The 67,861-nt window shown below is 41.6% G+C and overlaps 1 protein-coding gene and 1 pseudogene across 1 annotated transcript; both read left to right on the top strand.

Moving 5' to 3' along the window:
* Window positions 1-27,465: 27,465 nt before the first annotated feature.
* On the top strand, window positions 27,466-28,737 carry LOC101843685 (putative elongin-A3 member C). Its single transcript, XM_005075205.2, has one exon. It carries the CDS (start codon window positions 27,484-27,486, stop codon window positions 28,735-28,737), a length of 1,254 nt encoding a protein of 417 aa, XP_005075262.2. The 5' UTR covers window positions 27,466-27,483.
* A 38,497-nt stretch (window positions 28,738-67,234) lies between these two features.
* On the top strand, window positions 67,235-67,852 carry LOC101843948 (annotated as a pseudogene).
* Window positions 67,853-67,861: the final 9 nt, after the last annotated feature.

The raw sequence follows: 67,861 nt of genomic DNA, 5'->3' as shown, positions 1-67,861 counted from the left end.
ACAGTGCTGTGGGCTGGTGAGAGGTGGGGCCAGCTTGCCCCTGAGGGGCTGGACAAAGGGGCAACATTTGTAAAAACTGACATTGGTAAACTTAAACAGTTGTATAGGAACTGAAACTTTCATTCATTTTTGATAGCATGGCAAATGAAAAATAAAACTAAACATATTCTTGGCACACTATTCAAAAGGTTTATTCCTTGATAGTAAAACAAAATACTTAAAAGGCATGTTTACATAAAACTCTGCACCCAAATGTTCTGCTCTAGGTGAATGTATGAATACAACTGTATCACAGACATATAATAGAACATTATGTAACATTAAAATACTGTTGACTTCAGTGAATTATTCCACAAAAAATTCAGGGGGAACGCATGGATCCCAGCGATGACTGAGAGGCTAGCATGGGACTGATCCAGACATCCTCACTCCCACAGCCAGGGTGTAAGAGAAGAGGCCTAGGCAATCTGTGGGCACCTTGGAGAGTAGATCAGTATTTATTCCTGGCATACAATACACTCTGGGAGCCCATTCCACATGAAGGGATGCTCTCTCAGCCTGGACACATGGGGGAGGACCTAGGCCCTGCCTGGGATGATATGACAGACTCTGAAAATCCCTCATGGAGTCCCTTACACTCTCTGGGGACCAGAGGGGACATGGAGTGGGGTGGGGGGATCTGGGAGGATTGGGGGTAGGGGAAGGAGGAGAGGGAGAGGAACTGAGAGTAACATGTGTAAAAAGTTAAATAAATAAAAAACTAAAATGTATAATCTTCCCAGTGTTTTTAGACAGAATAATGTTGAATTCAACATTTAAATAATAGGATTAAATAGTTTAGACAGTTTGGAAATGCATAAATTTTAATTTTTATAGTAGGTGATACAGTCCTAAAGACATTTTTTCCTATGGAGACATATTTATTTCAGGCTGTGATTATTAATTTTAATACCAACAATTTTTAAACCTTTTTACCCTTTTGTCGCTTCCTTTTTCTTTAAGAAATAATTTTTCATTTTAAGTACCAAACCCAGGTCCCCTTCCCTTCTTTTCTCCTGCCCCCATCTACTCCTCAGTGGGGTTAAAACCTTCCTTGGGGAGACAACAATGCCTAGCATAACAATTTGAGGCAGGATCAAGAACCTCCCTCCTCTATCAAATCTGAGCAAGGCATCACACCACAGGGAATAGACACCAAAAGCCAGTTCATGCACACAAGATAGATCTGGATTCTACTACCAGCACACACACACACACACACACACACACACACACACACACACACCGAGCAATGGATCAAGTCACATAATTGTCACCCACATGCAGAGATCCTAGTTTGGGCCCATGCAGTTTCCCAGCTGTCTTTCCATAGTTTGTGAGCTCCCATTAATTCAGGTCAGCAGTCTCTGTGGTTTTCCCCATCATGCTCTTGGCCTCCCTTGTACATATGATCTCTCCTCCCTCTCTTCAACTGAATTCTAGGAGCTAAGCCCAGTGTTTGGCTGTGGGTTTCTGCATCTGCTTCCATCAGTTACTGGATGTAAATTCAATGATATCAATTAGGGAATTACTAATCTGATTAAAAGGGAAGACCTGTTCAGACACTCTCTCCACTATAGGTAATCCTTGTGGATTCCTGGGAATTTATCCAGTATAATGTTTCCCCTAACCCATAATGGCTCCCTCTATAAAGATAACTCTTTCATTGTGCTCCCTTTCCATCCCTCCCCAAATTCAGTCATTTTAGCTGCTCACATTCCCATTCCCATTCCCTCCCTTCTACATGCCCTCACAGTTTACCCAGGAGATCTCAACACTTTTTCTTCCTGGGACCTTCCATGTGAGTCTCTCTTAGAGTCCCCCTTTTTACATAGCTTCTCTAGATGGCCCTCAGCTGAAGAATAGATAAAGGAAATGTGGTACTTTTACACAGGGAATATTACTCAGAGGAAAAAAACAATGACATTTTTAAATTTGCAGACAAATGGGTGGAACTAGATAAAAACCATCCTGAGTGAGGTAACCCAGACCCAGAAAGACAAACATAATATGTACTCCCACCTAAGTGGATTTTGGACGTAAACAGCTGGCATATGAACTGAGAGAAACATCTTTAAATTGTCTTCACCATCTGTGTTTACTCGTAAAAACGAGCCTTACTGGAGAATTTAGTTGTCCAGTGTTTACAGCTGTGCACATTAAAAGTTCTGACAATAGAAGGGAATTATTCCCCAATGGAGCATCTATAACTATGAAAACATTTTCTAAAAGTTGTTCATTACAAATAAAATAAGTGCAGATATTTCTATTCATTCATGGGGGAAATCAAACAATTATAGCTAGAATGGCTTTAGCTAGTGACCATGATAACAAACGATACCAAGGACCAAGAAGTGGTTTTCTCTAGGTAACTTTATAAACACATATTTTATTCTAGAGTATATAGACATATGAGTATCTATTTAAAAACTATTTCTATATAAAATCAAGAAATGGATTTTATTTTTCTATTTATTTAATTTGTCTTATTTGTTTTTTCTAAAGGTTCACCGTTTTGCTTCAGTTTTTACACTTGTCAATAATAGCTAGTTTATAGGGTTTCCACAATATATTCTTCAGAAAGTTATGTTGAAAGGATAGTTGGAATTGAGTGTTTTGTATATAATTTGTTTTTTCTCCACATTTTTGTTTGATGAATTTCTGTGACAGCATACCCCACATAATCCAAGCTTGTCTGGTATTTTTTATATATTTCAAGCTATTTGTGATCATTGCATTCAGTTGCCCTGGACTACAAAGAACCTGAGATATAGGCAGTTACAGCCACAGTGAGCAAGTAAGCTTTTGTGTGTAGCATTGTACTATATAATTCACATTTTCTTAGTCAGTCAAATACAATTGGCTTTCTTTGTACTCCATTATAGGTAAACCTAACTACTTAACACAATAAAGGGGGTTTATTTAAAATTGCACATCTTTAAGGTTACTACCTAATTCAAGCCAATATTTTTCTTATTTTATATGTAATAACTTCCCACTACTTTAAGATTACCACATTCTAATCAGTGAATGTGACTGATTAAAAGGGAATACCTGTGTGTCAGAAATGAGTCATTACAACTGTCATTACAAAGGCTATTGGTTCAGATATCCTAAGTGGACGTTTAAGTGTCCCTTGAAGTAGAAGGGGCTATGGAAGTTGCCAGACATATGATGATGAAGGTGAGAATGGCACACTGTGAGAAAGACTTCCTGGGTCTGGCGAATGGGTATCAGAGGACTACACAATGAGGAGAATGTGTGGTCTCCAGATGCTGAAAATGCAGTAGACCACATTGGTTTATCCCTTCACAGAAGGACGTGAAATTTGCTACCATCATGATTTTAAAACAACCAAACTATTTGGCCCTCTAACACAGAGAAAACAACTCTACAGCCATGATGATAACTGGTTATAACAATAGTAGAAAGCCAACAGAGGTGTATGTTGTATGTGAGTGGGGGAGTGGGACATGTGAGCATGTGGAGTCAGCACTAGGTATCTTCCGTTAGCTACTTCTCTATTTTATAATTTTTTAAGGCTGAGTCTCTCCCTGTGTTAGTCAGGGCTCTTTAGAGAAACAGAACCAATAGGATAAGTGTGTGTATATGTGTATGCGTGTGTGTGTTTTACTTGTAAGAGTGGCTTACAGGTTATGGTTAGATTATTTCAACAACAGTTGTCTCTTGATGGAAAAATCCAAGAAACTAATGGTTGCTCATTCCTCAAGCCTGTATATCTCAGTTGGTCTTCAGTATACTCCACAATCCATAAGAAATAGGCTCTAATGCCAGTGGAGGGATGTGTTTGCCAGCAAGAATAGGGTCAAGCAAGAAAGGAGCAAAAGCTTCATGCTTCCATGACATGGTCTGCCACCAGAAGGTGTGACCCAGATTTATGATGAATCGTCCCAGCTCAAAACAGTCACTCAAGGAAAATCCCTCTTTTATTTTTGGTTGTGAGCCTAGCCTTTAATGACTGAGCCATCCCTCCAACCCAGTAAAGGAAGCCATTATGGGGTTAATGAGAAACATAACACTAGGAAATTTTTAGGAATCCACAAGGATGACCACACCTAAGAATCTAAGCAATAGTGGAGAGGGTACCTTAAATGCCCTTCCTCCTTTGTTGAGATTGATGACTACCTTATTTGCACCCTAGAGTCTTCATCCGATAACTGATGGAAGCAGAAGCAGAGACTCACAGCTAAGCACTGGGCTGAACACCTGGAATCCAGAGTTAGACAGGGAGGAGCGATAATATGAGCAAAGGGTTCAAGACCATGTTGGGGAATCTCACAGAAGCAGCTCATCTCAGCAAGTAGAAGCTCAAGGACTAGCAACTGACAACTTGAGAACCTGCATAAGACCAAAGTAGGCCCCCTGAATGTGGATGACAATTGGGAGACTTGGGCAGCTTATGTGGTGCAATCATAGTACATGAGTAGGCTTTTTGGAGCCAGTTCCCGTTGGAGGGATACCTTACTCAGCCTAGATACAGGGGGGAGGGCCTTGATGCTGCTCCAAATGATTTCACAGAATTTGATGACTTCCTATGGGAGACCTCACCCTCTCTGAGGAGTAGAGGAGGGGTAGAGTGGGGAGATGGTGGGAGTCGGTGGTAGAAGAGAGAGGAAACTGGGGTTGGTATGTGATATATGATTGTTTTTAAAATATAAATAAATAAATAAATAAATAAATAAATGGAAAATCCCTCACAGGCATATGCAGACACATGGTTTTAGTTCATTTCAGATACAGTCTAGTTGACACCTAAGGTTACTCATCACAGTGACTAAAGACAGAGCTCACTGATTAGGTTTGACTGGCTGGCCAGCAAGCTGAGATGGTATTGTCTTCCGCTCTCCAAAACTAGGACTTACAGCCTCAGATGACGATGCTTGGCTTTTACATGGGTTCTAGGAATCAGAATTCGGATCCTCATGGTTCACCTAGCCATCCCTAGCTCCTAAACATAAGTCTTGACCGGGAGCCTCTAAGATGTTGTTGACATATGTGAATTGAGTGATTCAATCGAGCTCGATTAATTTGTAAATAATGATTTCAAATGGTGAAATTGTGTGTATATATGGATAATATTTGGCAAATATGCTAGAAATATTCATTATATCTGAAATAAAATTTAACTGAGTGTCCTACATTTTATTTAATAACTTTGGTACCCCTACTTCAAATTCATATATACAGGAATTTCCAGTAATTACTGCTGCAAAATAAGACTGTTCCATGCTAACCACAATTAAAGTCATTTCTTGATTATGCCCCCACAACATTTTGGGTCTAATGATTTATGCACTGCCTGACAGTCTCCTTTATATTAAAGCTGCCTAATTTTGTCTCTGTTCATACGAGCAATTGTCTGAATTACAAATGAGGGTCAGTAGACTTTTGGTAAATATAATAACAATATGAAGTATAATAACAATAAGAAGCCTTGCACGCACTGCTCTTCTTGGATTTCACACCATGTTACCTGGTCTCTGCCAAAATAACATGTGGACTGCCCAAGAATTTCTTAAACCACAGAGCTCAGGCTGTGCCCTTGGCGTTTTGAGTGTTCCCATTGCTTCTTTTGAGTCACCTTGTGTCTATAACAGTTGTTGATTCTGCTTTCCTAAACAATTCAGTTGCTTGTGAAGCAAGACCACTGATTTGAACAAATTATCATAATGTTCCCAAAGCACTTTCATCTGGCAGTTAAGTTACATGTGTGAAAAAAATCATGACTCAAAAATAGTTCAATACTCTTATATTTTCAAAAATAGTACAGAGTTCCTTTCAATAGATTGTTATTGCCAAGAAATGCATAAGAATATAACATCTGTTCCTATGATTTGGAAAGTACAGTACAGCATAGAGATACTTGTGAATTCTCAAAATATAGTACATACTGGGTTGCACTGAATGACTAATCTGTTTCTGACTCAGTATAATAAAGAAGGTAAAGCAAAATGCAAGGGTGTATTTGTAGGCTTACATTACAGTTACATTTTCTCATCAATAAACTTTGCTTGTCTAGACGTTTCTCTCATGACATGTTATTTTATATTGATCCTGTGGGTAGGCTAATCATGTTATAAGATTATTTTATAAATATGAATGATTTCCACCCACATGCAATGTCCATTCCTGTTTATGGAATTTAGAAATTAAATTGTTATCACTTTCATTTTAGGGTTGAGAAGGGGTTCTAAATAAATTTGAAAAGGATTGTCACTGAACTATCTAAAATAAAGTTTTCCAATCCCTTGTCTCCAATGGTAGTATGTTGAGCAATACAATTATAATTCTTAGTGTCTGTCTTTTGAAGTAATAGTAAGAACAGCAACTTCACTTTGTTACGAATAGTAAGCCTCTTGCAAAAAAGAAACTTGTAAGTACAATTTTAAGTGACCATAAGACTATGAAAATGTCACCATAAAACTCTATATTTTGTACAATTCTTAAATGAAGAAAAAATAAAAGTGTAAGAAAAAGAAGACAGAGAGGGAGGGAGAGAAAGAAATTAAAAACGGGAGGAAGGGAGGGATGGACAGGTGAAGGGAGGAAGGAAAACAGACTTGACACTATTCAATAAACTGTATAGAGTCACAGGGTTCAGATACCTACTGGTAAGCCTATAGATGCCCAACTATAGCTTCGACCTTTCTATCCCCTAATCAGGAGTATGTAAACTTCTCCTGTGAAGGCAAATACCTTCTTTTATAATACTAAAACTTTGACTTTCTGTGCCATTTATTCCATAGTGTATTCAGTAAATGTGAAGCCCCAAGTGGATGTGTACAAAGCATGTAATATTAAAAGGTCAATCATTTTTGATAAATAAAGACTATGATCCTACTCTGAACATGGAGGTAAGGAGCGAATTTCTCAGTTCTCTGAATAGGTTCATATGTGAAGTCATTGTAATTTGGCAAAGGAATATACAGCTTTTGAGAAACACTATATTTTTTGAGAAAAATGGAGTAGAACCAAAAACAGCATGCAAAATCCTGTGTTCTACTTCCTCTAGTGGTTTGGAGACGTCCTCTGCAAGTCTCTTTAAGTTTTAGTTGTAAGAATGCCATGTGGTTAGGTATGATTTGAGAATACTGGGAAGATACTCAATTCTAAATTTCAAACAAAATACTACAAGTTACCATATATTACTCAAAAAATTGAAATGTGAAACTAAATACCTCACAGGCCTAATTCCTTCCAGAGACAATTCACTTCTTGAAAGTGAAACCTACTATTATTCACAACTTAGGGATTTCCTAAGGGATTCTCAGTTCTACTTTGTACCCATTAGAACTCTATCCACTGCTCTACAAGAACGTCAAGTAAGTCCTCTCCCCTACACCAACAACGTTTCATCAGAACCATTTCAACCTTCCCCAACAGCCTGCCTTCTCCTTGTCATCAGAAGTTGGCCTACAATTCCTATGGAATCCCCATGTTCTATCAGAGGACACACCAACACCCAGTACCCCAGGAAAGCCCAGCCTACTTCCAACAAATGCCTCTCATCCTCTCCATATCCTGGCCCAGAACACTGGTGGAAGTCATCACCATATCCCAGGCCTCAACATTGGTAGAAGCTCCCTTTTTTTTACTAGAGGTCACTACTGCATCCAGGTTTCCAGAGGCCATGCAGGCCACTAGAACCCCAGAAGAGGCACCCTGCTGGGCCAAAGGAAACACCAGCTACCTGAACCACAGGCCACTTGAGCAAGAAGTCCAAAGAGGGAAGATAAACAACTTCTGCATCTGTGCAGTGGCATGCATGTGCTCATATGAATATGATAATACATGAATGTGTAAAAAAATAACAGCATAGCAAAAATAGAGGGCTCTCAACCCATTTTATGGGTTGTTTTGTTATTTCAGAGGAGTGATGACACTGGGGTTGGGCGTGGAATTGTTAAACTTGGTCTTTGAACTGGTACTATTACCAGTTAGTGGAGGTGGGGAAGGCGAAAGAATAGCCCCCAGAATAAGGCACTGTACCTGCTAGTTGTTTCAGCTTGTCTAAGTCATTATTTTGATGGTCACTTGAGATATGAACAGAAATATTATTGTATACTTCCTCTGTGCTTCTATCTTGGGGCCTGTTGTCATTTTTCTTCTATGAAATTTTGGTTGCAAAGACAACAGGAATATAATTTAGTCTGCCAGACTGAGATGTCATGGTGTATTCTTGGTTATAAAAATACTCGTGTGTTATGGAGTCTTTAGTTGGTAAATGTTCACACTGTGTGTGAAACCATGGTACATACTGTATAATCTCAATTACCTACATATATGTAAACTTGCAGCATGAAGCTAAGTGCCTTTGACTGGCTAACTTTGTTCTCTGCTTCTTGTGTTTTACTTCACTTAATGCACATATTTTTAAAAGTTTCTGTTAAAAACCCTAAACACACACACACACACACAAACAAAACAAGGCAAATCAAAAAGAACAAATTCAACTAAGAGAAGTAAATTTTAAGAAGAGAAAGCCCAAGGCTTTTCCAGAGAATTAACAGATACTGTCATCTAGTGGAAGTGATAATCTATTGCTATGAAGGATTTTTAGTAAGCCAGTGTCCTAAATGTAGGCTATATGCATCCACATTTCTCCAAATTCAGAAAGGTGCATAGACAGATACACCTTATTTATTTATTCTTTTGCACTTCTTCATGAGTCAAACAGTTGATATTCAGGAAAACCTGAAAAATTGTGGCGGAATGAACATTGTTTTGACCAGGTGCACAATGTGTGCTGTGGACTTGTGAAGAGAAAAACACATTTCTTCTCTTTATTTCTATTTCCTTCATCTTTTTTTCATTTCATTTTTTCTATTATGTAGTCTAATGTCTTTGAAAATAGCTTTTGACTCCCCCTAGATTTTAGTCTTGGCCCCGTATGTTATTTGGACAGTTTTAAGTGCTTTTCTAATCTGCTTGTATCTCTTTTCATCAAGATGGCTGTAAGGGGACATTTATATAATACCAAGTCTGGTAACCAGATTTAAATACCCAGGACAAAGAAGTAGGGAACCAGGTCCTGCAAATTGTGCTCTCTCTCTCTCTTCTCTCTCTCTCTCTCTCTCTCTCTCTCTCTCTCTCTCTCTCTCTCTCTCCAAATAGCAATAAAATTTATCATGAATTTCCACAGTATCTGAAGGCATGCACAAAACAGTATGACACAATGACAGATTTCATTCATGTTTTACTTCATACATTTGAATTTTTTCTTTATGCTAACAACTTCTGTTTTATAAAAAAGTATATTTCCTGTCAGGTGCATTTTAACTTGATGTTGTTTCTCCTTTCTTGTTTTAAATTTCTCTCCTCTTCTTCTCTGCCTTCCATTTTCTTGTTTTTCTTTACCTCCCCTTTTACTTTCCCACACTTTATACTTGTTAAGTATCACTTAAATGCTTTCCATTTCTGTATCAATTCTTCAAATGTTTCTTATTGATGAATAATCATAGTGTAACTCTTATTGTAGAAAGAATATTGAACATGTTCTTTTGAGATGTATTTATTATGTATAGAATGCTCTATGTGCATGCACGCCTGAAGGACAGAAGTGGGCACCAGATCTCATTACAGATGGTTGGGAGCCACCATGTGGTTGCTGTGAATTGAACTCAGGACCTCTGGAAGACCAGTCAGTGCTCTTAACCTCTGAGCAATCTCTCTAGCCCCCTGAACACGTTCTTTATGTTATTCCAATTATGTATTCTTACTTCCATCTCTCTCATAAAATTTGTTTTACAAAGATCCTTTCCAAGAATGAACTTCCTTCTGGAATTTACAAGAATTATTCAAGGACACTGTTCAGAGAAGCCTTTTGTGGCAAGAGACTTCAAAGGAGTCAGCTTGACTGCTTTGAGTTGTGTCTAGAAATAGTTGTTAAAATTCAGAGAAATGTAATAAAAGAAAAGGGTGAGGACAAGCTGTAGCTCCCATGGTACTAAGGAGTTTGCCACTGATTTGGCTCCTATAAAGTAGTTAGATGTAGGTCTAGGGGATTGCTTGATAATTTAGATTGGGCTCGGTGTGCTGCAGGAGAATTTCAAGCTGTTTTAAGTCTGATTCCACCCTTTTCTAACTTCATCTTGCTTCTTATGTATAATCTCTCCCCACACATGTAGTAGATTGCAGACCGTGGACAAAATTAAAAGTCAGATTGGTTTTTGAGCCAAGGGTAGGGAAATGAGAACTGTTGGTAATTATAATGGATGGGACCGGACATGTGAACATAGTCTAAAGTTAAAATTTCTTTAAGATTATCAAATTCATCAGACACCATCTCAACTAAATTTGGCTAGAGAATAATTGGTAACATGTACTTTGTGTTAGTTTTTAAGATCTGGGGAGTGCCAGCCTACAATCCTATGGCCAGAGAGTCTGGGAAACAGAAACTTCATTTAGTAGCTGATCGAAGAAGAGGCAGACTCCCTTGGTTAACTACTGAGCTGAACTCAAGAAAGCCAGTAACAGAGAGGGAGGACTGATGATCAAAGGGATTAAGACTGGGCTGGTTTAACCCCCAGAAACAGCTGACCAGACAAAGGTTAACTCTTGAATCCCAGGCATCAGCCTGGGAATCCAGCATGGGACTGATCAAGACCCCCTGAATCTGGGTGTCAATGAGGAGGCCTAGGTAATCTATTGAGCCTTGGACAGCAGATCAGTACCCAACCCAGGTATACACACGGACTTTGGACTCCTATAACAACAATGTGAGGTGCACTCTCACCCTGAACTCTTGGGGAAGGGTCTAGGCCCTGCCCTATATGAAATGACAGACTATGGACACCCCCATGGAGGGCCTCACCCTCCTTGGGGGAATGAGGGGATAACGGGGAGGGGGGTTGGGAGGAGGGCATGGGAGGAGGGGAGGGAATGGGAGAGGGACCTAGAACTGACTTGTGAAGCAACCTCGTTTCTTATCTAAATTTAAACTGGAAAATAAAATATAAAAAAATAAAAATAAATAAATATAAAAAAATCCAGAAGTTGTGCAAGAGAAAAAAACTCATCATTTCCCTGTAAAAAAAATTCTATCTTTCTTTACTAATTTTAGATCATAAAAAATCTCAAACACTCAAAGCAATATTCAGGAGAAAACTGAAACATTATGGTTCCTATTTTAACCACTGTGAAACCCCAGGAAAATATACCTATATATAGACTAGTGAGATGCAATAGGGAACTCTGAAAAAAATAAGCTTCTATCAATGGGTTTCTCTAAACCCCCTCTTAAAACATACAATAAAAATATATTATTTCATTATAAAGTGTGAGAAAAGTGGATATCAACATGCAAAAGACTAGTATTAGATACTTTTTTTGAAGCATTTAAAAATTGCAGTACCCATCCCAAGTATACACACGGACTTTGGACTCCCATAAAACAATGTGAGGTGCACTCTCACCCTGAACTCTTGGGGAAGGGTCTAGGCCCTGTCCTATATGAAATGACAGTCTATGCACACCCCCATGGAGGGCCTCACCCTCCCTGGGAAATGAGGGGATAACGGGGAGGGGGGTTGGGAGGAGGGCACGGGAGGAGGGGAGGGAATGGGAGAGGGACCTGGAAATGACTTGTGAAGCAACCTCGTTTCTTATCTAAATTTAAACTGGAAAATAAAATTTAAAAAAATAGCAAGTCTAAATTCTTTAGAAACTAAAGATACACTTATGATGATTCCTCCAAAATTCAGATTGACTGAATAGACCTTGGTCATTTTAGAGATTTGGGATGTTACAGATTCAAGACTAAATTACCTCTGTCTTTTTTTAAGCCTGTTAATAGGCATTTATTGTCTGCCTCTATAACTGGTCTAACATCTTTTAAAATACAAAGCCACATCTTTAAAATATACTCTTTGTAGCCTATTCGTTTCTACCAATCCAAAATCTAAGAATGGCATCTGAAACTACTAAAGAATTGTCCTACCTTTAATATTAATCTATGATTCCCACCAATGTACTAGGTGAATGAAAGGTCTTACAACTGTTTCCATCGTGGAAAATGCCCGTGGGGAAACTTGAATTCATGTTCCAGGGACATACACATTGATTCTGGGTTTAGGATTAATCACTATCTTTGTCGTTTTGAGTAAAAAGCTGTGTTTTCCCTGGAACTACTTCTTTGACACCAGACTGACGTTTGGGAGTCAAGCATAGGATTGATCCAGATTCCCTGAATGTGAGGAGGCCTAGGCAATCTATGGGACGTTAGATAGTTGATCAGTATTTATCCTTGGCATACAAATTGACTTTGAGTAACCATCCCACAATGAGGGATGCTCTCTCAAACAAGGAATCTTGGGGGAGGGCCTAGGCCATGCCCTGAATGAAATGACAGACACTGCAGATACCCCATGGAGGGCTTCACCCTCCTTGGGAAATGGAGTGGGGATTGGGTTGGAGGCTAGGGGTGGTTGGAGGGCTGGGCAGGCAGGTGGGGAGTGGGGGAAAAGGGAGCAAGGATTGATATGTGAAGCAAGCCTGTCTCTAATTTATATTTAAAAAATCTTTTTAAAAAAACTGTTTTTCCAATCCAAAAAATTCAAGAAATGGAGGAAAAGACAAAGTAAAACTTGCAAAAAACAATTCAGAGATCTACAAGGATAACAGTAACTGTCAAACTAAACAATATTGGAGAGATTACCTTAATAGCCCCTCCATGATGACAGGATTGATGACTATCCTATATGCCATCCAAGAACCTTCATCAGGGATTGATGGAAAAAGAGAGAGAGACCCACAGGTAAACACTGAACTGAACTCCTGGAACCTAGTGACAAAGATGGAGGAGTGATGAGCAAAGGGGTCAAGACCATGATGACATGATGATGAAACCCACAAAGATAGTTGACCAGTTAAGGGGGAGCTCTTGAATCCCAGACTGATGGCTGAGAGGCCAACAGGAGACTGATCCAGACTCCATAAATGTAGTACCAGGAAGGAGGCCACAGAAATCACAGGGGCCTTGGGTAGTAGATCAGTGTTCACCATGGTTTTTGAATGAGCTTTGGGAGCCCATTCCAAATAGAATGATGCTCTCTCAAACTGGACACATGGAGAAGTGCCTAGGTCCTGCACAGGATGAAATGACAGACTTTAGAGATCCCCCCCCAAGGAGGGTCTCACACTTGCTGGGGAATGATGTGGAGATTGGGTTGGGGTTTAGGGTCTGGTGGAGAGACAAGCAAGGAGGGGTTGGAAAGGGAACTGGGACTGACATGTGAAACATTCATGTTTAAATAAAAACATATATTGAGAAAAACAACAGACAGTACAAGAGATGAAATCTGAAATAGAAGCAATTAATAAAAAACACAGTCTGAAGGAATGCTGGAAATACGAAAGCTGGGCAAATGGTCAGGTACTGCAGATGCAAGCATAACCAACAGAATAAAAGAGATGTAAGAGAGAATCTCAGACATTGATTACACACTAGGAGAAATAGATTCAAGGATCAAAGAAAACCTGAAGTCCAAGAAATCCATAACACAAAATATCCAGGAAATATGAGACACTGTGAAAAGACCAAACCTAAGAATTATAGGTATACAAGAACGGGATGAAACCCACCTGAAAGGGGTAGAATACATATTCAAGAAAAATCATAGAAAACTTTCCTAACCTAAAGAAAGACATGCCAATGAAGGTACAAGAAGCTTACAGAATACCAAATAGATTGGACCACAAAAACAGTTCACTTGACACAAAATAATCAAGACCACAACATACAGAATAAAGAAAAAATATTATGAGCCGCTAAGGAAAAAAGCCAAGTAACATATAAAAGCAAAACTATCAGAATTACACCTGACTTCTCCATGAAAATTCTGAAAGCAAGAAGTTCCTGGACATTCTACCAACACTAAGTGACCCCTGATGCCAGCTTAGACTACTACACCCAGCAAAGCTCTCAATCAATATAGACAGACAAAACAAGGTATTTCATGACAAAAGCAGATTTTAACAATACATGTCCACTAACCCAACCTTACAGAAAGGACTGGAAGGAAAATTCCAACTCAAGGAAGTTAATTACAACCAGAAAAACATAGACAATAGATAATCCCACTTTACCAACAGTCGAAAGAAACAATAGACGGAAATCCATATACAATTCCAACAACAAAAACAACCATTCCAAAACAAACAAAAATGAGCAATCAGTGGTCATTAATATCCCTCAATATTAATTATCTTAACTCACTCATCAAAAGACAAGTATACCAGAATGAATTCGATGACAGAATCCATCCTTTTGCTTCATACAAGCAACACACCTCAGCTTCAAAGACAGACGCTACTTCAGAGTTGAGGGTTGGGAAAAGATTTTCCAATCAAATGGACCCAAGAAACAAAAAGGGTTAGCAATCCAAATATCTAACAATTTAGACTTTAAACTGAAATCAATAAAAAATGACGAAGGTAATTTCATAATCATCGCAGGAGAAATCCACCAAGATGAAGGCTCAGTTCTGAACACCTATGCCCCAAACACAAAGGCATCCACTTTCGTAAAAGAAACATTACTAATACTCAAATCACATACAAAACCTCACACATTTATGGGGGAGACTTCAACACCCTACTCTCACTATTAGAAAGGACTACCAGACAGAAAATTAACAAGGAAACAAAGAAACAAATAGAAATTATGATCCAACTGGGACTAACAGATTTCTATAGAACATTCCATCCAAACACAAAAGAATATACCTTCTTCTCAGAGCCACATGGAACCTTCTCAAAAATTCACCACATACTTGGCAACATCCCTAACTACCACAGGTACAAAAAAATTGGAATAACTCAATGTATCTTATCAGACCACCATGTTCTAAAGATAGAATTCTGCAACAACACAAATTGCAGAAACCCTACAAACTGATGGAAATTGAATAATGAGCAATTGCACCATTCCTGGGTCAAATAAGAAATAAAAAAGAAATTAAAATCTTCCTAGAATTCAATAAGAATGAAGATATAACATACCCAAACTTGTGCAATACTTTGAAAACAGTGCTAAGAGGAAAGTTCATAGTACTAAGTACCCACATGAAGAAACTAGAGAAGAGTCACACTAGAGAATTAACAGCACAACTGAAACCTTAGAACAAAATGAAGCAAACTCACCCCAGTGCAGCAGATGCCAAGAAATTAGTAAATTGATAGCTGAAATCAATAAAGTAGAAATTAGGAAAACAACACAAAACATCAATGTAACAAAGAGTTCGATCTTTTAGAAAATCAACAAGACAGACAAATCTTCATCCAACCCTTCCAAACGGCAGAGTGTGAACATGCAAATTAATAAAATCAGACATGAAAAGAAGCACATAAAAACAGACACTGAGGGAATCCAGAGAATCATCAGGTCACATTTTTAAAACCTATGCTCTACAAAATTCTAAAATTTAAAGGAAATGGACAATTTTCTAGATAGATATCACCGAAATTAACTGAAGAGCAGATAAGCAATTTAATAGTCCTATAACACCTAAGGAAATAGAAGTGGTCATCAAAAGTCTCCCAACCAAAAAAAGCCAAATTTTACCAGAAATTCAAAGAACAGCTTATGCCAATTCTCCTCAAAATATTCCATGCAATAGAAGCACAATGGTCTTGGCCAAACTCTTACTATGAGGCTTCAAAAACATTGATTCCCAAGCCACACAAAGACACAACTAAGAAAGAGAACTTTAGGCGAATAGCGCTCATGGACATTGATACAAAAATACTGGTAAATCGAATACAAGAACAAAACAGAAAAATAATCCACATGATCAAGTAGGCTTTATCCCAGGGATGCAGGGATTGGTCAACATATGAAAATCCATCATTGTAATCTGCCATAAAAGCAACCTGAGAAAAAAAAACCACATGATTATCTCACTAATGCTGAGAAAGCCTTTGACAAAATCCAACACCCCTTCATGATAAAGGTCTTGGAGAGATATGGCATAACAGGAACATAACTAAACATAATAAAAGCTATATACAGCAAACAAACAGCCAACATTAAACTAAATGGACAGAAACTCAATGCAAATCCTCTAAAATTAGGAACAAGACAAGGCTGTCCCATCTCCCCACATATCTTTAGTATAGTTCTAGCTAGAGCAATAATAAAACAAAAGGAGATCAAGGGGATACAAATTGGAAAGGAAGAGATCAATCTTTCACCATTTGCAGATGATATGATAGCTTACATAAGAGACCCAAAAAACTCTACCAGGGAACTCTTACAGCTGATACACACCTTCAGCAAAATGGCAAGATACAATATCAACTCAAGAAAATTAGTAGTCCTACTATATACAGACAATAAAAGGGCTGCAAAAGAAATCAGAGAAACATCACCCATTACAATTGCTACAAACAATATAAAATATTTGTGGACAATACTAACCAAACAAGTGAAAAACCTGCACAGCAAGAACTTTGATTCTTAAAAGAAAGGAATTAAAGAAGACACCAGAAAATGGAAAGATCTCCCATGGTCTTGGATTGGTAGGATTAGCATATTAAAAATGGCAATCTTGCAAAAAGCAATCTACATATTCAATGCAATCCCCATGAAAATAACGGCACAATTCTTCACAGACCTTGAAAGAGTAACACTCAGGTTCATATGGATAAATAAAAGACTTAGGATAGTTCAAAAAGCAATGTCCAGAGACATCACCATCCTGACTTCAAGCTGTATTATATTAGTCCTGAAAGCAGCTTGGTATTGACACAAAATAGACAGGTAGACCAATGGAATCAAATTGAAATCCCTGATACTAACTCACACACCTATGAACACTTGATTTTTGACAAAGAAACTAAAACTATACATTGGAAAAAAGACAGTATTTTCAACTAATGATGCTGGCATAAGTGGATGCTGGCACATAGAAGACGGCAGGTAGATCCATGTCTTTCACCATGCACAAAAGTTCAGTCCAAATGGATCAAAGGCTGCAGCATAAATCCAGCCACTGAAACACTTAGAAGAGAAAGTGGGAGGTACCCTTGAATGAATTGGTAGAGGAGACCACTTCCTGAACATAACAAAAGTAGCACAGACACTGACATCGATAATTAATAAATGGGACCTCCGGAAAATGAGAAGCTTCTATAAAGCAAAGGACACAGTCAGCAAGACAAAAAGGCAGTCCACAGAATGGGAAAAGATATTCACTAACTCTACATCTGACAGAGGGCTGACCTACAAAATTTACAATGAACTCAAGCAGGAAGTCTCCAAAACACCAAAGGATCCAATTAAAAAGTGGGGCACACAGCCTATAATGCCATGGTCAGAGAGTCTGAGAAACAGAAACTTCATTCAGTGGCTGATGGAAGAAGAGGCAGACTCCCATGGCTAAGCACTGAGCTTAACTCAAGAAAGCCAGTGACCTAGAGCGAGGACTGATGACCAAAGGGATTAAGACTGGGCTGGTTTAACCCCCAGAAACAGCTGACCTGACAAGGGTTAGCTCTTGAATTCCAGGCTGATGCCTGGGAATCCTGCATGGGACTGATCAAGACTCCGCCCGCCGAATGTGGGTGTCAGTGAGGAGGCCTAGGTAATCTATTGAGCCTTGGGTAGTAGATCAGTATTTATCCCGGGTATACAATTGGACTTTGGACTCCCATCCAACAATCAGAGATGCACTCTCATCCTGAATACTTGGAGGAGGGTCTAGGCTCTGCCCTGGATGAAATGACAGACTATGGACAACCCCAGGGAGGGCGAAACCCCTGGGGAAATGAGGGGATATTGGGGAATTGTTGGGAGGGCATGGGATGAGGGGAGGGAAACGGAGAAGGACCTGGAATTGACATGTGAAGCAACCTTGTTTCTAATTTAAATTTAAATTTAAAATAAATAACAAAATAACAAAAATTGGGTCACAGAACTAAAAAGAGAATTCTCTATAAAGGAGTCTAAAATGGCTGAGAGACACTTAAGAATGTGTTCAACATCCTTAGCCATCAGGGAAATGCAAATCAAAACAACTCTGAGATACCCACTTATGCCTGTCAGAATGGCTAAAATTAAAAACACCAAAGACAATTTATGATAGAGAGGTTGTGGAGAAAGGGGAACAGTCCTCCACTGATGATAGGAGTATCAACTTGTACAGCCACTTTTGAAATCAGTATGTGATTCCTCAGGAAAATGAAAAACAGTCTACTACAAATCCAACAATTCCACTCTTAGGCATATACACAAAAGATGCACACTCCTACAACAAGGACATCTGTTCAACTGTGTGCATAGCACCATTATTTGTAATAGGCAGAACCTGGAAGCAATTTAGATGCCCCTTAACTGAAAAGTGAATATAGAAAATGTGGTATATTTACGCAATAGAGTACTACTCAGCAGGAAAAAAAAACACTGAAATCTTAAAATTTGCAAACGGATGGAACTAAAAGAAACCATCCTGAATAAGGTAGCCCAGTCACAAAAAGACAAACATGTTATGTACTCACTCATATACGAATTTTAGTCATGGATCGGGGGAGTACCAGACAATAATCCCACCAACAGAGATTCTGGGAAACCGGGACGACTCTAAGGGAGATATGCATGGTACCCCAGAGAAAGGGAATGTGACAGGACCTTCTGAGCAAATTGGGAGCATGGGGGACGGGAAGGGAATAGGGAGAAAGAGAGAGGGAGAGGGAGAAGAGGAGGGGAGAGTAGGTCATGGTGGAGTAGGAAGGCTGAGTTAGGGGAAGAATAGGGAGTGAGATGAGAGATACCATAATAGAGAGAGTCATATAGGTTTGAGGAGAGATTTGGAACTAGTGAGATTTCCAGAGATCTACAAGAATGACAACAACTGGCAAACTAAGCAATAGTGGAGAGGCTACCTTAAATGCCCATCCCCGATAATGAGATTGATGACTACCTTATATGCCATTCTAGAGCCTTCATTCAGTGGCTGATGGAAGCAGGGGAAGACACCCATACCTAAGCACTGAACTGAACTTCTGGAAAAACAGTTTTTTAAAAAGTTTTTAAATATAAATTAGAAATAAGCTTGCTTCACATGTCAATCCCAGCTCCCTTTTCCCCTACACGCCTCCTGCCTTCGGAGCCATCCAACCGCCCCCAGCCTCCAACCCAATCCCCACTCCATTTCCCAGGGAGGGTGAGGCCCTCCACGTCAGTGAGGAGGCCTCAATAATCTATCAGATCTTTTCTAGTAGATCAGTATTTATCCCTGTCATAGGAATGGACTTTCGTAGTCTATTCCACATGATGGGATGCTCTCTCAGCCTGGACACACGGGGCAGGGTGGTGGTGAGCCTAAGCTTTAACCTGGATGATATGACAGACTTTGGAATCCCCCATTAAGGGCCTCACCCACCCTGGGGAGTGGAGTGGGGATTGTGTGGGAGTTGGGAGGGGAAGAAGGGAGGGAGAGTGAGCTGGGATAGACATTGAAGCAAGCTTATTTCTTATTTAAATAAATAAAAATATAATAAACAATTATTTAAAAAGAAGAGTAAATGAGCACTACCCATGAATGAATTGGTACAGGAGACCACTTCCTGAACATAATATCAGACAAAGCAGCAGCCCAGAGAATGAGAAAAGATATTCCCCAATCCCACATCTGACAGAGGGATGATCTCCAAAATTTACAAAGAACTCAATGAGCTAGCCTCCAAAACAATAAATAGCCCAATTAAAACTGAGGAACATAACTAAATAGAGAGTTCTCAGTAGAGGAGTCGAAAATGACTGATAGACACTTAAGAAAGCAAATCAAAACAACTCTGTCAGAAGAGCTAAATTAAAAAGCAATGACAATTTATGATGGAGAGGATGTGGAGAAAGGGGAACATTTCCTTCACTGCTGGTGGGAGTGCCAATTCGTACAGCCACTTTGGAAATCAGTATGAAGATTTACTCAGGAAAATGGGAGTCGGTCTACCACAAGATCCAGCCATTCCACTTTTAGGTGTATACCCAAAAGATGCACATTCATACAACAAGGACATCTGTTCAACTATGTTCATTGCAGCATTACTTGTAATAGTCAGAACCAGGAAGCTAAATAGATTTCTCTCAAATGAAAAATAGAGACAGAAAATGTGGTTCATTTACACAACGGTGTACTACTCAACTGAAAAAACCAAACAAACAAAAAAGAAAACAATGGAATCTTGAAATTCATAGCCAAATGGATGGAACTAGAATAAACCATCCTGAGTGAGACAAACATGGTATGTACTCACTCATATATGGATTTTAGACATGGATAAAAGGATTTCCAGCCTACCATCCACACTCTCAGAGAAGCTAGGAAAAGAGGAGGACCCTAAGAGAGACATACATGATCCCCCAGAGAAGTATAAAGAGACACATCTCCTGAGCAATTTTTAGCATGGGAGGGAGGGGAGATGAAGCTAGGAGAAAGATAAGGGGAGAAGAGAAGGAGAGAGGAGGACATGAGGGAGGAGGAAGCTTAAGTCAGGGGAAGAATAGAGGAGAGCAAGGTAACAGATAACATAATAGAGGGATCCATTATAGGTTTAAAAAACAAATCTGCCACTAGGGGAACGTCCAGATATCTACAAGGATGACCCCAACTAGGAATCTAAGCAGTAATAGAGAGGCTACCTTAAATGTCTTTCCCTGATAATGAGATTGATGACTACCTTAAATTACATCCTAGAGCCTTCATCCAGTACCTGATGGAAGTAGAAGCAGACACCCACAGCTAAACTCTGAACTGAATTTTTGATATACAGTTGCAGAGAGGGAGGAGTGATAAGCAAAGGGGTCAAGACCAGGCTTGTGAAACACACAGAAACAGCAGACCTGAACAAGGAGGAGCTCACGGACCCCAGATTGATAGCTGGGAAACCAGCATAGGACTTATCCAGACCCCCTAACATTGGTGTCAGTAAGGAGGCCTCTGCAATCTATGGTGCCTCTGCTAGTAGGCCAGTATTTATTCATATCATAAGAGTGGACTTTGGGTGCCCACTCCACTTAGAGGGATACCCTCTCATTCTAGACACAGGTAAGGGCCTAGACATAGCTCCAAATTACATGACGGAATTTGGAGATGCCTCATGGAAGATCTCACCCTCCCTCGGGAGCAGAAGGGGATGGTATAGGGGGTTACTGGCATGCAGGGTAAGAGGGGAGGCAGAAGGAACTGGGATTGACGTGTAAAACAATCTTGTTTCTAATTTAAATTTTAAAAAATTAGGAAAAAAACTAAAAACAAACAAAGAAACTTCTTTATGGGAAAGTCTCACTCTTGGACTTAAAAGAAATTTGTTGGATCCATTAGAAAGACACACAGTGGGGGAAATGAGGGGATATTGGGGGGGTTGGTGCAAGGGCACGGGAGGAGGGGAGGGAAAGGGAGATGACCTGGAATTGACATGTGAAGCAGCCTTGTTTCTAATTTAAATTTAAATAGAAAAGAAAGAAAAAAACAAGAAAGACACACATAAGTGGTGGTCGTCCAATGTCTTGAGACACTTGACATTCCTCTAAAGGTGTGATGTAAATCCACTATTTGTAGAAGGAACACACTGAATGTGAGAACTTAGTGAACTACTCTTAACTTTTTGGTTTTATTTGCTTATTTTGCATTTTCAAGACAGGTTTTCTCTGGGTTGCTTTGTAGACCAGGCTGGCCTGGAACTCAAGTAAGTTTGCCTTTGCCTCTGCCTCCCGAGTGCTGGGATTAAAGGCGTGGTACACCACCACCAACAGGCTGGAAGCTACTTTTATAAACAGGACATATGTTCTGGAAGAAATACAAACACATCCAGCTAACAAAATGTTGCAATTTTCAAGAATAATGTTCTAAAACAGGAAAGGAAAATTCAAGGAAAGAGGAAATTATAAAGGCTGGAGAGATGGCTCAGTGGTTAAAAGCACCAACAACTATTCCAGAGGTCCTGGTTTTGATGCCCCTAAAAGAACACCAGAATTTGATCCCCAGGACTCACATTGTATGTTGTCCTCCGACCATATGAGCACCCACACAAATAGAAAATAACTAAATAAATGTAATTTTAAAAGAAAAGACAAAGACAATCATTTGGCAATCCAGGTATTATATGTTTGAAAAAGATTCTGCAAGCATTGATAACAGAGTTCCATGACATTTGATGTTCCCAAATTATTTTTAATTGTTTTTTTAATAAAATAAAAGTACTAGGGAACAAGAGTAAGCATCACAGATGGTCAACCAGACTCTGTAGAATTCTTTACATGCACACACATACACACTCTATTTATGTATTTATCTTGCTTTTGTGTGTTTGTGTGTGCGCTCTCTCTGTCTCTCTCTCTCTCTCTTCTTTCCTTTTTCAGTATGACTCACTCCCCTTCACTGACTTTCTGTGATTCTAAAAATAATTTTTTTTTAGTTTTACGAGACAGGGTTTCTCTGTATTGCTTTGGAGGCAGTCGGTCAAAATACTTTTTAAGGTAGTATTCACTCATTTGATGTTCTCTACAAGTTTTCAATACAAGAATACTGTGAACTTCAAAAGAGGGTCTCGCAAGAGGTTGAATCAAAGGATGGGTTCCAAAATGCCTGTAATCTTTCCAAGAATATGTGGAATGTCTGCAAAGTCTTACAGCTTTTTTCTGTTCTCTTATACATTTAGTCACACACACACACACACACACACACACTCCATTTATTCCTCAGATTCAGTACTTCTTACTCACTTTCACTTGCTTCCTGTAAGTCTCAAAATATATTCTCCAGTGGTACCCACACCTCTAGTTTTCTTTCTAGGTTTTGCTTGCTTGAAAACTGTGCCCTTGATTCTAGAGCCTCTCAATCAGTGCGATCTATGTGTAGTGTGCACAGGTCCTCTTGGCTTTTTCTAATTAAGTAGAATGTCTGCAATGTCTTGGACCCTTTTTACACTCTTCCGGTGTTTTTCAACTTAATTAAACACAAAAACACAAGCCAGGTGTTGGTAGCACACACCTTTAATTCCAGCACTTGGGAGGCAGAGGCAGACGGATCTCTGTGAGCTCGAGGTCAGCCTGGTCTTCAGAGCTAGTTCCAGGACAGCCTCCAAAGCCACAGAGAAACCCTGTCTCAAAAAACAAAACAACAGCAACAACAAAGAAAACGACAAACACACACACACACACACACACACAGATTTTCAAGCATGTTTCTACTTTTAATGTCTTGGACATTCCAATATTTATGTATCAACATTTTATGCATTAATATATTAAAATCCATGTATGTATTAGTCTATATTTTAATCTACCATTATGTATGTGCAATTATCTTTCTACTATCTCTAAGCAGCATCCTCTGGCAACTGTCCATAAAGCAATGTGTCTATATATCCCTTCAAGTTCGTTCTAAATATTTGCATGCACATAAAAGTGAGTCTGTATGTCCAAGTCTCCATCCAGAGGAGTAGAAAGTCATTTGTATATAAAAGGGAGAGTCCCAGTGGTATAGCACATGCTTTCAGTCCCAAAATCTCAAAGGGGCCATTGATCCCAGGAGGGAGAGCAAGATTGGAAGCAACCTAGATACCCCTCAATTAAAGAATGGATAAAGAAAATGTAGTCCATTTACACAATGGAGTAATGGGGAATAAAAAATGCTGAAATCTTGAAATTCACAGGCAAATGGATGGAACTAGAAAAAACCATCCTGAGAGTGGTAACCCAGGCACAGAAACAAAAACATTGTGAGTACTCATAAGTTGATGATGGACACAGAGCAAAGGAAAACCAGCCTATAATACACAACCCCAGTGAAGATAGGAAACAAGGAGAACCCTAAGAGAAACATACATGGGCCCCTGGCAAAGGGGACAGGGACAAGGTCTCCTGAGTAAATTGGGAGCATGAGGGAAGAGAGAGGGAGGGAGGAGAGACAGGAGGGAAGAAGCAGAGAGGGGAGGAGCACATGAATGTTCAGGAAGTTTGAGTTGAGGGAAGAACAGAGAAGGAGAGCAAGAAATTAGATATCTTAATAGAAGGAGCCATCATGTGTTTAATGAGAAATATGTCACGAATCACATCACCAGAGATCCACAAGGATGACCCCGACTAAGTATCTGATAGTGGACAAGCTACCTTAAATTCCCTTCTCCTGTGGGGCAGAGGTGGCACACACCTTTAATCCCAGCAAGAGGCAGGCAGATCTCTGTGAGTTCCAGGACAGCCTGGTCTTCAAAGATAGTTCCAGGACAGCCTCCAAACCTACAAAGAAACACTGTCTCAAAAAAAATCCCCTTCCCCTATAATGACTACCTTAAATGCTGACCCTGTAGCTGATGGAAGAACAGCTAAATAACTGAGCCTAACTCCTGGAATCCAGTAGGAGAGAGGCAGGAGCAAAGGGGTCAAGACCATCCTGAGGAAACCAGAGAAACATCTGACCTGAGCAAGTGGGAGCTTAAGGACCCCAGTGTGAAAAGTGGAGACCAGCCTAGGACTGCCTCACCCTCTCTAAGGAGTGAATGGGGGCTGTGATGGGGGATATGTGAGAGGGAGAGGGAACTGAAATTGGTATGTAAAACAAAATTGTTTTTAATTTAAATAAAAATTAATTTTAAAAGACCATAATATTATTCAGAAGATGTGGGGGGCGGTTGTTGTTGTTGGTGGTGGTGGTTTTTCAAGACAGGGTTTCTCTGTATTGTTTTGGATATCTGCAAGCCTCTGCCTCCCAAGTGCTGGGATTAAAGGCGTGTGACACCAAGGCCTGTCTACAGTCTTTTTTTTTTCATGAAACATTGATTTCAGTTACATAAGGCTATATTTATATCTGAATATCAGTTCCAATTTATTAATATGACAGTAGTTAAGCAACTGAATGAGAAATCCTACCACTCATAGATGTTCCAATTTTACAGAGAGATGAGATGGAAAGATACACAGGAGGAACTGGAGGGTGGAGTGAGAAACTGAAAAATGCTAAGTGGCACTATTGACATTAAAATTATCAAAAATCATTTAAAATGTTTAAAATAGTTCTTTGATACAGAAGGCATTCAGAGCTAATTCCAGAGGAGATTGACAATGATACTATGGATTTGTTAATATAATTTATTTGAGAATTGTTTTAATTAAATTTCTTCATCGGCAATTGTGTGTGACCCACTGAGTTTAGCCAGGATTATATGTGCAACCACAGATTTAGAACTACCCATTGGAACCTGATGGAATTAACAATGAGATCACACAAGACTGAAGACAATGCTCCCGTTCTGCAAGCCTAGTAATAGCCAGCAGTTTAACAGTAAAGAGTAGGGTCTCATTGTCCCTCCCTCAAAGCAAGGACTAATTTTTTACAAGGCCCGTGGTGATATATTGTTTATGATTTATTAAAACCACTAGAGATCAAAATAACAAAGCAGCCATACATATTGGTCATAGATACCGGGTAGTGTTGGCACACACCTTTAATCACAGGATTTAGTAAACAGACAGACAGATCTCTCTGATCAGGCCACGAAGGGCCACACAAAATTGAAGTAGTCTATAGCAATAACAGAGCTCACTCCTTTAATCCCAGATCTAGGGACCATACGCCTTTAATCCCAGCACTAGGGACCACACACCTTTAATACCAGCACTAGGAAGGTGGAGACAGGAGGATATGGCTGGGTGGAGAGAGGAATAAAAGGAGGGGGAAACAGGCACTGAGAGCTTTTGTTTCTGAGGATTCGTGGAAGTAGGACTGCCATTTCAGCTGGACAAGGGTAAGATGTACTGGCTTGTCTGCTTTGCTTTTCTAATATTAAACTGGAAGCTTGAATCCCAATATCTTTCTCTTTTCTATTGTTTATTGTGCCACAAAAACCAGCCTTCTGAATGTGAACTCCAAGTAGCCATTGTTGTTAGTTTATTATTCCAATAGTTGTGCTGTGCCCTCTCCCTGTCTTCCAGCTGTTGCATTTTTCTGACCCCTTTAATATTTCTTGAGATTTAGAAGGAGTGGTGTAAATGTCTTTTGTAGGCCTGGGACCTCAACCATCATTTATTCTCTGCATCTTTGTGAATCATGAGTCTCTGAATTATCACTACAGAGAGGCTTACCATATTAACCCTGAAAAACTCTGGTGTATGGGTATACATGTCAATATAGGGGCTAAAGAGGTATCTGAGAGACAGACACTTTCAGTTCACTCCATTTACATCATTCTATGAGGAAAGTGACTCATTATGCATAGCAACTACATCTTTTCTTTATCTTTCTAACATATCTCTGTGTTTCAAGAAGCAAACTTGACAGAACACCCAAAACCCAGTATTCATCTTAGAGTAATTACATTACCATAAAATGTTTATATATAATTTAAAAATAAGTTCTCTTTCTCTATATATAATTAAATATACTTTGTGTATTATGTTCAATTTAGGTAAATAATATAGCAACTTCTACATTTTCTCAGACCTTCTAAGTATAATTTATCCTGAAAGGAAGAATCATATAAATCAGCGGTAAGTAAATCAAAATAATGATGCTCATTAATTACTGTCATACATTTTTTAGGAGGAAAAAACAGACATTGATGGAAGCTGTGGGGCCATGTTTTCAATGAAAAAGAAACATAGAGACTTGTGTGGAACTCATCCACATGTTGCTAGGAAGTTAATTCTAGAACTTTAGTAACAGGGGAGAAAGGAGAAGCTTTATACATCTCTTCTTCATGTTCGGGCTATAAAAATATTGATCAAATATATGGATGCTACAAATGATCTACTAACAAAATTATAAAGGGAAAAATAAGGTAATCCAACAGTCCATCTCTTTGTAAGTCATTCAAGAGCCTAGTTTAACATCACAGAAGAACAAGAATTTATTCACGGATAAATTGGCAACCCCTCCACACACACAGATACATAGGACACAGACACAGACAAACAGACACAAACACATACACACAGTGACAAAGACAAGGACCAAACAGCTATGAATTGTAAGTCTTTATCAAATGTTATTACAGATTATCTAGCCATTATATTTATTATGCCATTTTACTTCCTTTTATTGAAAATAGATTCTGCTGTCATATAAAATTACACAATCACAGTTTCATCTAAATCTCCACCTGCTAGATGCCCCCACCACTCCACTCTTCCTTAGATCCACTCCATCCCCTTTCTGAACTTGATTTGGATTCTAATATTTCTTAAAAGCAATTAAAAATAAAAGCTCAGTAATTAAGTAAACGAGGAGTCAGAATTATAAACATAGTGAAAGATTACTGATTAGTTATTTAGCCAAACCATCTAGAGAAGAAAACTGCACTCTCTCAAAAATGACAACAACCTATACTTTTAATTCATTGCAGTATAATAAAACTATGCACAGAATAAAATGAAACAATTATAATGTCTAAGTATTTCTGACCTCTAGGCCACGAGACTTTGCCTTGCAAATGAGACCAATGACAAATCATCACAGAAACAATTCAGAAGACAAGCCACAGAAGCCTGCTTCCCGAGGACACAGAAAACATGGGAAAGAGGTCTTCAAAAACAGTAGTAGCCGCCAAAAGCATAGCCCAACTCACAGGAAAAGCACAGGCTACAACCAAATCACAACTCCCAGGCCAAGCATGGAACCAGCAAGAAGAAGGAAAAGAAGGTCCATCGTGGAAATGCAGCTAGATTCAGAGAGGCAGGTGAGGGTACACAAGAAACAGGGAACTATAGAAGAGGCCCAACAGCAACAAGGGATAAAGCCACTCTCCAGCAAGCCAAAGATTGAGCCAGCGAAGCAACAGCAACTGACTGCCCTGAGAGCAACGTCTACTGGCATATATAAACAGGGAGAATTTACTCCAGGGTCTTTTGAGGATTGCCTCAACTATGACAGCTCTCTGTCTTCCTCCCCCACACAGCCTCCCCGCAAAAGGAAGAGGACCGGCCCCTGCGAAGCTCACACCCAGTGCCCAGCAGCAGCAATGGTGCCTCAAAGCAAGGCTCAAAGCTGCAAGGATCTGAATCTCCTCCTGGCCGCCAGTCCATTTCCAGAGGTCACCTCCACCCTACAAGACTGCTTCCCACAGGAGGGACCCGAGCACCCTTCCTTCACCGATGAGCAAGAAGTAGCACCATGGGCTTGGAGGAGCAGCTCGAAAACGCCTGTGTATTCGCCTCGCAGACCTGGGAGACCTCTCCAACAGAACTCGTACCAAGGACGCCTTGCTAAGCCACAGTCTTGGTGGGAAACTCACGGACAACCCGCTCCTCCTCGGGAGGACGCCCAGCTCTGGAGTCAGCAAGAGGGGGATTCCGGGACCCAGACCCACACTGATAAGCAAACTCACAGGCGGACCCAGACTGAGACCCAGGCACACCTCAGGCAGCAGGAGTCCCTGGACCTGAAGTTGCAATCCCTGAGAGCCCGCATTCTAAACTCACAAGCCAAGAGGCCTCAAGGCCGACAAACTAAGATGATCTCCTTCCAGGCCCAGGCCCCAAGCCCAGGCCAGCATGCAGACTCGGGACCCGGAGGGGAGGCCTCCCCCGAAAATGTGCACAGCCTCCGCGAAGCCTCTGGTCCTGGCCTTCTCCGCAGGGCTCCCCGCCCGCCCTTGGGCGGCAGCCACAAGACCCTGGCTAAGAAACCCGCCCCGCTCATGGCCAAGGCCCTCAAGGATTACAAGAACAGGTGGGCTAGGAAGTGAACCAAAAGACACTGAGTGCTCTATGCACTGGGATCCAGAGCACCATTAAGATTCCTGAACTGAAAGGGCACACAAAAGATACAAGAGAGGGTTTTGCATAAACACCAACAGAGCTACAGCACCTGAACGATGCATTTTATGGAAAAAATGTTTTCCTATTCGGCTGTGTGGATACCTAGACATACATATATATACATATATATATATGTATACATATATAATCAATATTTTAGATGCATGCAAGTATTTAGAGAGAGACCTGAAGGTCTACAAAGATGCATAAATAAAGACATGGTATGTAGATAAGTATACATGCAAAACTGTAGATTAAAAAATAGAAAAATTGATACTTAAATTTTAATACATTCATGAATAAACAGGTCATACATAAATATTTAAACATCCAAGGCAATAAAAGAAAAAAATTGCTTAAAATATGTGTGTGTTTAATTAAATTAGAGAAACACAGAAGGAATAAACAGTCCAAGAATCCAGAGCACTCTAATTAATTAGAAAAAGATAAGAGGAACTGTGGAAACCACACATAGTTCCCAATTCTTGAGAGGCTCTGAACTCCAGGGTACAGTGTTCAAGCAAGCAAAAATTAGAAGGAAAACTAGAGGTGTGTGTACCACTGAGCAATTATTAAGATTTTCAGGAACCAAATGAAACTGTGTAAGATACACTGAATTAAAGGAAGACATGGAGTGTGCATATGTGTGTGTGTGTAGTTAATTAATAAGAGAAGAATGTTAAGCGGGGATGATAAGCAAACACAAGTTATTCCAGAACATGGGAGGAAAAGACAGGAGGATCAATGTGATCCTGGACACCATGGACTATACAGCAAATTCCAGGACAGGCTCCAAATCTACATAGTGAAATCCTGTTTCTAGAAACCAAATATACAACTGAAATAACATGAAATGAAATCACAGCGAGTAAAAAGGTTCAAGGCCAACAAGATATTACAGCTCTTAGGGAAAGAGCAGATCATGGTGGAACCCACACTTTGATCCAAATGCTGGAGAAGCCACCAGGTTCAAGCTCATGGTGTTGCAGAAATGTAAGTCCAGAGAGAAAACCTGAGGTGTGCTTATTGGCTTATTTAGACAACAAATTGGGATCACAAGAAGGAAGTGAAGGGGAGTGAGCTGTACCAAGAGAAGCCAAGAGGACCAAACTTCTGTTTGTGTGTGTGGCAGTGGGGTCAGGTGGGTGTTTGTTTGAGTGTTAGTGTGTTTGTATTGATTCTGGGGAGAGACAGTGCTTGCTGTCAAGCTTAATGAGCCCGGGAATCCACATGTCATGGCACATATGTGGTGGGTACCCACGTGTCATGGTACATATGTGGAGGTCAGAGAACAATGTTGTGGAGTCACTTTTCTCCTTTCACCTTTACATGGGTTCTAGGGATTGAACTCACATCCTCAGACTTGCATGGCAGACTTGCATTGCACTTTACCCAGGGAACTACTATCTCACCAGCATCCCCACCTGCTGACCAAATTTATTTTGAATGAGAAACTTATTGGTAACCAAGGAAACAAAGCAAATATCTAGAAACAAATTAGATCAAGGATTCTGTCAAGTGTTCTGGTTGTGGTGACACATACCTACACTTTCAACCCTTGAGAGGATGAGGCAAGAGCATCACTGCTAGTTCGAGGTAAGCCTGATCTATATAGAAAGGTCCTGTTTCACGAAACAAACAAACAAATGAAAGGATGGAAGTCAATGAGATTTTGGTTCAACCACAATTCAAGGAGCAGAAGGACCCTTAAAGTTTTTGAAATAGAATATTTCCAATCTAAAGTCCATGTTTTAATCACAATGCATGTTAGAAGAAATTCTTATTATTTTGGCTTCCTTTCTGTTTGGAATTGGTCCTGTATGGGCTTTGCTTTGCAACCTAAAAGCAATGGCTGTTCAATCAGCTTTAAAGGTTGATATCAACATCACACAGGCTTGAGGCTGATCTAAGGGAATGGGGATCGATTGTGAGAACTATGTGGCTTGGGAACAATACAATTTATACCAGGCTGATGCAGAGAGTTAGTGACTGAAAATGGCCCATTGGTTCAAGTGTTCCAAACCTATTTAAAAAAAAGTAATAACAGGAATGAGAAAAATACCATCTCTTCTACTTGTATTAAGGAAATAAGTCAATGTAAGTAAAATTTCCTTAATATTTTCTCTACTTTCTGTCAGCTGTAGCTTCACAGGAACAGGGTAGTTGTCATTCAAAAGTCAATGTAAATAGAACCATTTGTGTTAAACTTGTCTGTGTATAACTAGAGATCATGGAAATTTTATTATAGGTGGGGCGTTCAATTAGTGCAATGAAAGATGCATTTATCTGCGCTGCAATTTTTTTCTATCTTGTGTGAGAATAAGACTATTTTTTTATTTAAAAGCATCAAGAGGCAAAAAAACATCTCACCTTAACACTGAAATTATTTCACTCGGAAAGGAAGAATAACGCCCTGAGCTGCTACTGCTCACCTCGAAAAGCTCTCTCCCATCTCCTCTCTGTTCCGGGGAAGCAGGCTCAGGCGGCTGGTCTTCTGCAGAGTCTCTGCGAGGTTCTCTCCTCGGGCTCTTCTGGAAAGCAAAGTCTTGTGGCCCGGGCTCAGGCCGGGGCTCGATCGGGCACCCCTCTTACTACTGGGAGGCTAAGGCCTTGGCGAAGGGGACCAGGAGCTGCTGTTTCCTCAAGAGCTTGATGGTCTGCCTGAAGCCAATCTCCTCAAGGATGTCGCCCAACATGGGCTGCGAAGAGAGTTTCTTCAGGGTTTTGTAGAGCTGCCTGGGCTCTGTCTCCGTGCACTGGCGCTCGTGCAGCTTCTGCAGGTCTTTGGAGTGGCAGGCGGCCTCCATCTCCACTGTCGAAGACCTGAAGGGGCACTCGAAAAGCAGCAGGGTTGACTGGGCTAGACCACTGACCTAGGACAGAAACAGAGGACTGAGCTGCTGGGCTGGCCTAAGCCTCAGCTGGCTCTCTTTGCCTCACCTTGTCTTAAAGGCCCTGGCTGGATCCATGCCTTCCAATTAACATCCCAGGTGACTTTTCCTGGGCCCGCCCATCAGGACCTACAGCTCTCTCAGCCACGCCCAATTTCCCACTCCAGAATACCCAGCCCCCCTTCCACATCCCAACACCACCTATCATGATCCTCTCCTCCTACAAAAGAGCCCTATGGCTGCCAGACCATAGCCTCCCTTACAAGTGGCCCCGGTGAAAGATGAGTCCCTCTGGGGATACTGAGCTCACCACTGTGCCAGGCTGCGAGCATGAGCACGCAGACGCCCCTGTGTGTGTGTGTGTGTGTGTGTGTGTTGTGTGTGTGTGAGTGAGCGTGTATGTGTATGTACATGTGTATTTGTGTGTGGGACATCCTGTCTAGAGGTAGGTTGGATGTATTTTACATGCTCACATAGCATGAAGATGAAAGGGATTGAATCCCTGCTCCTTCCACAAATTGTGCAGATGTCACAGGGCGAGCAAGGCTAATCAAATGAGCATCATTAAGTCAAGAGCTTCTCCTGGGTGGGTTTGCAGGACTTAGCACCCTTGCCCCAGCTCCTCCCTGGTATTCACACAACCCACAAGTTGTACCTAGGCATCATTCTCTTACAAAGAACCCTATGCAAATAAGCGGGCCTGCGATTATCCTTGGGGTTTTCCTCTTTGGCACATTGGTTGTTTATTTCCAAGAATATCCTCTGATTACATCCACTTTCTTTTTTCTCCCTCCCTGTGTCCCTTGCTCCCTTCATCCCTCCCCCTCTCCCTCTCTCTTGTATCTCTCTATGTCTCCCCTCTCTCTTTTTTCCACTCTCTGTGGCTATGTATGTACTCTCTTTCTCTCTCTCTCTCTCTCTCTCTCTCTCTCTCTCTCTCTCTCTCTCTCTCTCTCTCTCTCTGCCTCTCTCTCTCTCTCTCTCTCTCTCTCTCTCTCACACACACACACAGACACATACACACACCCAACAGACAAACACACTAACACTCAAACAAACACCCACCTGACCCCACTGCCACACACACAAATGAAGTTTGGTCCTCTTGGCTTCTCTTGGTACAGCTCACTCTCCTTCACTTCCTTCTTGTGATCCCAATTTGTTGTCTAAATAAGCCAATAAGCACACCTCAGGTTTTCTCTCTGGACTTACATTTCTGCAACACCATGAGCTTGAACCTGGTGGCTTCTCCAGCATTTGGATCAAAGTGTGGGTTCCACCATGGTCTGCTCTTTCCCTAAGAGCTGTAATATCTTGTTGGCCTTGAACCTTTTTACTCGCTGTGATTTCATTTCATGTTATTTCAGTTGTATATTTGGTTTCCAGAGACAGGATGTCACTATGTGGATTTGGAGCCTGTCCTGGAATTTGCTGTATAGTCCATGGTGTCCACAATCACATTGATCCTCCAGTCATTTCCTCCCTACTGCTGGGATAACAGGCTTGTGCTAATCAGCCCTGCTTAACACCCTTGTCTTAAAAACTTAAATGCACACACACACACACACACACACACACACATGCATACTTGAACACACAGAAATACATGCATGCACTCATTCAATATCTTCCTCTAATTCAATACATCTTACACACTTTGTCTTGCTTCCTGTAAGTCTTAAATTAATATTTGCCCTGTGCTACACACACCTCTAGTTTTCTTTCAAGGTCTGGCTTGCTTGAACACTGTGCCTTTGTGTCCTGAGCCTCTCAAGTAGTGCCATCTAAGTGTAGTTTCCACAGTTCCTCCATTCTTTGTCTACTGAAGCAGAAAGTCTAGGATGTCTTGGACCCTTTTTACTCTCCTGTGTTTTTCAACTTATTAAACACACCCATACTCCACACACACACTCACACACACACACACATTTTCAAGCACAAATTTTATTTTTAATGTCTTGGAATTTCAATTGTTCACATACCAACATTTTATGTATTAATGTATAAAGATCCATGTATGTATGAGTCTATATTTTAATCTACTGTTATGTACGTACCATTATCTTTCTTCTGTCTGTAACTAACATCCTGTAGCAACTGTCTGTAAACAGTGTGTCTATGTATCCCTTCAAGTCCGTGCTCAATATTTGAGTGCACATAAAACTGTGTCTGTGTGTCCACATCTCCATCCAGACGAGTAGAAAGTTGTTTGCAGGTAAAAGGGAGGTTCCCGGTGCAGTGCACTGTATCTCTTGGTGTCCAAATAAACCCTCCTGGTTGTTTTGCTGCTCTTTGCCTGCTTTCAGTCGCGGAATCTCAAGGGTGCCAGCTATCCCAGGAGGGAGTGCAAGGTCCGGTCGGGTCCGGTCGGGTGGGGTCGCCTGGGATCTGGTCTGGTAGCTAGGTAGGTCTGGCCATCTGAGGTTCCTTTGGTCAGTCGCTGTTTCCATCGGTTCACTTCCTAGACTACCTGTTCTTGTAATCCTTGAGGGCCTTGGCCATGAGCGGGGCGGGGTTTTAGCCAGGGTGGTCTTCTGGCTGCTGCCCAAGGGCAGGCGGGGAGCCCCGCGGAGAAGGCCAGTACCAGAGGCTTCACGGAGGCTGTGCACATTTTCGGGGAGGCCTCCCTCCGGGTCCCGAGTCTGCATGCTGGCCTGGGCTTGTGGCCTGAGCATGGAAGGAGTACACCTTTGTTTGGTGGCCTCGAGGCTTATTGGCTTGGGAATTTCAGATGTGTGCTCTCAGGGCTTGCAGCTTCAGGTCCAGGGACTCCTGCTGCCTGAGGTGTGCCTGGGTCTCAGTCTGGCTGTGAGTTTGCTTGTCAGTGTGGATCTGGGTCCCGGGCTACCCCTCTTGCTGACTCCAGAGCTGGGCGTCCTCCCGAGGAGGAGCGGGTTGTCCGTGAGTTTCCCACCAAGACTGTGGCTTAGCAAGGCGTCCTTGGTGCGAGTTCTGTTGGAGAGGTCTGCCAGGTCTGCGAGCCGAATACGCAGGCGTTTTCGAGCTGCTCCTCCAAGCCCATGGTGCTACTTCTTGCTCATCGGTGAAGGAAGGGTGCTCGGGTCCCTCCTGTGGGAAGCAGTCTTGTAGGGTGGAGGTGACCTCTGGAAATGGACTGGCGGCCAGGAGGAGATTCAGATCCTTGCAGCTTTGAGCCTTGCTTTGAGGCACCTTTGCTGCTGCTGGGCACTGGGTATGAGCTTCGCAGGGGCTGGTCCTCTTCCTTTTGCGGGGAGGCTGTGTGGAGGAGGAAGACAGAGAGCTGTCATAGTTGAGGCAAGCCTCGAAGGAGCCAGCAGGGTAGTCTTCCTGGATCCAGGGACCTGGGGTCTCTGCCCTCAGGGGAGACAGGCTCTGCGGCTTGGGTCTTGGGCTTGGCGGGCACAGCCTCTGCCTTGCTGCAGACTGGTATCGAGCCCTGGCAGCCGCCGCGGCTCCCCACACTTCCCTGGGGCTTTGCTGCCCTCACCTGGCTCTCTGAGCCTAGCTGTCTGTCCCCGAAGGACCCTCTTCTTCCTCTTGCCTCCTCCTCCCTGCTGGCTCCGCGCTTGGGCTGCAGGCTGCCCTTACCTTGCCCTTGCTTGTGTGTGGGCTTTCTGGGCTTCGGCTCAGGCTCTGCCCTGAGCTGCTACTGCTCACTTCGAAAAGCTCTCTCCCATCTCCTCCCTGTTCCAGGGAAGCAGGCTCAGGTGGCTGGTCTTCTGGAGAATCTCTGCGAGGTTCTGACCTCGGGTTCTTATGGAAAGCAAAGTCCTGTGGCCCGGGCTCAGCCTGGGGCTCGATCGGGCACCCCTCTGACCACTGGGAGCTAAGGCCTTGGCAAAGGGGACCAGGAGCTGCTGTTTCCTCAAGAGCTTGATGGTCTGCCTGAAGCCAATCTCCTCAAGGCTGTCGCACAACATGGGCTGCGAAGAGAGTTTCTTTAGTGTTTTGTAGAGCTGCCTGGGCTCTGTCTCCCTGCACAGGCCATCGAGCAGCTTCTGTAGGGCTTCTGGGAGGCAGGCAGCTTCCATCTCCACTGTGGAGGACCTGAAGGGGCACCCGAAAAGCAGCAGGGTTGACTGGGCTAGACCACTGACCTGAGGACGCAGCTGCTTCTCTGAGGGCAGAGGACTGAGCTGCTGGGCTGGCCTAAGCCTCAGCTGGCTCTCTTTGCCTCACCTCTGCTCTGCTCACCTTGTCTTAAAGGCCCTGGCTGGATCCACGCCTTCCAATTAACATCCCAGGTGACTTTTCCTGGGCCCGCCCATCTGGACCTACAGCTCTCTCAGCCATGCCCAATTTCCCACTCCAGAATACCCAGCCCCCTTCCACATCCCAACACCACCTATCATGATCCTCTCCTCCTCCAAAAGAGCCCTATGGCTGCCAGACCATGGCCTCCCTTACAAGTGGCCCCGGTGAACGATGAGTCCCTCTGGGGATACTGAGCTCACCACTGTTGCGCAGGCTGCGATGCATGAGCACGCAGACGCCCCTGTGTGTGTGTGTGTGTGTGTGTGTGTGTGTGTGAGTGAGTGTATGTGTATGTACATGTGTATTTGTGTGTGGGACAGTCCTGTCTAGAGGTAGGTTGGATGTATTTTACCTGCTCACATAGCATGAAGATGAAAGGGATAGAATCCCTGCTCCTTCCACAATTTGTGCAGATGATCACAGGGCAAGCAAGGCTAATCAAATGAGCATCATTAAGTCAAGAGCTTCTCCTTGGTGGGTTTGCAGGACTTAGCACCACTTGCCCCAGCTCCTCCCTGGTCTTCCCACAACCCACAAGTTGTACCTAGGCATCATTCTCTTACAAAGAACCCTATGCAAATAAGCGGGCCATGCGATTATCCTTGGGGTTTTCCTCTTTGGCACATTGGTTGTTTATTTCCAAGATATATCCTCTGATTACATCCACTTTGTTTTTACTCCCTCCCTGTGTCCCTTGCTCCCTTCATCCCTCCCTCTCTCCCTCTCTCTTGTATCTCTCTATGTCTCCCCTCTCTTTTTTCCACTCTCTGTGGCTATGTATGTACTCTCTTTCTCTCTCTCTCTCTCTCTCTCTCTCTCTCTCTCTCTCTCTCTCTCTCTCTCTCTCTCTCTGCCTCTCTCTCTCTCTCTCTCTCTCTCTCTCTCTCTCTCTCTCTCACACACACACACAGACACATACACACACCCAACAGACAAACACACTAACACTCAAACAAACACCCACCTGACCCCACTGCCACACACACAAATGAAGTTTGGTCCTCTTGGCTTCTCTTGGTACAGCTCACTCTCCTTCACTTCCTTCTTGTGATCCCAATTTGTTGTCTAAATAAGCCAATAAGCACACCTCAGGTTTTCTCTCTGGACTTACATTTCTGCAACACCATGAGCTTGAACCTGGTGGCTTCTCCAGCATTTGGATCAAAGTGTGGGTTCCACCATGGTCTGCTCTTTCCCTAAGAGCTGTAATATCTTGTTGGCCTTGAACCTTTTTACTCGCTGTGATTTCATTTCATGTTATTTCAGTTGTATATTTGGTTTCCAGAGACAGGATGTCACTATGTGGATTTGGAGCCTGTCCTGGAATTTGCTGTATAGTCCATGGTGTCCAGGATCACATTGATCCTCCAGTCATTTCCTCCCTACTGCTGGGATAACAGGCTTGTGCTAATCAGCCCTGCTTAACACTCTTGTCTTATAAACTTAAATGCACACACACACACACACACACACACACACACATGCATACTTGAACACACAGAAATACATGCATGCACTCATTCAATATCTTCCTCTAATTCAATACATCTTACACACTTTGTCTTGCTTCCTGTAAGTCTTAAATTAATATTTGCCCAGTGCTACACACACCTCTAGTTTTCTTTCAAGGTCTGGCTTGCTTGAACACTGTGCCCTTGTGTCCAGAGCCTCTCAAGTAGTGCCATCTAAGTGTAGTTTCCACAGTTCCTCCATTCTTTGTCTACTGAAGCAGAAAGTCTAGCATGTCTTGGACCCTTTTTACTCTCCTGTGTTTTTCAACTTATTAAACACACCCAACTACCCATACACCACTCACACACACACACACATTTTCAAGCACATATTTTATTTTTAATGTCTTGGACGTTCAAATGTTCACATATCAACATTTTCTGTATTAATGTATAAAGATCCATGTATGTATTAGTCTATATTTTAATCTACTGTTATGTACGTACCATTATCTTTCTTCTGTCTGTAACTAACATCCTGTAGCAACTGTCTGTAAACAGTGTGTCTATGTATCCCTTCAAGTCCGTGCTCAATATTTGAGTGCACATAAAACTGTGTCTGTGTGTCCACATCTCCATCCAGATGAGTAGAAAGTCGTTTGCAGGTAAAAGGGAGGTTCCCGGTGCAGTGCACTGTATCTCTTGGTGTCCAAATAAACCCTCCTGGTTGTTTTGCTGCTCTTTGCCTGCTTTCAGTCGCGGAATCTCAAGGGTGACAGGTATGCCAGGAGGAAGTGCAAGGTCCTGTCTTGTCCGGTCGGGTGGGGTCGCCTGGGATTGGTCTGGTAGCTAGGTAGGTCTGGCCATCTGAGGTTCCTTTGGTCAGTCGCTGTTTCCATCGGTTCACTTCCTAGACTACCTGTTCTTGTAATCCTTGAGGGCCTTGGCCATGAGCGGGGCGGGGTTTTAGCCAGGGTGGTCTTCTGGCTGCTGCCCAAGGGCAGGCGGGGAGCCCCGCGGAGAAGGCCAGTACCAGAGGCTTCAAGGAGGCTGTGGACATTTTCGGGGGAGGCTTCCCCTCAGGGTCCCGAGTCTGCATGCTGGCCTGGGCTTGTGGCCTGAGCATGGAAGGAGTACACCTTTGTTTGGTGGCCTCGAGGCTTATTGGCTTCGGAGTTTAGGATGCGTGCTCTCAGGGCTTGCAGCTTCAGGTCCAGGGACTCCTGCTGCCTGAGGTGTGCCTGGGTCTCAGTCTGGCTGTGAGTTTGCTTGTCAGTGTGGATCTGGGTCCCGGGCTACCCCTCTTGCTAACTCCAGAGCTGGGCGTCCTCCCGAGGAGGAGCAGGTTGGCCATGAGTTTCCCACCAAGAGTGTGGCTTAGCAAGGCATTCTTGGTGCCAGTTCTGTGGGAGAGGTCTGGCAGTTCTGCGACCCAAATACACAGGTGTTTTCGAGCTGCTCCTCCAAGCCCATGGTGCTACTTCTTGCTCATCGGTGAAGGAAGGGTGCTCGGGTCCCTCCTGTGGGAAGCCGTCTTGTAGGGTGGAGGTGACCTCTGGAAATGGACTGGCGGCCAGGAGGAGATTCAGATCCTTGCAGCTTTGAGCCTTGCTTTGAGTCACCTTTGCTGCTGCTGGGCTCTGGGCCTGAGCTTGCAGGTGCTTGTCCTCTTCCTTTTGCAGGGAGGCAGTCTGGAGGAGGAAGACAGAGAGCTGTCATAGTTGAGGCAAGCCTCGAAGGAGCCAGCAGGGTAGTCTTCCTGGATCCAGGGGCCTGGGGTCTTTCCTCTCAGGGGAGACAGGCTCTGAGGCTTGTTCTTGGGCTTGGCGGGAACAGCCTCTGGCTTACTGCAGAGGGTATCGAGCCCTGGCAGCCGCCGGAGCTCCCCCACACTTCCTTGGGGCTTTGCTGCCCTCACCTGGCTCTCTGTGCCTAGCTGTCTGTCCCCGAAGGACCCTCTTCTTCTTTGCCTCCTCCTCCCTGCTGGCTCCGGGCTTGGGCTGCAGGCTGCACTTACATTGCCCTCGCTTGTGTGTGGGCTTTGTGGGCTTCGTGGGCTTAGGCTCAGGCTCTGCCCTGAGCTGCTACTGCTCACCTCGAAAAGCTCTCTCCCATCTCCTCCCTGTTCCAGGGAAGCAGGCTCAGGTGGCTGGTCTTCTGGAGAATCTCTGCGAGGTTCTGACCTCGGGTTCTTAGGGAAAGCAAAGTCCTGTGGCTCGGGCTCAGCCTGGGGCTCGATCGGGCACCCCTCTGACCACTGGGAGGCTAAGGCCTTGGCAAAGGGGACCAGGAGCTGCTGTTTCCTCAAGAGCTTGATGGTCTGCCTGAAGCCAATCTCCTCAAGGCTGTCGCACAACATGGGCTGCGAAGAGAGTTTCTTCAGGGTTTTGTAGAGCTGCCTGGGCTCTGTCTCCCTGCACAGGCGCTCGAGCAGCTTCTGCAGGGCTTCTGGGCGGCGGGCGGCCTCCATCTCCACTGTGGAGGACCTGACGGGGCACCCAAAAAGCAGCAGGGTTGACTGGGCTAGACCACTGACCAATGAGGGACACGGACGCAGCTGCTTCTCTGGGGGCAGAGGACAGAGCTGCTGGGCTGGCCTGAACGTCAGCTGGCTCTCTTTGCCTCACCTCTGCTCTGCTCACCTTGTCTTAAAGGCGCTGGCTGGAGCCACGCCTTCCAATTAACATCCCAGCTGACTTTTCCTGGGCCCGCCCATCTGGACCGACAGGTCTCTCAGCCAAGCCCAATTTCCCACTCCAGAATCCCCCAGCCCCACTTCCACATCCCAACACCACCTATCATGATCCTCTCCTCCTCTGAAAGAGCTGCCAGACCATGGCCTCCCTTACAAGTGGCCCCGGTGAAAGATGAGTCCCTCTGGGGATACTGAGCTCACCACTGTTTGTGCGAGGCTGCGAGCATGAGCATGCAGACGCCCCTGTGTGTGTGTTTGTGTGTGTGTGGAGGGTTAGTGTGTTTATGTGTGTGTATGTGTGTTTGTGTGTTGGAAGTCCAGTCTAGAGGTAGGTTGGATGTATTTTACCTGCTCACACAGCATGAAGATGAAAGGGATAGAATCCCTTCTCCTTCCACAATTTGTGCAGTTGATACAGGGCAAGCAAGGCTAATCAAATGAGCATCATTAAGTCAAGAGCTTTTCCTTGGTGGGTTTGCAGGACATAGCACCAATGCCCCAGCTCCTCCCTGGTCTTCTCACAAGCCAGTTGTACCTATGCATCTTTCTCTCACAAAGAACCCTATGCAAATAAGCGGGCCACGGATTATCCTTGGGGTTTTCCTCTTTGGCACATTGGTTGTTTATTTCCAAGATTATCCTCTGATTACATCCACTTTGGTTTTACTCCCTCCCTGTGTCCCTTGCTCCCTTCATCCTTCCCTCTCTCCCTCTCTCTTGTATCTCTCTATGTCTCCCCTCTCTCTTTTTTCCACTCTCCTTGGCTATGTATGCACTCTCTCTCTCTCACTCTCTCTCTCTCTCTCTCTCTCTCTCTCTCTCTCTCTACACACACACACACACATACACACACCCAACAGACAAACACACTAACACTCAAACAAACACCCACCTGACCCCACTGCCACACACACAAACAGAAGTTTGGTCCTCTTGGCTTCTCTTGGTACAGCTCACTCCCCTTCACTTCCTTCTTATGATCCCAATGTGTTGTTTAAATAAGCCAATGAGCACATCTCAGGTTTTCTCTCTGGACTTCCATTTCTGTAACACCATGAGCTTGAACCTGGTGGCTTCTCCAGCATTTGGATCAAAGTGTGGGTTCCACCATGGTCTGCTCTTTCCCTAAGAGCTGTAATATCTTGTTGGCCTTGAACCTTTTTACTCGCTGTGATTTCATTTCATGTTATTTCAGTTGTATATTTGGTTTCTAGAGACAGGATTTCACTATGTGGATTTGGAGCCTGTCCTGGAATTTGCTTTATAGTCCATGGTGTCCAGGATCGCATTGATCCTCCTGTCTTTTCCTCCCAAGTGCTGGGATAACAGGCTTGTGCTAATCAGCCCTGCTTAACACCCTTGTCTTAAAAACTTAAATGCACACACACACACACACACATGCACCAACACACAAACACATGTATGCACGCTTTCCATATCTTCCTCTAATTCAATACATTTTACACACTTTGTCTTGGTTCCTGTAAGTCTTAAATTAATATTTGCCCTGTGCTACACACACCTCTAGTTTTCTTTCAAGGTCTGGCTTGCTTGAACACTGTTCCTTTGTGTCCTGAGCCTCTCAAGTAGTGCCATCTAAATGTAGTTTCCACAGTTCCTCCATTCTTTGTCTACTGAAGCAGAAAGTCTAGGATGTCTTGGACCCTTTTTACTCTCCTGTGTTTTTCAACTTATTAAACTCACCCATACCCTCACACACACACACACATTTTCAAGCACACATTTTATTTTTAATGTCTTGGACTTCAAATGTTCACATATCAACATTTTATGCATTAATGTATAAAGATCCATGTATGTATAGTCTATATTTTAATCTAGCCTTATGTACGTACCATTATCTTTCTTCTGTCTGTAAGTGACATCCTGTAGCAACTGTCCGTAAACAGTGTCTATGTATCCCTTCAAGTCTGTTCTCAATTTTGCATGCACATAAAAGTATGTCTGTGTGTCCACATCTCCATCCAGACGAGTAGAAAGTCCTTTGCAGGTAAAAGGGAGGTTCCCGGTGCAGTGCACTGGATCTCTTGGTGTCCAAACAAATCCTCCTGGGTGGTTTGCTGCGCTTTGCCTGCTTTCAGTCGCAGCAGGTTCTCAAGGGTGCCAGGTATCCCAGGAGGGAGTGGAAGGTCCCTTCGGGTCCGGTCTCCTGGGATCGGTCTGGTAGATAGGTAGGTCGGGCGGTAGGTGGTTCGGTCGGTCGCTGTTTCCATCGGTTCACTTCCTAGCCCACCTGTTCTTGTAATCCTTGAGGGCCTTGGCCATGAGCGGGGCAGGTTTCTTAGATAGGGTCTTGTGGCTGTTGCCCAAGGGCAGGCGTGGAGCCCAGCGGAGAAGGCCAGGGCCAGAGGCTTCAAGGAGGCTGTGCACATTTTCGGGGGGAGGCCTCCCCTCTGGGTCCCTAGTCTGCATGCTAGCCTGGGTTTGTCGCCTGGGCATGGAAGGAGATCATCTTGGCTTGGTTGCCGTGGGGCTTATTGGCTTGGGAATTTCAGATGCCTGCTCGCAGGGCTTGCAGCTTCAGGTCCAGGGACTCCTGCTGCCTGAGGTGTGCCTGGGTCTCAGTCTGGCTGTGAGTTTGCTTGTCAGTGTGGATCTGGGTCTCGGACTCCCCCTCTTGCTGACTCCAGAGCTGGGCGTCCTCCCAAGGAGGAGCGGGTTGGCCTTGAGTTTCCCACCAAGACTGTGGCTTAGCAAGGCGTCCTTGGTGCCAGTTCTGTGGGAGAGGTCTGGCAGGTCTGCGACCCGAACACACAGGCGTTTTTGAGCTGCTCCTCCAAGCCCAAAGTGCTTCTTCTTGCTCATTGGGGAAGGAAGACTGCTCATTTCGGTCCTGTAGGAAGCAGTCTTGAAGGGTGGAGGTGACCTCTGGAAAGGGCCTGTCAGCCATGAGCAGATTCAGATCCTCGCAGCTTTGAGCCTTGCTTTGAGGCACCTTACCTGCTCTGCTCTCGACCTCAGTTTTGCTGGTACTTGTCCTCTTCCTTTTGCGGGGAGGCAGTATGGAGGAGGAAGACAGAGAGCTGTCATAGTTGATGCAAGCCTCAAAAGACCCTGGAGCAAATTCTCCCTGTTTATATGTACCAGTTGCCTTTGCTCTCAAGGCAGTCAGTTGCTGTTGCTTCGCTCCCTCAATCTTTGGCTTGTTGGAGAGTTACTTTATCACTTGTTTCTGTTGGGCCTCTTCTACAGTTCCCTGGTTCTTGTGTATCCTCACCTGCTTCTCTGTCTCTAGCTGCATGCCCACGATGGACCCTCTTTTCCTTTTTCTTGCTGGTTCCATGCTTGGCCTGGGAATTGTGATTTTGTTGCAGCCTGAGCTTGTGCTGTGAGTTGGGCTATGCTTTTGGCGGCTACTACTCTTTTTGAAAACCTCTTTCCTATCTTTTCTGTGTCTTCGGGAAGCAGACTTCTGTGAATTGTTTCTGTGATGATTTGTCATTGGGCTCATTTGCAAGGCAAAGTTCTGTGGCCTAGAGGTCAGAAATACTTAAAGAATATAATTGTTTCTTTTTATTCTGTGCATAGTTTAGTTATGATGCAGTGAATTAAAAGTATAGGCTCTGTTGTCATTTTTGAGAGAGTGGAGATTTAGTTGAAACTGTGATTGTGAAATTTTATATGACAGCAGAATCTATTTTCAATAAAAGGATGTATAATGGTATAATAAATATAATGGCTAGATAATCTGTAATAACATTTGATAAAGACTTACAATACATAGCTGTTTTTTCTCTGTCTTTGTTACTCTGTGTGTATTTGTTTGTGTCTCTTTGTTTATGTGTCATATGTTTCTGTGTGTGTGTGTGGGGGTGCCAATTCATCCGTGAATAAATTCTAGTCCTTCTGTCATGTTAAACTAGGCTCTTGAATGCCTTACAAAGAGATGGACTGTTGGATTACCTTATTTTTCCCTTTATAATTTTGTTAGTAGATCATTTGTAACATCCATATATTTGATCAATATTTTTTAGCCCGAACATGAAGAAGAGATGTGTAAAGCTTCTCCTTTCTCCCCTGTTACTAAAGTTCTAGAATTTACTTCCTAGCTACATGTGGCTTAGTTCTACACAAGTCACTATGTTTCTTTTTCATTGAAAACGTAGAGATATAGTCCTGAAAACAGCTTGATATTGGCACAAAAATAGACAGGTAGACAAATGGAATCAAATTGAAAACCTGGATATTAACCCACACACGTATGAACATCGGATCTTTATCAAAGAAGCTAAAAATATACAATGGAATAAAGAAAGCATCTTCAACAAATGGTGCTGGCATAACTGGAGGCTGGCATGTAGAATCCATCCTTGTTTATCTCCATGCACAAAACTTAATTACAAATGGATCAAAGTCCTCAACATAAATCCAGCCACACTGAAACTACTAGAAGAGAAAGTGGGTAGTAGCATTGAACAATTTTGGTTCAGGACACAGCTTCCTGAACATAACACCACTAGCACAGACAGTGAGATCAACAATTAATTAATGGGACCTCCTGAAACCGAGAAGCTTCTGTAAGGCAAAGGACACAGACAGCAAGACAAAAAGGCAGCCCACAGAATGAGAAAAATATTCACTAATCCCACATCTGACAGAAGTTTCATCACCAAAATTTACAAAGAACTCAAGAAGCAAGTCTCCAAAACACCAAAGAATCCAATTAAAAAGTGGGCTGCAGAACTAAATAGAGAATTTTCAATAGAGGAGTCTAACATGGATGTGAGGCACTTGAGAAAGTGCTCAACATCCCTAGCCATCTGGGAAATGCAAATCAAAACAACTCTGAGATACCATCTCACTCCTGTCAGAATGGCTAAAATCAAAAATACCAATGGCAACTTATGCTGGAGAGGATGTGGTGAAAGGGGAACACTCCTCCATTGCTGATGGGAGTTCCAACTTGTTCAGCCATTTTGGAAATCAGTATGGAGATTCCTCAGAAATGGGAATAAACCTACCACAAGACCCAGCAACTCCACTCTTAGGCATATATCAAAAGATGACCTTTCATACAACAAGGATGTCTGTTCCACTATGTTCATAGCAGCATTAGGTGTAATAGCCAGAACTTGGAAGCAACCTAGATGTCCCTCAACCGAAGAGTGGATAGAGAAAATGTGGTATATTTAAACACTGGAGTACTATTCAGCAGAAAAAACAATGGAATCCTGAGATTTGCAGGCAAATGGATGACACTAGAAAAAATCATCCTGAGTGAGGTAACACAGTCACAAAAAGAGAAACATGGAATGTACTCTCTCATATATGGATTTTAGACATAGATCTGGGGAGTGCCAGCCTACAATCCCATGATCAGAGAGTCTGGGAAACAGAAACTTCATTCAGTGGCTGATGTAAGAAGAGGCACACTGCCATGGCTAAGCACTGAGCTGAACTCAAGAAAGCCAGTAACAGAGAGGGAGGACTGATGACCAAAGGGATAAAGACTGGGCTGGTTTAACCCCCAGAAACAGCTGACCTGACAAAGGTTAACTCTTGAATCCCAGGCATCAGCCTGGAAATCCAGCATAGGGCCGATCAGGATCCTCTGATTGTGGGTGTCAGTGAGGAGACCTAGGTAATCTATTGAGCCTTGGGCAGTAGATCAGTATTTATCCAGAGTATACACATGGACTTTGGACTCCCATCCAACAATGTGAGATACACTCTCACCCTGAAATCTTGGGGGAGGGTCTAGGCCCTGCCCTGGATGAAATGACAGACTATGGACATGCCTATGGAGGGCCTCACCCTCTCTGGTGAAATGAGGGGATTATGGGGAGTTGGGGGTAGAGCACGGAGGGGAGGAGGGAAAGGGAGAGGGACCTGGAACTGACTTGTGAAGTAACCTTGTTTCTAATATAAATTTAAACTTAAAAATATATAATAAAAAAGACAAAAAATTTAAATAAATCTCAAATCAACAGAGACAAGTTTTATGTAAATGTCAAAATAACATGGTTTTTGTGTCCAAGAAAAAAAAAAAGAAAACATGGGCCCACAGCTTCCATCAATGTCTGTTTTTTCCTCCTAATCAATGTATGACACCAATTCATGAGTATTATGATTTTGATTTACTTACTGCTGATTTATATGTTTCTTCGTTTCCGGATAAATTATACTTAGAAGGTCTGAAAAAATGTAGAAGTTGTCATTTTATTTACCTAAATTGAACATAATACACAAAGTATATATAATTATATATAGAGAAAGAGAGAAATTTACAAAGAACTCAAGAAGCAAGTCTCCAAAACACCAAAGAATCCAATTAAAAAGTGGGCTGCAGAACTAAATAGAGAATTTTCAATAGAGTAGTCTAACATGGATGAGAGGCACTTGAGAAAGTGCTCAACATCCCTAGCCATCTGGGAAATGCAAATCAAAACAACTCTGAGATACCATCTCACTCCTGTCAGAATGGCTAAAATCAAAAATACCAATGGCAACTTATGCTGGAGAGGATGTGGTGAAAGGGGAACACTCCTCCATTGCTGATGGGAGTTCCAACTTGTTCAGCCATTTTGGAAATCAGTATGGAGATTCCTCAGAAATGGGAATAAACCGACCACAAGACCCAGCAACTCCACTCTTAGGCATATATCAAAAGATGACCTTTCATACAACAAGGATGTCTGTTCCACTATGTTCATAGCAGCATTAGGTGTAATAGCCAGAACTTGGAAGCAACCTAGATGTCCCTCAACCGAAGAGTTATTCTTACCTCCACTCAACCTTCATGCTCCCGCATGCATTCTTCTAACCTCCTCTTATCCCTCTCTCTTTTTCCTGGTTCCCTGTTCCCTCCCACGATGTTACCACTCTGCTCAGAAGATGTTCCCTCATTCCACTTCTCAGGAGTATCAAGCTTATCTCTTGGTAACCTTGCTGTTTCCCAGCCTCACTGGCTCTGGGATTGTAGGCTGACACTCCCCTAATCCATGTGTAAAATCCACATATGAGTGAATACATACCATGTATGTCTTTTTGTGACTGGGTTACCTTAATCAGGATGGTTTCTTCTAATACCATCCTGGTGTCATTCTTATAGATCTGTGAAGGTCTCACTAGTGTCAGATCTCTACTCCAACTTAAAATGGCTCCCTCTCTTATGATATCTCTCATCCTTGTCTCCTCTATTATTACCCTGGCTAAACCTTCCTCTTTTCCCCTTCTCTTTCTCCCATCTCATTCTGCGACTCCACCCACTCCAATTAGGGGATATCATACTATAACCATTCTCTGGGTTACCATGCATATCTCTCTTAGGGTCCTCCCTGCTTCCCAGACTCTGTGGTGGTGGGATTTTAGGTTAGCAATGCCCTGATCCATGTATAAAATCCATATATGAGTGAGTGCATAACATGTTTGTCTTTTTGGGACTGGGTTACCTCACTTAGGATGCTTTCTTTTAGTGCCATCCATTTGCCTGCAAATTTCAAGATTCCTTTTTTTTTCATGCTGAGTAGTACTCCATTGTGAAAATGTACCTCATTTTCTCTATCTATCCACTTTTCAGTTGAGGGGCATCTAAGTAGCTTCCAGGTTCTAGCTATTACAAATAAGGCTGCTGTGAACATAGTTGACAGATGTCCTTACTGTATGATTGTACATCTTTTGGGTATATGCCTAATAGTGGAATTGCTGGATCTTGTGGTAGAATGATTTTCATTTTCCTGAGGAATATCCATAATGATTTCCAAAGTGGCTGTATGAGTTGGCATTCCCAGCAGCAGTGGAGGAGTATTCCCCTTTCTCTACATCCTCTCCAGCATAAACGATCATTAGTGTTTATGTTTTTAGCCATTCTCACAAGAGTGAGATGGTATCTCATAGTTGTCTTGATTTGCATTTCCCCGATGGCTAAGGATGTTGAGTACTTTCTCATGGGCCTCTTGGCCATTTTGGACTCCTCTATTGAAAATTCTCTATTTAGTTCTGTGGCCCACTATTTAATTGGGTCATTTGGTGTTCTGGAGACTTGCTAGTTGAGTTCATCGTAAATTTTGGAGATCAGTCCTCTGTCAGATGTGGGAATTGTGAATATATTTTCCTATTCTGTTGGCTGCCTTTTTGTCTTGTTGACTGTGTCCTTTGCCTTGCAAATGCTTCTCAGTTTCAGGAGGACCCCTTTATTAATTATGGATCTCAGTGTCTGTGCTACTGGTATTATGTTCAGGAAGAGGTATGCTGTGCCAATTCATTCAAGGGTACTTCCCACTTTTTCTTCCAAGAGGTTCAGTGTGGCTGGATTGATGTCGAGGTCTTTGTTCCATTTGTATTTAAATTTTGTGCATGGTGATAGATATGGATCTGTCTGCAGTCTTTTACATTCCAGCATCCAGTTATGCCAGCAACATTTGTTGAAGATGCTTTTTTTTCCATGGTATAGTTTTCATTTCTTTGTCAAAGATCAGGTGTTCAAAGGTGTGTGGGTTGATATCAGGGTCTTAAATTTAATTCCATTGGTTTACCTGTTTGTATGTTTTTTGCAAATACCAAGCTGTTTTCAGGACTACAGTTCCATAACAGATCTTGAAGTCAGGGACGGTGATGCCTGCTGAAGTTCCTTTATTGTACAGGGTTATTTTGGCTATCCTGGGTCTTTTCTTTTTCCATACAATGTTGAGGATTGTCCTTTTTAGGTTTATGAAAAATTTTGATAGTGATTGCATTGAATCTGTAGACTGCTTTTGGTAAAATTACCATTTTTGCTATATTACCTATCCAAGAACATGGGCAATCTTTCCGTTTCTGATATCTTCTTTAATTCCTTTCTTTAGAATGAAAGTTATTGTTATACAGTTCTTTCACCTGTTTGGTTAGAGTTACGCCAAGATATTTTATGGTGTTTGTGGCTATTGTAAAGTGCGATGTTTCTCTGATTTCTTTCTCATCCCCTTTACTGTCTTAATATAGTAGGGCTACTGATTTTTTTGAGTTAATTTTGTACTCTGCCACTTTGCTGAAGATGTTTATCAGTTGTAGGAGTTCCCTGGTAATATTCTTTGGGTAGCTTATGTTGTCTATTTTATCATCATCAAGTAGTGAATGATTCACTTCTTCCTTTCCAATTTGTATCCCCTGATCTCCTTTTGTTTGCTTATTGCTCCAGCAAGAACTTCAAGTACAATATTGAAGAGATATGGGGAGAGTGGACAGCGTTGTCTTGTTCCTGATTTTAGAGGTAATGTCATGTGTTTCTCATCATTCAGTTTGATGTTGGCTGTTGGTTTGCTGTATATAGCTTTTATTATGTTTAGGTATGTTCCTGTTATCCCTGATCTCTCCAAGACCTTTATCATGAAGGAGTGTTAGATTTTGTCAAAGATTTTTTCAGTATCTAGTGAGATGATCATGTGGATTTTGTTTTTCAGATTGTTTATATGGTGGATTACATTGATGGATTTTCACATGTTGAGTCATTCATGCATCCTTTGGATGAAGCCTACTTGATCATGGTGGATTATTTTTCTAATATGTTCTTGCATTTAATTTTATTTATTGAGTATTTTTGCATCAATGTTAATGAGGGAGATTGGCATGTAATTCCCTATCTTGGTTTTGTCTTTGTGTGGCTTGGGTACTAAGGTAATTTTAGCCCTGTAAAAAGAATTTGGCAGTGATCCTTCTGCTTCTATTGTGTGGAACAATTTGAAGAGAATTGGTATTAGCTATTCCTGAATTTTTTTGTGGAGTAATTCACTGAAGTCATCAGGTCCTGAACCTTTTTTTAATGTTACATAATGTTCTATTATATGTCTGTGCTACAGTTGTATTCATACATTCACCTAGAGGAGAACATTTGGGTGCAGAGTTTTATGTAAACATGCCTTTTACGTATTTTGTTTTACTATCAAGGAATAAACCTCTTGAATAGTGTGCCAAGAATATGTTTAGTTTTATTTTTCATTTGCCATGCTATCAACAATGAATGAAAATTTCAGTTCCTATACAACTGTTTAAGTTTACCAATGTCAGTCTTTACAAATGTTGCCCCTTTGTCCAGCCCCTCAGGGGCAAGCTGGCCCCACCTCTCACCAGCCCACAGCACTGTGGTGCAGGCAGTGGTGTGCTTGTGGGAGAGTTGGCTCCTTAAATGCCCTTCCCCTGTAATAAAAATGATGACTACCTCAAATGCTATCCTAGAGCCTTCATCCAGTAGCTGGTGGAAGCAGAATCAGAGATTCACACGTAAGCACTGAGCCAAACTCCTGAAACCAAGTTGTAGAAGGGAGAAGTGATAAACACAGGGATCAAGACCATGCTGGGAAAACTCACAGAAATAGTTGATCTGAGAAAGTAGAAACTCCTGGACTCCAGTGTGACAGCTAGGGAGCCAACATAGGACCAATCCAGGCCCCCTGAACGTGGGTGTCAGTTAGGAGCACTGGCAGTCGATGGGGCCTCTGGCAGTGGAAGCAGGATGTATCCCTAGTACACAAATAGACTTCGGGAGCCATTGTCAATGGAGGGATACTGTTTCAGCATAGATACAAGGCAGAGAGTCTAGGCCCTGCCCCAAATGACTTAACAGATTTTGATTATCCCACAAGGAAGGCCTCACCCTCCCTGAGGAGTAGATGAGGGATGGGATGGGGGATCGTTAGGGGATGTGGGAGGCTGGGAGGGAGCAGAAACTGGGAATGATATGTAAAATAAGATTGTTTTTAATTAAAATAAAATTTATACAAAAAGAGTACAATAGGCAATTTATCAATTTACTGCTATATTTGGTTAAGGTGTTTCTTTTTTTCTCCTAAGAATGTATGTATACTAACAATATTGAATGTTTGTCATAATAGTTTGGATCTGGAAATGACCCAAATGTACGAGAAAATGTAACACACACACACACACACACACACACACACACACACACATGCATTATTCAACTCTAAAAAGGAAAGAATAAGCAATTCTTACCATTTATAACACAAGTGAAACTGGTATACTTTGTACTACATCAAAATAACTGGAAACAGACAAATACTGCATGATTTCCTTGATACACAACAAAGTCAGGGCCATGGTAACAGAGTTAGAAGTGAGGGAAATAGGGACATGGTAGAAAAATAAAAATAGAAACTTACAGTTTTAAGTTGAGTAAGCACCAAAGACCTAAGGTAAAATGTAGATCACAGTTCATAATTAAGTATTACTAATTGGAAATTTATTGGAGGAGATCTTAAATAGCCTCACTGCCAAAACAAACCCCTATGAGATGATGTGTATCCTAAATGGTTTAATTGCATTAGTCATTTCACAGTGACATATCTTAAAACATCTTGTATCCCTTGTAGACATACTTAGTTTGTTAATTATACCCCAATAAAGCTGAAAAATGATAATTAACCTATAGAAATACTTAGAAATCAAATGCCACTGCTAGAATCTTAGAAGAAACAAGGTAAGTATGTTACAAAAGCTGATGCAGCATCCTTGTGAGGAAGACATCTGTCTAGAAACCAGCCATAGGTTCACAAAACCAGGAAGAAGCAAAAGAATCCGAAGTCAAAGGGAACATTCTTTTTTTTTTTCAACTCCTGACTCATGGTGCTGCTCTTTTAGCACAATACTGAGGTCATATAAATATTGGCACTATGATGTTTCATATTACATAGAAATGAATAAGCTTATCCCAGAATCCATGAAAAAAGAAAGTGATGTTTGAACATATAAATTGTGATTTCAATGCTCCATCCAAGATGGCAATGCTATTCAGGAATTTTTTCGAATATAATAAATATCTTCGGATGCTTGTCTCATACCTCAAAGGAAATATTATTTATTTATTTATTTATTTTTGCCACACACTTATACTACTATGATGTTCTGCCCAAGTTCAGGATTCAAACAACCGTACTAAATCTTGAGCTGGGGACATGTGTCGGTTGGAAAAATACTTGGTGTGCAAGCTTGAAGATGTAAGACTCTAGCACCTACATGAAGTACCCAGTGCAGCTTTATGATCCTATAATCCTAGTGTTTTCAAAGCCTAGACAGGTCAAACAGTCCAGCTGAATTAGCAAGCGCCAGATTATACAAGGGACCCTGTCTCAAAAAAATAATAAGGGAGAGAGTGATGGATGAAGAAATCGAATGTCAAATTAAAAGCCTCACTTATACACAATAAACAATTTTTCTTTTTAAGTTGTTCCCAGTTTGGTTACAGAAATAGAAAAGTTGCATTTATAGTCAACTATATCATTTTGTCTTTTTGCCTTTGGATGTGAGTCATAATGACTCGCTCATATATATTAATTTTTCTCATTAAAAATGTAAATTTAATTGGATTGTTTTGTATTTTGATGTTTAGTTTTTTAAGTTCTTTATATATTTTGGAGATCATCCCTCTGTCAAATGCGGGCATGGTGAAGATCTTTTTCCATTTTGTAGGCTGTCTTTTTGTCTTGTTTACCATGTCTTTTGCCTTACGGAAGCTTGTCAGTTTCAGGAGGTCCCATTTATTGATTGTTGCTCTTGGTGTCTGTGCTACTGAATTTAGGAGATGGTCTCCTGTGCCAAGGCATTCAAGGTTACTTCCCACTTTCTCTTCTATCACGTCCAGTGTTACTAGGTTTATGTTGAGGTTTTGGTTCACTTTTGAGTTTTGTACATGCCAATAGACAATGGATTTATTTGCAGTCTTCTTCATATTGACATCCAGTTATGCCAGAGCTATTTGTTAAAGATGCCTTCTTCTTTCCCATTGTATTTTTTGGCTTCTTTGTCAAAAATCATGTGGTTCACAGGTGTGTGGATTAATATCAGGGTCTTTAATTAGATTTCATTGGTTCACTTGTCTATTTGACGACACTACAAAACTATTTTTATTACTTTGGCGCTATAACAGAGTTTGCATTCAGAGATCGTGATATCTCTGGAAGTTTCTGTATTATACAGGATTGTTTAGCTATTTTGGGATTTTTGCTTTTCCATATGAAGATGAATATTGTTCTTTCAAGATCTCTGCAGAATTGTGTTTGGACCTTGATAGGGATTGCACTGAATCTGTAAACTGCTTTTGGTGAGATTGCCATTTTTATTGTGTTAATCCTAACTATCCAAGAGCATGGGATATCTTTCCATTTTCTGATGTCTTCCTCAATTTCTTTTTATAGACTTAAAGTTATTGTTATATAGGTCTTTCATTTGTTTGGCTAGAGTTATCCCAAAATATTTTATATTTGTGTCTATTGTAAAGGTTAATGTTTCTCTGATTTTTTTCTTGTCCCTTTTATCATTTGTATATGAGAGGGATATTGATTTTTTTAGGTAATCCTGTATCCTGGCACATTACTGAATTTGTTTGTCAGATGTAGAATTCCCTGGGTAGAGTTTTTGGGGATAACACACACACACACACACACATACACACACACACACACACACACACACACACACACACACTATAATACATGTATTGCCTCCACGTGTATGTAGGAAATATTTTTAAACACATAAAATAAAAATAATACATGTGCAATGGGAGAAAAGCAAAGAAAAAAAAAACAGGAAAATCAAAATAGTGACACCTAAAGTTCTATAGAGGTCAGGGGGTATAGGGGAGATTTTGTCAAGCTTAAAATGAAACTTAGATGCTGATTAGCTTCAAAAATGAGCTAGTGATTATATTATAGGTGAGAACTCTACAGAAGAAGTCAATATGGAGGTTTATCATAAGGCTCAAAATAAAAAATTGAAACCCGGATATAATAGTCTTAACTGTTTACTCTCTGGACAATGTTTTCTACCACAGATACTTGTACACTCATGTTTATGGCTGCATTAATCGAAATACCTAGAAAACGAAACCAGGCTAAACAGCTATTGACAAAAGAATGCATGATGAAAATGTATATATGTACTCAATAGAATTTTATTCAACTGTAAAATAATGTAATTATGAAACTTAATGGAGAGTGTAAAAGGAAGCCTTTTCCTTGCTAGCCGCTTTGGTGTTTCACCTGCCAGTTGTCCGGGCTCTGCTGCGTTGTAGCCCCCAAATAACACCCAAGACTCTGTATTAATTATGAAGCTGTTGACCTTGCTTGTTTATTACTGGCTAGCTCTGACTTAAGTATTTAACCCATAAGTGTTAATCTAAGTATTTCTCTTACCGGAGAATAGTTCCAGGCTTCCTACCCCATGGTGTTACATCTTGACTCTCTTGTGTTTCTCCTTCCCAGAGTCCTTCTGGACTCCTAGTCCCACCTATCTAACATCTCTATTGGTCAACAGTGCTTTATTGACAAATGCACAGGACTTCACCTACATCTCCTCTTTTCTGTTTAAACAAAAAGGAAAGTCTTAAATTTAACATAGTCAAATTATATATAACAGAACAGTTATGAAGTAAGAACATAGTTACAATATTTTAGCAAGATTTAAAGAAAATATCATCCATCCCATTCTTGTGAGTCCAACATTCTATATGCAGCTTATCTTTTATCATAACTAAGAAAAACTATAATTATAACTATCTGTCTTCCACTCCATCAAAGACCACAGAAGGATAATATATAAACAGTAGGATTGACAGAGACATCTTGCTACCTGGACAGTCAACCAAATTTCCTCTGTAATTTTGGGGCATCCATCTTCAGCCCATAGGCACAATGTATCCAGAAGATTTCTCAGGAAAGCAGGAAATTTCAAAACTGTCCATGTGCATTGCCAGTCTGTCAGTCATTTCTCTGTGTCCTGTAGAAAGTCTACTAGACTCTTCCATGAAGCAGGAACCATGGAAGAATGAGTTCAGCAGTCACTTTCCTGTGGGTCCTGCATACCCAGTTTATACAGCAACAGTCAAACAGTCTAGGCCCAAATGGCTAATCATGCCATGTGAAAGCAAACTCCATGACGAGTTTCTTTGATTCCCATCTTCCTCTCAGACATAATTGGTGCTGCCAGGAGCAGACATTTCTCATTGTCAAGAAAAACCCTCAACCATTTTAAATGCCATTTTCTAAAGGTCTTTCAGAGGTTTGAAGACTGTTTATCTATCTCAAATATATTTCTGTATATCTAGAAAAACTAACTAACCTAACTATAAGTTCTGACTGTTACAAGTAACTATCTATAGTCTATATTTAATTATGCATTACATTTTAAAAGATCAGAATAAGCCCAATACTTAATCAAGAGGAGAAGTATACACATCACAAAATAGAACTTGAATTTGTATCAATAAATGAAAAACAATATCCATACCATAATTCCCCATTTTTTCATTAAAAAGAGATTGGTTGTGATAATTAACCAATTATAAACAATCCCAGGAAGCCGCTGTTCCAGCGGCTGGAACAGGTACAACAGGCCCTGCTTCTGGGCCTGTGTTCCAGTGCCTTGGGATCTCCCGGGAAATGCACAGAGCTTTCAATCCCGGCAGGAGCCAAACACCGTAGACTGCAGGACTTTTCTTCCACCTACAAGACCAGGAAACCAGAGGAGCAAGGGAGACCAGGGGAGTAGATGTTCCGGGCGCAGGAACAGGTAAAACAGGATACAGTGAAGAATCCAGGGGACCAGGTGGGAGGCTAGGCACCCCAGATTCCTGTTCTTCTTCTCCAACCATGGGACCCGAACGAGGACAAGGAATAGAAGAACCACCAGAATATTGGAATTGCTAGCACCCACCAAAAGGGATCTCTGGTCCCCTAACCACCGGACAAGTAAGGGGCTCTTTCTGCACCCACTAGAAGAAGAGATGGGAAACAGACAATACAAAAACACACTCAGCAACAGAAAAACAAATATGACACCACCAGGTTCTAGAGACTGCACACCAGCAAGACTCCAAAATTCCAATGCAAACGAAATAGAAGACAATGACCTTAAAACCACTTTCATGAAAATGATAGAGGCCCTAAAAGAGGATATAGGAAAATCCCTCAAAGAAAAGAAAGAAAAACAAAGCAAAAATTGCAAGAAATGGAAGAAAAAACAAACCAAAAAATGAAAGAAATGGAAGAAGAAACAAAGCAAAAAAGGCAGGAAATGGAAGAAGAAACAAAGCAAAAAATGCAAGAAAGGGAAGAAAAAGCAAACGAAAAAATGAAAGAAATGGAAGAAAGAACAAACCAAAAAATTCATAAAAGGCAACAAATGGATGAAAAGATAAACCGAAAATTGCAAGAAGCAATTCAAACACTGCAAGGATTGAAAACTGAAATATAGACAATAGAAAAAACACAATCTGAAGAAAGGAAGAAAATAGAAAAGCTGGGCAAACAGTCAGGTACTACTGATACAAGCATTACCAACAGAATAGAAGAGATGGAAGAGAGAATCTCAAGTGTTGAAGATACACTAGGGGAAATGGATTCATCAACCAAAGAAAACCTTAAGTCCAACAAATCCTTAACATAAAATATCCAGGAAATATGGAACACCATGAAAAGACCAAACCTAAGAATAATAGGTATAGAAGAAGGAGAAGAAAACCACCTCAAAGGGGAAGAAACCATGTTGAACAAAATCATAGAGGAAAACTTTCCCAACTTTAAGAAAGACATGCCAATGAAGGTACAAGAAGTTTACAGAACACCAAATAGAGTGGACCCCAAAAAAAAGTCTCTTCGCCACATAATAATCAAGACCCCAAATATACAGAATAAAGGAAGAATATTAAGAGCAGCTAAGGAAAAAGGTCAAGTAACATATAAAGGCAGACATATCAGAATTACCCCTGACTTCTCCATGGAAACTCTGAAAGCCAGAAGGTCCTGGAGAGATATTTTAGCAACACTAAGAGACCATGGATGCCAGCGCAGACTACTATACCCGGCAAAGCTCTCAGTCACTATAGATGGAGAAAACAAGATATTCCATGACAAAACTAGATTCAAGCAATAGGTATCCACTAACCCAGCCCTACAGAAAGTATTGGAAGGAAAACTCCAACCCAAGGAAGCTAACTACAACCAGAAAAACATAGACATTAGAGAATCCCTCTCTACCAACAGCCAAAAGAACAAAGGGGTGAAATTACACACATAATTCCACCACCAACAACCATTGGAAATTGAACAAGGATGAGCAATCAATGGTCATTAATATCCCTCATCATTAACGGCCTTAACTCACCCATAAAAAGACATCGGCTAGCAGAATGGATTCGAAGACAGAACCCATCCGTCTGCTGCATACAAGAAACACACCTCACCCTCAAAGACAGGCATTACCTGAGAGTTAAAGGTTGGGAAAATTTTTTCAATCAAATGGGCCCAAGAAACAAGCAGGGGTAGCAATCCTAATATCTAACAAACTGGATTTTTAAAATAAAGTCAATCAAAAGAGATGAAGGAGGTCATTACATACTCATCACGGGTGAAATCCACCAAGATGAAGTGTCTATCGTGAACATCTATGCCCCAAATACAAAGGCTTCCACATTTTTAAAAGAAACATTATTAAAACTTAAATCACATATAAAGCCCCACAAAGTTATAGTGGGATATTTCAACACACCACTCTCACCACTTGACTGGAATTCCAGACAGAAACTCAACAAAGAAGCAAAGGTTCTAATAAAAATAATGACCCAACTGGGATAAACAGACATCTATAGAATATTTCATGCACATAAAAAGAACATACCTTCTTCTCACCACCACATGGAATCTTCTCAAAAATCGACCACATACTTGGCAACATATCAAACCTCAGAAGCTAAGAAAAATTGGAGTAACTCCATGCATCTTTTCAGACCACCATGCTGCAAAATTAGAATTCAACAACAATACAAATTACAGAAAACCTACAAACTCATGGAAATTGAATAAGTCTCCCAACCAAAGAAAGTCCAGGTCCATATGGCCTCAGTGCAGAATTCTACCAGAAATTCAAAGAACAGCGTATACCAATTCTTCTCAAATATTCCACACAACAGAAGCAGAAGGGTCTTTGCCAAACTCTTTTTATGAGGCTTCAATAACCTTGTTCCCCAAGCCACACAAAGACGCAATTAAGAAAGAGAACTTCAGACCAATATCCCTCATGAATATTGATGCAAAAATATTCAATAAAATACTGGCAAATCGGATCCAAGAACACATCAAAACAGTCATTCAACATGATCAAGTAGGTTTCATGCCAGGGATGCAGGGATGGTTCAACATACCAAAATCCATCATGGTAATCCACCATATAAACAAGCTGAAAAACAAAAATCACATGATCAACTCACTAGATGCTGAAAAATCCTTTGACAAAATCCGACACCCCTTCATTATAAAGGTCTTGGAGTGATCTGGGATAACAGGGACATACTTAAACATAATAAAAGCTATATACAGAAAACCAACAGCCAACATCAAACTAAATGGTCAGAAACTCAATGCAATTCCTCTAAAATCAGGAACAAAACAAGGCTGTCCACTCTCTCCATACCTTTTCAACATGGTACTTGAAGTTCTAGCCATTGCCATATGACAACAAAGGGGGATCAAGGGGATACAAATTGGGAAGGAAGAGGTCAAACTTTCACTGTTTGCAGATAATATGATAGTTTACATCAGTGACCCAAAGAACTCTACCAGGGAACACTTACAACTGATTAACACCTTCATCAAAGTGGCAGGCTACAAGACCAACTCAAGAAAATCAGTAGCCCTACTATATACAGATGATAAAAGGGCTGAAAGAGAAATCAGAGAACATCACCCTTTACAATTGCCACAAACAACATAAAATACCATGGGGTAACGCTAACCAAACAAGTGAAAGACCTGTATCACAAGAACTTTGAATCTTTAAAGAAAGAAAATAGAAGCCCTCAGAAATTGGAAAGATCTCCCATGCTCTTGGATAGGCAGGATCAATGTAGTAAAAATGGCCATCAAGCCAAAAACAATCCCCATTAAAATCCCAGCACAATTCTTCACACACATTGAAAGAACAATAATCAATTTTGTATGGAAAAACAAAAGACCCAGGATAGCCAAAACAACCGTGTACAACAAGGCAACGTCCAGAGGCATCACCATCCCTGACCTCAAGCTCTATTATAGAGCTATAGTCCTGAAAACAGCTTGGTATTGGCACAAAAATAGACAGGTAGACCAAAGGAATCGAATTGAAAACCTGGATATTAACCCACACACGTATGAACATCTGATCTTTGACAAGGAAGATGAAAATATACAATGGAATAAAGAAAGCATCTTCAACAAATGGTGCTGGCATAACTGGAGGCTGGCATGTAGAAGAATGCAGATCGATCCATGTTTATCGCCATACACAAAACTTAAGTCCAAATGCATCAAAGACCTCAACATAAATCCAGCCACACTGAACCTCTTAGAAGAGAAGGTGGGTGGTACCCTTGAATGAATTGGTACAGGAGACAGCTTCCTGAACATAACACCACGAGCACAGACAGTGAGATCAACAATTAATAAATGGGACCACCTGAAACTGAGAAGCTTCTGTAAGGCAAAACACAGTCAGCAAGACAAAAAGGCAGCACACAGAATGGGAAAAAATTCATTAATCCCACACCTGACAGAGGGTTGATATCCAAAATTTATGAAGAACACAAGAAGCAAAGTCTCCAAAACACCAATGGATCCAATTAAAAAGCGGGCTGCAGAACTAAATAGAGAATTTTCAATAGAGGAGTCTAAAATGGATGAGAGGCACTTGAGAAAGTGCTCAACATCCTTAGCCATCTGGGAAATGCAAATCAAAACAAGTCTGAGATAACATCTCTCTCCTGTAAGAATGACTAAAATCAAAAACACCAACGACAATTTATGCTGGAGAGGATGTGGTGAAAGGGGAACACTCCTTCATTGCTGGTGGGAGTGCCAACTGGTTCAGCCACCTTGGAAATCAGTATGGAGATTCCTCAGAAAAATGGGAATAAACCTACCACAAGACCCAGCAACTCCACTCTTAGGCATATATCCAAAAGATGCCCGTTCATACAACAAGGATGTCTGTTCCACTATGTTTATAACAGCATTATTTGTAATAGCCAGAACTTGGAAGCAACCTAGATGTCCCTCAACCGAAGAGTGGATAGAGAAATGTATATTTACACAATGGAGTACTATTCAGCTGAAAAAAACAATGGAATCCTGAGATTTGCAGGCAAAGGGATGACACTAGAAGGAAACATTCTGAGTGAGGTAACACAGTCAAAAAAGAGAAACATGGCATGTACTCTCTCATATATGGATTTTAGACATAGATCTGGGGAGTGCCGGCCTACAGTCCCATGGCCAGAGAGTCTGGGAAACAGAAACTTCATTTAGTGGCTGATGGAAGAAGAGACAGACTCCCATGGCTAAGCACTGAGCTGAACTCAAGAAAGCCAGTAACAGAGAGGGAGGACTGATGACCAAAGGGATTAAGACTGGGATGGTTTAACCCCCAGAAATAGCTGACTTGGCAAAAGTTAACTCTTGAATCCCAGGCATCAGCCTGGGAATCGAGCATGGGACTGATCAAGACTCCCTGAATGTGGGTGTCAGTGAGGAGGCCTAGGTAATCTATTGAGACTTGGGCAGTAGATCAGTACTCATCCCGAGTGTACACATGAACTTTGGACTGCCATCCAACAATGTGAGATTCACTCTCACACTGACCTCTTGGGGGGAGGGTCTAGGTCCTGCCCTGGATGAAATGACAGACTATGGACACCCCCATGGAGGGCCTCACCCTCCTTGGGGAAATGAGGGTATAATGGGGGGCTAGTGGGGAGGGCACTGGAGGAGGGTAGGGAAGGGGAGAGGGACCTGGAACTGACTTGTGAAGCAACCTTGTTCCTAATCTAAATTTAAAGTGAAAAATAAATAAATAAAAAATAAACAATCCCATTTAAATGAAAACAAAGTTTATAAACAAGATGGGGATTATGGGGTCACTCATTCCAAACTGTTTCGTGCTGGAAGGGGTCACTGTTCATACCATGGGGATCATGACAAAACTCAGAAACTTGTACAAGTCCTTATTTTCGTGGTCTGTAAAGCTCCATCATCTTAGCTGTCTCAATTGTTGGAACAACTGGCCCACTCCTTCCGGGGGTCTTGGTTCATCAAACCACAGAAGCCTGGAAGGAATCCTCAGCTTTTCATTTTCTGTAGAAACATATATCAAAGGAAATAATTCAGATTTTAAAAAGAAAAATACTACACGTTCTGTCATATGTGTACACATATATAAAATCATGTATATTATCCACAGCAGTAAGGGGAAACATAAGCTAGAGGAAAAAAGAGGTTTCTAGGATGGCACAGAGCCAAGCATAACAAAATGCATGTGCCAGACTGTTGATAGGGGGTACAAGAGAACAATTCAGACCATACAGGATTGGGGAGAGAAGAGTGGGCAGAAAGATCAACAGGAACTCTTTGTATGAAAATGCCTCAATGAAACCTATTATGGTAATCAAAAAAGAAACAAATAACTACCAGAGAAATGACTCAGTCGTAAAAATGGCTTCCTGTTCTTCAAGAGGAGTTGAGTTCCGTTCTGAGCACCAACATTTGATGCCTCACAACTGCCTGGAACCGATTCTTAGCACCCACATTCAGCTGCTCACCACAACTTGCGACTCCAGCTGCAGGAGATTTAGCACATTATTCTGGAATCTGAAGGCAACTTCATTAACATTCACATTCCCCCACCCAGGCACACACATAAACACATGATTAAGTTACCTTTAAAATGAACAAATATGTTTTTAAAAAAGAAAAAGAACTCAGGAGTAGGGAGAGCACATAATTGCTTAAAGACATGGTGAATGATTGGCAGATGTGTTTTAGACTAACATCTATGCTTCAAACATGGTTTGCTCTAGCACTTTCCTACTGTCCATTATCCATTTTGCTCACCAGTTTCCTCACTCTTCCTTTATTTACCAGAAGTTGCAGTGTTTACATATCATTGCTTTCTTTCTGCTGAATGGTTCCTGATGTTGAAATTCTACTTTATGAAACACCTAAGGACCACTCATTCATTTTCGTTCACCTGAAAATAGCCACTGATTTTATCAGTTCATAAGGCTGCATAGTGGATGTTCACAGAGAATATCCATACAGATCTCAAGGATAACCACACAACACGTGGTTTTAAAATTCAAATATTCTCAGTTGCAGGAGGTCCCATTTATTAATTATCGATCTCAGTGTCTATGCAACTGGTGTTATGTTCAGGAAGCAGTCTCCTGTACCAATTCATTCAAGGGCACCTCCCACTTTCTCTTATAAGAGGTTCAGTGTGGCTAGATTTATGTTGAGGTATTTGATCCATTTGGACTTAAGTTTTGTGCATAGTGATAGACATGGAACTATCTGCCATCTTATACATGCCAGTATCCAGTTATGCCAGCACCATTTGTTGAAGATACTGTCTTTTTTCCAATGCATAATTTTAGCTTCTTTGTCAAAAATCAAGTGCTCGTAGGTGTTTGGGTTAGTATGAGTGTTTTCAATTTGATTACTTTGGTCTACCTGTCTACTTTTGTGCCAATACCAAGCTGTTTTCAGGAACATAGCTCTATAATAGAGCCTGAAACTGAGAAGCTTCTGCAAGGCAAAAGACATAGTCAACAAGACAAAAAGGCAGTCCACCAAATGGGAAAAGATATTCACTAACCCCACATCTGACATGAGGCTAATCTCCAAAATTTACAAAGAACTCAAGAAGCAAGTCTCCAAAACACCAAAGGATCCAATTAAAAAGGGGGCACAGAAATAAATAGAGGAGTTTAAAATGGCTGAGAGACACTTGAGAAAGTGCTCATCATCCTTAGCCATCAGGGAAATGCAAATCAAAACAACTCTGAGATACCATCTCACTCCTGTCACAATGGCTAAAATCAAAAACACCCATGACAGTTTATGCTGGAGAGGATGTGGAGAAAGGGAAACACTCTTCCACTGCTGGTGGGAGTGCCAACTCATAGAGCCACACTGGAAATCAATACGGAGATTCTTCAGAAAATGGGAAACAGTCTACCACAAGATCCAGCAATTCCACTCTGTAGGTGTATACACAAAAGATGCACATATAACAAGGACATCTGTTTCACTATTTTCATAGCAGCATCATTTGTAATAAGCAGAACCAGGACACAACCTAGATGCCCATAACTGGAGTGGATGGAGAAAATGTGGTACATTTACACAATGGAGTACTACCCAGTGGAAAATAAAACAAGGGAATCTTGAAATTTGCAGGCAAATGGATGCCACTAGAAGAAACCATCCTGAGTGAGGTAATCCAGTCACAAAAAGACAAGCATGAGCCTTCATCCAGTGACTGAAGGAAGCAGAGGCAGACAACCATGGCTAAACACTGAACTGAAACTCCCAGAACCCAGCTGCAGAGAGGGGGTAGTGATGAGCAAAGGTGTTATGACTTAGTGGGTGAAACCCACTGAAACAGCTGACTTGAACAAGGGGGAGCTCATAGACCCCAGACTGATAGCTGAGAGGCCAGCATAGGACTGATCCAGAACCCCTAAACGTGGGTGTCAGTGAGGAGGCGTCAGCATCCTTTGGGACCTCAGGCAATATATCAGCATTTAGCCCTATCATTCAGATGGACTTTTGGAGCCCATTCCATGTGGAGGGATACTGTCTCCACCTGGACACTTGAGGGAGGGCCTAGGCCCTGCCCCAGCTCATATGACAGACTTTTGAGATCCCCCATGAAGGGCCTCACCCTCCTTGGAGAGTGGATTGGGGATTTGAGGAGTTGGTTGGGGGAAGGAGAGGGAGCTGGATTTGACATGTGAAGCAAACTTGTTTCTAATTTCAATCAAATAAAAATTTTAAAAAATAAAGGAAGTTAACTTTAAAAATAAATTTGTATATTCTAAGCAACAATTGGCTTTATATGCAACTTTTTGATGGTAAATAAATGTAAAAGAAAGCAAAAGATGAGAGACAACAATTGTAAACTTTAAGTGTTTTGAAATGAAGAAAGATTTGTGTCAGCGCTAGTTGCTAGGAAACCACATGTTAGTTGTGCAGTTTCAAAATTGCCTAGTATCTCTTGCCTTGCTTTAGGTTCACAGAGAATTAAGAACAAAAGACAAATCATATCCCACGATATGGATTCCTTTCTTATTGTTTAAGATGACTATTGGGCTGCAAAGATTTCCTGGTGGTTAAGACCCTTACAGCACAAGAGGGAAATATGAGGTCTGAAGTAACCAAACCTCTATGCAAATGCGGGTAGGTGTGGTGGCTGCTTGTCATTCAAGCACTGAGGAAGTAGAGATAGGGGATCATCAGAGAACACTGACCAGTCAAGCTGCCATCAGCAAGCTCTAGTTTCAATTTGGAAGGTCTGTCTCTATACGTAAGGTGGAGAAAAGCCAAGGACATCTCTACATCAGTTTCTGACCTCCTCCCATACTTAACTTTTGTGTGCACATGCATCAACCCACATGTGAACGCACGAACACACACACACACACACACACACACACACACACACCTCACCTGAGCAAGGTTTGCATAACTGTAATCCTAGTAATCCTAGTACTTGGGAAGCCAAGGGGGGTGGGGGTGGGGGTTGCTACTGGTTTGAACCCACCTGGATTACAATGGGTTAAAATCCATACTAGTTTTATGTTAGCACATTACATGGGGTGTTTTCTATTTAGTATTTACTATCTGGTCCACAAAGGCATTTATTTTCTCATAGTTAAACTTCTCTAACCTTCCCGAAACTCCTTTTGAAAGATCCCTACCCAGGAACCCCTAAGAAAAGAAAAACAAGGCCAGGCCGTTGCCTAATGAAAAAACCCAGACCAGGTGCCTCGCCCAGCTGGCAGTATATCAAACAGGATCTGTGGTCACCAGAGCAGTCATGGGACCCGTATAATAATTGCTGAAGCGTGCCAGGGTCTTTTATGTGGCAATACCAGGACACCTAGTCCTTGGCAACTACCCTGCCCCCAGTGGTGTCTATGATCACCATAGTAGTCATGGGACCCGAATAACAATTGCTGAAGCCTGCTGGGGTCTTTCATGAGGTAATACTAGGAAACTTAGTCCTTGGGATCTACCCCTGCCCCCAAGAGGAGCCAATGAAATGCTTGTTGCTATGCTGATACTTATGCTACCATTAAAACTCTATAAATATTGTGCTCCCTGCAAGCCCGGTATGCTCTGCACCCGAGTTGCAGTAGCATCCGCAGGCGCCTGTGTATTCAATAAATCACCTCTTGCATTTGCAGGCAGTGGTGTGGCCCCTGTTCTTGGGCAGAGGGTTCAGTTCAGTGCCCGGCGCTTTGATGCCGAGGTCTGCTTGATTCTTCCTTAACTAGACTATGAAAACAGTCTTTTGAGTTGTCGCCTGGTTAATTAACAGCTTCTTGAATTTAGCTATTTGCCTTAGCCTATGCCTTACCATCAAGGAAAATATATTTTCATAAGAAGAACCTATAAATTTCCCAAGCTCAGTAATCATAACAAATATAAGTAGAATTAGTGGAACACACATGAAAAACAGACACAAGTTCTTTCCATCTACTTGTGACATTTATCAGTCACAGAGACAATTTTCCATGAATTATTAATGAGGTCGCCTTTCATGTTTTCTGGCAAAAAGGACAGTGTGGGGGAAATGAGTATACATATTTCTTTGAATTACTAGATAAAACAGAAAGCTAGAAACAAAGACCCAGACAGCAAAGCAGGATGGTAGGTGCATTGAGAGATCAGAGACAACAGCAAAATGGCAGCCAGAAACTACATGTGTAGGCAAATTGCCCATAACATAGGACAAAGAATTCAGGGTTTATAAGTGTGTTCACATCTGCAAGAAGTTAGACAGAAAAAGTAGATAAATTTGGAGCTGCCTAATGAATTTCCAAATTTCTGTGTCTTACAGGAAGGATTTCAGAGGAAGTAGTATAATGGGGAATAAGGAAATGAAGAACTCTCAGGGCATCCACTGCCACAGTGAGATTTGAGCACATTAATCTTAGTTTGGTGATTACCTTAAGTTCTATAGATAAACAAATATATACCAGAAGCTATTCTACGTTTTGAAAATGTTCTGCAAATATTAGAATAGAGAATAAAATGAGGCATCTAAATTATTCAAGCAAAGAGGGAAAGATGATTTTCATTACCTTATATAAGAGAATACTAAGACTGCAATCAATTTTCTACAAAGTCACAGAAATAGTTAATATAACTGACTCTATAATTAATGCACATATACATTATACTAATAATTTAAACCTGGTAGTAGAGGTAGAGACATGACTTGTCTATACAATATGTAGTTAGTATGAGTAAAGGAGTGGATTCAAGCCCCATCATCCCATAATGCAAATAGGTACTATGAAAAGACACTAAATATTGTATTTCCAAGTATAGCCCCAAATATGTGCATAACCTAGGCAGATAATGTATTTGAAGTAAACCGAGCTACTTATTAAAAGAGGAGTTAATAAATCAAAGGACCAATCTTATTCTTGAGGGTTATATCTTTTAAAACTAATTTTTACATGAATAGATTTGTATTTGGTTGTATACAAACAAAAGGTGGGCTTTTGTAGTTTTCAGAGTGGGAGTGTGGTAGAACAAAAATTATTCGAAAGTTAATATGCAGAATATAAGTATAAGCAAAAGATCATGGAGAGTAGAATGGGAAATGCAAACGCTGCATGGAGCAAGAAATACTCTTTTAGTAAATTTATACTCTGATGGTATAGAAGTAGAAAAAGGAAGCCAAATTCACACTTTATAACATATTCCACAAATAAATAATGCTGCTTACTGAGGAAACACATCTTTTATGCATTTAATATGTTGATTTTTATTGAAGTACTTTAAATTATTATATTCAATGACTAACTCCAAAATAAAGTATTTTACCTGTTGATGTGTGTGAAAATTAACAGAAAAAATATGACAGCAGCATTCATTCAATAAGGGGAAATAACAAAGTATTTACCTCTCTGAAATATTTTTCATACATGCAAAGGTGTATTTCTTCAATATATGTCAAATGTTGATAGGATAAAATATGGTACAAGGTTCAGTGTGCCCTATGGAGAAGGGGGGCACAGAACTGAACCTGAAGACTGAGGACAGCTTGTGTCCTTTTGTCTTCGAGGTTTACCCCTTCCAGGACCTACTTGACCTTCCTAGTACACAGCACTCTTGCTATGTTTAACAAAGCCCTCAAACCCTTCTTGAAGAGCTACCACCTCCAACTACTGAGAGACCAGCGCGTGTCCTACCACTTGAGAAGTGCTGCGGAGAAGTTTTCAGAACTGCAAGTAGAAGTCATTGCTGACAATGAGGACCACCCTGATCAGTGCCCTAAGATTCTAGCCCAGACCGTAGCCTATGTGACAGGTGCTGCTTACTACAACCAACAAAAACGTGTATGCTGACCCATGGGGGACACAACATATAAGTGGTGTATGCATACAATCCCTGATTTGGGGGCTGGCTTGCTACCCAAGAGGGTAATGTTGCTACCAGGAATTGAAATGCCAAATTTGCCATCCTGAAATCCTCCTCATTGTGTGCCTACAAGCGCAAGCCACATCACTCTGCTTGAAGGTTTCAATTTCCATTGGTGAGACTGGACTTACCAGGATGCTGTGACTCCTGAAGAGCAGTACTAAGAAGAACAGAAGATCTACTTTTCCACCCCACCTGTGCAATTAGACTTATGCCAGCCCTCACAACATCGTATCACTACATCTGAGTATGCTTACCAAGCCTCAGAATTCCAGCAGAGCATGAAGCTGGCTTAGCCCCAGTGT

Source organism: Mesocricetus auratus, unplaced genomic scaffold (genome assembly GCF_017639785.1).
Source record: "Mesocricetus auratus isolate SY011 unplaced genomic scaffold, BCM_Maur_2.0 contig_10493_pilon_obj, whole genome shotgun sequence".
Classification (NCBI taxonomy): domain Eukaryota; kingdom Metazoa; phylum Chordata; class Mammalia; order Rodentia; family Cricetidae; genus Mesocricetus; species Mesocricetus auratus.
Note: the sequence above shows the minus strand (reverse complement) of the source record. Positions and strands in the feature narration are given on the sequence as shown.

Coding starts and splice junctions, on each gene's coding strand:
- LOC101843685 (XM_005075205.2), top strand. CDS start 27,484: ATGAGACCAATGACAAATCATCACAGAAACAATTCAGAAGACAAGCCA.